Source organism: Ictidomys tridecemlineatus, unplaced genomic scaffold, assembly GCF_052094955.1.
Source record: "Ictidomys tridecemlineatus isolate mIctTri1 unplaced genomic scaffold, mIctTri1.hap1 Scaffold_69, whole genome shotgun sequence".
In the NCBI taxonomy this organism is placed as follows: Eukaryota; Metazoa; Chordata; class Mammalia; order Rodentia; family Sciuridae; genus Ictidomys; species Ictidomys tridecemlineatus.
This window is the reverse complement of record NW_027524892.1, coordinates 553,113-625,201: the sequence shown is the minus strand read 5'-3', so window position 1 is coordinate 625,201 and position 72,089 is coordinate 553,113. Positions and strand designations below refer to the sequence as shown.

General features: G+C 43.2%; 1 long non-coding RNA gene across 1 annotated transcript; it reads left to right on the top strand.

Moving 5' to 3' along the window:
- Positions 1-27,098: 27,098 nt before the first annotated feature.
- Positions 27,099-66,581, top strand: LOC144374430 (uncharacterized). Its single transcript, XR_013433829.1, has 4 exons — positions 27,099-27,231; positions 40,187-40,283; positions 59,093-59,216; positions 60,014-66,581. It is a non-coding gene; the product is annotated as an uncharacterized LOC144374430 (long non-coding RNA).
- The last annotated feature ends 5,508 nt before the right edge of the window (positions 66,582-72,089 follow it).

Genomic DNA, 72,089 nt, shown 5'->3' with positions numbered 1-72,089 from the left:
CCTGGTAGCACTACTTTCTCTGAAGGTGCACCTCTGAGGTGAAAGCAAACCGGACTCTAAAGCAGTAAAGGAATTAAAAGACATGAGGTTATGTTTTTTTTTTAATTTATTGATATATAATTGATAAAACTGTATATATTTAAGGTATGGAATCTGGTGTTTTTCTATGTAATACAACGTGAAAGGGTCACTGCAATCCAGTTAAGTGACACATCCCTCACCTTAATGTCCTTACTCTTTGTGTATGTGTGCTGAGACACTCAGAAAATATTCAGTACCTGACACAGTACTGTCAATGCCAGTCGCCTTGCCATGTGTTAGAGCTCTAGAACTTCATCCTGCAGGACTGGGACTTGGAACCCTTGGGCCAGCATCTTCTTATTCCCTGACCCTTTCCCCCCAACCAACGTTTATAAGTCTAAGCTCTACTTTATGAGTCTCGATATTCTCAACGCCATGTCCAGGTGCAGGAGGCATCTCTCTGGGCCTGGCTCATTTCACTTCACACTGTTCTTCAGGTTCATTCCTGTTGTCACAAATGGCAGCATGCCCTTCCTTTTTTTTTTTGAGGGCAAATAATATTCCATTGTGTGTATTTGTGAGTGTGTGTATGTGTGTCTGCACATTTTACTTATCCATTCCTCCACCAGAGAACATTTAGTTTGTTGTTCCACATTAGATATTATGAATAATTTCTTTTCTTAATCCAGGTTTTCACCCAAAAGGCTTCCCCTCTGACCTAATTTATTTAATGCCCTAAAGTGCCCACAGCATTGCAGGACACATTTCCTGAGCCTCTCCAGTGGGTCCTGTCCATGTAGGACAACAGTGAGATGAGGTCTTCCCAGGTCCTCACCTGCTACACTCATGCAGCTCCTCCACACAGCACCCTGCAGCCTGTTGCCTGCCTCTCCACCAGCTGTGTCTGCTGCTATCGCCCCCCACCCCCACCCCATGCTCCTTCTGGCATCCCACCACCCCCACCCCTGTGCTCTGGTAGTCTGGGCCCCACTTCCCAGTCCTTCCCTGATCACATCTCCTCACTTGGACTTCGTGCCCCTAGTCAACCCCTTACTCCCAAAGAATGCACAAAGGAGCAGGTCGGAATGTGTTCCTGAGAACAGAAAGGAAGAAGGAATTGCCACCTTCTCATCAGGGTCAAGGGGTTATGTAGAAGACAAGAAAATGGCATCAAAGTAGTGCTGGGAAAATCATGAGGCAACTTGTCTAACATCTTGGCCATGGCAGTCTCACTTTGAGAATGGCCACACCACAACCATGGAAATGCAGATCCTGGTGGGAAAAATGATGATAGCACATTCCTCTTCCTGGGGGAAGAAATGCTGGAATTTTCTGATTTCCCAATCAGACCATTAGGAAGTTAACATGCACCCAGAATGTAGATACCCTCCCTGTCCCTGGGCAAATGTTTCTCTGCCTCATGGCCCACTCCCTGGGCACACATCTCATGAACTGAACAGGGTCCTCAACATAGTTGGGCACACACAGTGTGGCTTTGCTACCTACCACTGTCTTGTAATTCTTAATAATTTCTGAACAAAGAGCTCCTCTTTCCTGTTTATGTTGGCCCCACAGAATATGTAACTGGTCCTGCCCAGCACTCAGGGATGGCCGGTCCTGTGGCACCCTGTCCCTGCTGAGATGGATGTCTTCTCTGCAATTCCCAGATCTCTCTGGTCACTTCCTACATTCAAGGCAAGAAAAAAAGGAGAGTTCAATATTTGTATAGCGGTATCCCTTTTTCTGGAGGAAGCAAAAGCTTTCTCAGAAGTACTCTAACCAGACTTATATATAGCTTATATACCTTGTGTTCCCAACCCTTAACAGAACATGACACCTTGTAAGTGACCGTTAAATGCTACAAAATGTTTTTACATTAGCAATCTGGTCAACAAAACTCTAGCCTTAGAAATTCAGACAAGAGGGGATATAAATGTAAAATTAAAATACAAAGCAATCAAAAACCTCTCATTCCAGTCAGGCAGGTGGCTCATGCCTGTAATCCTAACAGCTCAGGAGGCTGATACGGGAGGATCACGAGTTAAAGCCAGCCTCAGCAACTGTGAGGCACCTAACCAACTCAGTGAGACCCTGTCTCTAATAAAATACAAAATTGGGCTGGGGATGTAGCTCAGTGGTTGAGTGCCCCTGGTACTGCCCCCGCCCCAACAACAACAAAAAAACCTCTTATTCCTCTTTGAAAGAAAACCTTAAGTAACTAAAGTGAGACATATTTCAATATTCTTTCTTGCTTGCTAGTAATTTAAAATGAACAAAAGAGGCTTCAATAATATACAGCTGATGATGTTTCTGTTCAAATAAAATAAAAAGAACAAAGATAAAATAAGTGATTGATAAATTTTTGTTATAAAGGTTTTCCTGGTGAAATATCAAGATACCAAAGATGAAAAGGAAATAAATATTCAAGGTTTACAGGGAGGAAAAAGAAAGTTTAAAAAAATCCAGAAGCTCATTAGAAATGCAAAATCTCAGACCTCAACCCAAACCTCCTAAAAAAAAGTATGTTTTAGCAAGATCCCCAGGGAATTTGTAATGTGCCCATCTTTTTATCCTTTCTTCACCCTCAATTTTTAATTATACTATCATATAAAAAGTGTTCTATTATTTCACATAAACCTAGGAAGGATTCTCAATGTTATTATAATTATGTATATGACATTTATATAGAGCTAAGTAATATGGTGTGATCTAAGGTAAGGAAATGTATAGTCGACCTCCATTTACATTCTATTTAGGCATCAGGGTTTCTCAATGTTGACACTATTAACATTTGGGGACCCATTGTTCTTTATTATGAAAAGCTGTCCTGTTAAGCAGTGTAGTCTGCTTAACAGCATTCCTGGCCTCCTCTCCCTAGGTGCCACTAGCAATACCCACTCTAGTTGTAAAAACCAAAAGTGTTCCTAGATATTGCTAAATTTCCCCAAGGGACAAAATAGTCCTGATTGAGAAACAATGCTATGCATTAAAAGTTTGCCATTTGACAAAGAATCTTCAATGTAGTGGTAATTTCTTTCCTCTTTCTTCTTTTACTTCTTAGTTTATACCCAGATCTACTGTTTACTATATTCCATGTCATTCTCTTAGCTTGTATTTGTTTCTTCATTTTGTTTCTATTTTTCTTTGAATAATTTTTTCAGTAGAGGTTGTGTGGATAGGAAACTTAACAAGTTCTTATTTGTCCAAAAATGTCTGACTTGACACTTACTAGTTTGACTCAGTATGGAGTTCAATATTCAGTAACTCTGGCTAATCCTATGTTGCTAATGTGAAGTCTGATACCAGTATTATCATTTCTCACATATCTTGGTATAAATCTGCTATCTTAGTGTGGGTTGGCTTATATGAAATTGTGAATATTTTACCATTCTTTATACTACAACCCAACAATTTCATGTGGTTTAATCTAATTTGCCTTCTATTTTTCTTGCTTATTCTATACTTACTTTCTCCCTTTAGTCACCTTCTTTGGGAATTTTTGTTTGCTTGCTTGCTATTTTTTTTTGAATGTATACCTTCTTTTAGTATTAACGATTTTACTAGAAATTATAACATGCAACACTGACTTGCCAAAATCTAGTGACACATGGTATTTTTACCTTCTTCCAGACAATTTTGGGCATCCTTTAACTCCAATTGCTCCCTCAACTTGATGCTTTGGATGTATACGTGAACCCACAAAAAAGAAAACAGTTGTTATTATGTACCATGTTTATTTAGATTTATTCCCCTGATTTTGCATTTTGGTTGCTTTCTTCCTGTATCTCTTGACTGTCACCTGGGACTATTCCTTTAATACAAGGAGGGGGTGTGCACATTTTAGACCAGTTCCCATTGTCAATCTGTGAGGTTTTGTTTACCTGAGATTGTCTTATCCCACCTTTATTCTAGATGGATATTTGGCTGGTTATAGGATTATAGTTTGTCATGTGTTTCTTTTAACACATCACATCACTATCCTGGTTTCGATTTCTGCCCTGCAGAATTTGGTATCAGTCTTACTTTGTTACTTTCCCAATAATCCTTTTCACTTGCTAGTATTAAGATTTTCTTTTTGTTTTTCTACAGTTTCATTACATTTGGGATTTTCTCTCATTCCTTACCTCCTTCTCTGCCCCATCCCCTTTCTTTCTCCTTCTGGGAATTCAATGGACATGTGGGATCTATATGGAAGTCTTTTATCAGGAAAATTTTTCAATAACTATCTCTTAAATACAATATTTCAATCATGTTCACAAAACTATCTTTTATACTTGCACCATTAATTTATAGCACCAAGAAAATTAAAAATAATCCCACAGCCAATTAAATAAACTTTAAGATATACCTCTGTCATTGAATTTTTTCTTATATTTTATGTAGAAATTCCCTTTTATTAGAAAAATTATGCTACATACACATATTTCATTGTTCATACCTGTATTATGGTTCTCCAGATAAATATAACCACACACACATTTCATTCTCTTGAGAGAAAGGAAATGGGAACACAAGTGTATTTTATGAAATCGATTTACATGGTTGTGAAAAGTTGACAAGTTCAAAATTTGACAGGGAGGAGATGAGAAGAGTTAGAATGCTATTCCAAAGGCAATCTGTTGGAAAATTTCCATTTGCTTGGGAGAGGTCAACATTTTCTTCTGTTTGGACTTTCAATGGATTGAAGAGGCCTACCTAAATTGTGGGGGAAAATTTGCTCAAAATCTATGATGGAAATAAAATTCTCATCCAAAAATATCATCACAGAAACAAAATATTTCCTCAAATATGTGGGCACTATGGCCCAGGCTAGTTGACAAATCATCACAATACCCAATAAGGAAAATATCCACAAAATAAATTTCCACATTTGGTCTACTGTCTGTGTGGGGTATTTCCTCAAAGATTCCATGAAAGAATTAAAAACCATCAGTTATGGACTCTTAATCTGGCCTTGGACGTATGTAGAAGTAGCCTTATTACTGAGTTCTTAGAAAACATATCTGCTTGATCCCCTTCATCTCTTTCCCATGACTATTTACTTTGTAGGGGGTGAGAAGAGTGCTTCATTATTGTATCTGGGATTTTGTTCCAAACCACTGACCCCCTTTCTAGCCATGCTTACATTTTTTTTCCTTTTCTTTTCTATTTGGTACAGGGGATTTAACCCAGAGGCACTCTAGCACTAGGCTACATCCCAGCCTTTTTTATTTCTTATTTTGAAGCAGGATCTCACTAAGTTGCTTAGGACCTCTGAGTTGCTGAGTTTGGCCTCTGACTTGAAATCCTCCTGCCTCAGCCTTCAAGTCACTGGGATGACAGGTGTGCACCACTATGCCTAGCCATGCTTATATACTTCTGATATGCATTAAGACACAGGCAATGAGCATTGACAGCTGCTGCCAAGGTTTATTAAAAATAACATTCTATCAATTTTAAGAAACATCCTGATTTCAGAAAAGGCAAAATGTGAAGAGTATATGTATCAGCAATGAAATTTTGTATAACCTCTATCTTTTCATCTGAGACTTCAATTAAATGCATGCTAAACTTCCTATGTACTTAAGTACCCCAATCCTTCCACTTTTTTTCTTTCTTTTTTTCCTTTTTTCCCCTAATGTAAATCCATCATTTGGGTCTTTAATTTTCCTTATTGCAGGCCTGGGCTGTGGCTTAGTGGCAGAGCATTCATCTCCGATGTATGAGGCCCTGGGTTCGATCCTCAGCACACATAAATAAATGAAAGTTATTATGTCCACCTGCAACTAAAAAAATATTTAATTTTTTTCCTTATTGCATTTTTCAGTTCTTGAATTTCCAGTTGTTTCTTTTGAATATTAGCAATATTTTAATTTTTATGGTTTCCAGTTTCTTGCTGAGATTTTTACGTCTGTCTTTTATCCCCAGAATTATTGTAGGTATTATTCTACAGGTATATTTCTACAGAGGACAAAGGTCTTTTAAAAAATAAATGAATTCGCTCTGTGGAATAAAAGCCACTTTATACAACATGCAACCACAAACAATATACACACAAAATAGTAAAGGACTGATATGATGAATTCTAATATCAGTTTTTAGTTCCTCCCTGCTAAGAAAGTGGTAGAACATAGTGGTTACAAGCAAAGTTAATTAGACAAACATGTTCTTAAGTTCTGCCCATGTAATCTTGGTCAGTTACTTTATTTCACTGAGTAACAGTAGTGATCCCAAAGAATTGTCTTGGACCAAACTAGAGTAAGTGTGGATAGCATATGTAAAGCATAATGCTCAGCACACAGTCAACACTGAATACATGTAGTATCATCATCAGGGCATTGGTAATAGTCAATCCTCATCTGGGACAGTCACGCATGCAGAACTGGTACTGGGTTATCTCATGTTTCTTTCAGGAACTTCCTACTGAGTCTTAAGCTTAGCTAATGCATTTGCCCCAAAGCTTTTACTTATGGTATATATTTATTTTCCAAGATTTTATGCACAGATGTGAAACCGAGAAAGCCTGGCTTTCTTTTATTCTGTCCAGCAAAATGCTAGCCATGCATCATGCTGCAGTTCTCTCTCTCTCTCTCTCTCTCTCTCTCTCTCTCTCTCTCTCTCTCTCTCTCTCTCTCTGAAGGATGATTGTCTGCAGGAGCCTTGGCAATTGGAAAGTAGAGAAGAGGAAGGGAAAGGTTGTTGGATAAGTTCAAAAAGAACATCTGAAGTCCTCTGGCAATACAAGTCACTTCCTGAACAGGATCCAAATGGGAAACAGATTTTCCAGTGCTGAAAATGGCAGTGCTGAGAGAACTCCTGGACCACTCCACACACCTGCCCCCTTAGATTTGCTCAGGGAAGTTCATGGGTGTTTATGTTATGCTTTTTATTCATACACACTTTTCCAATTTCTAAGAAGGGGAACCTATTCACACCAATGCAGCCTGGGAGAGTTATATGGGAGCATTGTACACACAGAAATGAAAAGTGTTAGCTTGCTGTGTGGAAGAATGAGTTGCATGCAGATTAGCCCCAGGAGATGTTCCACCACTGCAAAAAATATGGACTCCTCAACTTGAATTTATATTCTTCTATTTGCCTTCTTTGTCCTTCAACTCGATTATAGACAAGTTCTAATTAGTTGGATGTGAGGTCATAAAATTTCTATGAGGGTAACACCATGCCTCATTTATCTCTGTGTCCCCAGGGCTAGCCCTGTGCCTGAAATATTATTGCTGCTGCTCTACTCATATACAATGGTATTGTTGAATTTGGTCTAATTCAAATGACTTAATTCATGACTAACCCATGTTCAAAAGGAAGCACAATACATAGTTTGTCCCTAAACTATGAAGAAAAAATATATATTTCTACAGCTACTCCCAGATAGTTTCAAGTAATTACTACTATTATTATTTATGTAACTTGGGACCTTAAGCAACTCATTTCTCTTTTTTGTTGAAACTGTTCCATTTTCAGAGTCCCGCATTGCATAGCACAATTAATATTATGGGAAAATATTATAGCTGTCTTTTTTAAAAGCCCTATTCAGTTTAATCTATAACATAAACATAAATACACTGGTCCCAATCCTCTTGGGGGGAAAGAATATATATATATATATATATATATATATATATATATATATATATATATATATATAATTTTATATATATAATTATATATATATATAATTTTATATATATAATTTCTATATATATAAAATTATATATATAATTTTTTTTGGTTACAAAAGTTTTCCCCAGACTCGGCTATAGTTATAATCATTGGGAAATATTTAGTGCCTGTCTGTGTGTATAGCCTAAATGAAACATGATAATGGTCATTTGGGGACAGAAATTGAAACCCACTTATTAATAACCGTTCTCCTATTTGAGGCTAATTCCTCCACCTGTGCTCTGGTTCCCTCCCCTCTTGATCACTCCTGAAACCTAATCCATCAGTTGTATCTTTTCTAACACTTGCCCCTTTATTTCTCTCCTTTTCTCTCCTTTTGGGATGTCAGTTCCAGGAGAGCAGGGACTTTTTTGTGCTCACTGTTGTATCCTTGGCATTGAGAACAGTATCCATACTACTCAACGTGCACACTAAGTGTTTGTTCAATGAATGAATAAGTGTCAAATACAATAAAAAGGAGTTAATAATAATAATAATAATAGTAATAACTAACCTCTATGAGTGGTTCTATATGCCAGCCTTGTGATAAGTATTGACATACATTATCACCTCAAATTCTACAACAGAGAATTCTCCCCATGCATTGGTACAGGAGGAAACCAGAGTTACTTCCCATCATCCTATTCTCCATGAGGCAGTGTTTGGCTTAGGGGTAGAATTCATAGTATCAAAGAGAAGCTCAGAATCTGATGGTTGGAGGAGAAACTTCTTTCTTCTGGATGAGAAGCAGGAAGTATGTGGTATCCTGAAGCAGGATACCACAGCAATTGTTCCACTACCAGAGACTCAACTTAAGGATGAAACTAATAAGAATACAAAGGAAAGAGAGGGAATAAGTTGGGTTCATGCCCGACATCATACAGCTGCTGGATCAAACCTTACCTGAACTTTGTTCTATTTATTTTATTAATATAAACTAATAAATTCCCTTGATTATTTAATCCAGTGTGTGTGTATGTGTGTTACTTGCAATTGCAAATATCTCAACTAACCCAGGTAGGTACTATTTAGTAGTGTGGGCTCTAATACAAATTATTGAGGCTCTCTTTTCTTCTGTTCCTTCATCTGTAGAGTGAGGGTGAGAAGTTAACTCTGGCTTTTTGTGAGGATTAAGAGACACTGTAGATAAAAACACTGCATACAGTGTCTGACATATAGTAAGCAGTTTATGTATAATATTATTTCAAGAAGCATTGAAAGATAAGAAAAAATAGAGGACTGTAATTACTTTATGTCTTATGTGAAATATCTAACCATACTTACTCCCATGGCCACCTCTACTTGATGCTTTTATTACCACAGAAACGCATTTCAATACATTGTTAACATGTCAAACTCCTGAGCTATACTGTGAGCTTCTAGAATCTGGCAGGCAACACAATGTCTTAGTATTCTTTGTATCTGTCCAGATGCCCAGAATTGTGCCAGGCTTATGGCAAGAGTTTCCATGAAGTTTATTGAGCTATAGATTTATCTTTCAAGGAAGGCACCTAAAAAGGAACAGCTGTATAATGTCAGCATAGGCCCAACTTATTTCCCTCTCTTTCCTTTGCATTCTTATTGGTTTCATCCTTAAGCTGAGTCTATGGTAGTGGAACAATTGCTGTGGTTTCCTGTATCTCATGCTTCCTGCTTCTTATCCAGAAGAAAGAAGTTTCTCCTCCAACCATCAGTTTCTGTGCTTCTCTTTGATACTATGAATTCTACTCCTAAGCCAAACACTGCCTCATGGGGAATGGGATGATGGGAAGAAACTCTGGTTTCCTCCTGTACCACTGTGTGGGAAGAATTCTCTGTTGAAGTATTTGAGGTGATAATGTATGTCAATACTTAGCACAGGATTGGCATATAGAACCACTCATAAAGGTTTATTATTATTATTATTAAGTACTTTTTATTGTATTTGACACTTATTCATTCATTGAACAAACACTTAGTGTGCACGTTGAGTAGTCTGGGTACTGTTCTTGATGCCAAGGTTACAGCAGGGAGCACAACAAAGTCCCTGCTCTCCTGGAACTGACATCCCATATCAATGAATGAATAAGAATATAGTAAAGAATATAAATGGAATATGTACAATGAAGAATAAGGAAAGGAGACCTGAAAGAAGTACGCTCTTATCCAGTTGTTAGAAAGTGACATTCGGGCAGAAGATTGAATGAAATGAGCCTGAGAGCCAAGTGGGTATCTGGGCAGCAAACATACCCAGAAGAGTGAGCAACAAATGCTTCTAGCTTTGGGGGATCCAGGATAATGCAAGAATCATAGGGGATTTTCTGACAGTGTGAGCAATTCACAGTAGAATGCCTGCAAGTCACTATAACATTTCATGTGTTTTTAAGTCCACAGCCTCTTTCTCTGCTACTGCTTGAGAAACAAGGAGGCTTCTACTTTTCTTCTTCCAACTTCACACACCAACATTTTTTATTAAATCTGTGTTAGTGCTCAGCTAGCAGTGTTTCTGAACAACATACTGCCCCCCCCATATTTGCAATCCCTTCACTCTATGAGAGAGCTTAGGAGGGGAAAGTGGTGCTGAATTGCCAAAAAGACAAAGGCATTGATGGGCACAATAATTATTTATATATATGTATTTATATAATATATATTACATACATGCACACATTAGAGGATTAGAAGGATAATATGCTGCTTTATACTTCTTTCATGAATACCATTTTACTCAACTCAGGTTTGGGTAGGAAACTAGGTTGCTGTCAATTTAAAAGTTAATTTCTGGCATGTGCCCAGGACTTGAATTTTGAATGATAGAAACTTCATTAATTTTCAGTCCTATCCGTGAGCATGATAAAAACAAGAAACTATTAAAAACTCAAAATGCATGCTCAGTTATTTTAGGTGTTGGGCGACTCCACTGACATACTATTGGTGTGCCCCAGGACTGAAGTAACACCCATTTCTTGTAAATAGTGGCGAAATATCAGGAGTTGGTCTTTCTGGGTTTTGCCTGCAAACAGGCAATACATTCTTCAGGTGTGGGAAAGCAGTAAAAAACTTGGGGATAAGACTGTGCCTGATAACAGACAGATCAGAGTCTATGTGTACACTTGACTCAGGGTGAATACAGCTTAAAAAAAATAAAAGGAGCTACATCCCAATAAATCCATCAGAAGTGGAAAATGCATTTAATACACTTAACTTGGCAAACATCACAGCTTAACCTAACCTTCCTTAAATGTATTCAGAAGATTTCATTAGCCCAGAGTTAGGGCAAAATCATCTAACACAGAGCTTATTTTAAATAAAATATTGAATGTATCATGTAATTAGTTGAATACTGTGCTAGCAGTATGAAAAAAAATGGGCATGCTTTGGTATCATGGTAATGTAAAAAAAAATTATAAGCCAAACCATTTTAAATTGAACATTATCTGCATTGAGATTATGTCCTGTGTCATCATGATTATATGATGCCCATGGAAGTTCATTTTGCTTATTTTCACTGATTAGAGCTTCTTATCGTTTCCTGACTTTAAAAAAAAATCTAATCCTTCATTTAACACCAGTTTAATATGATTGATTGTTCTTCAAGAGGATTGATTGTTCTGTGCTATATATTGACTTGACTTTATCCCAATGAAATGAAGGTTAAAATATGCATAGTGCTTTTCTTTTCCTTGTACAAGTATTGCAATTATAAGAGGAAATTTTATTAGTTGTTTTAGTAATTACTGCCATATTTCACTACCTTTGTTTGTAAAATTGGGCAGCCAAACCTTAATAAACCATGTAAACAAATACTCTGGGGAAAGCAATGCTAGTCTCCAACTTTATATCTGCCACCAAAGAGGGCAAGTTGTACAGTATGGCATCTACCACCTGACAACTGAAGGCCTGTTGAAATATACCTTCTTATTGAAAGGTATTCTTGCATCTGTTCAGACCCCACTAACTCCCTATCTATAAAAAAAATCACAAAAAAATGGTGGAAATGGTTGACATAACTTCAAATGTAGACCTGGGATGCAGATGTTCAACCTTCATCACTGCACAACTCTGTGAAGACAGGGTTAATGCCCTCTTTATTGTGAAGTATTACAAAACTACTGTACCCTCTAAGATCTTACCTTTTCTCTTTCAATTAGAAGACAATCAAAATATACCCAGAGTTAGGATTTTGTCCTTTCTAACATATCTAAATATCACCAATCAAAACTTTATTTAATAACACTTAGAAACTGTAATTAAATTCCTCATGCCTCATTATCCTAATAAGTCTGTGGACTTACAAATCTGGGAAAATAGTGAAAATTTTAAAAATACATCTCTTCAGTCACAGGAAATTTTTATGAATAAACTTCAATTCAGTACTCTAAGTTCAAATAAAACATTCTTAGCTTATAAACAGAAATAAGAGTATTTGAAATTTGGTTTTCACAGAACATTTTAGGAGTCTGTGCTTATAAAATACAATCAATCAAACAAAATAATAAATCACTATATAATGTATAAAAAGTGAAGCAATACTTCTATAATATACCACATTCCACACTTAAGTCAACTGTCAAAGGGCAGATCATTGGAAAACTCATTTAATATAAACTCAATTATGCCTTATGAAAATCTCATGGGGCAAATGTCCCACATGATGAACTTAAAAAGCAGGTGAGCCAAAAAGGGATATATCTCAGTGGTAGAGCAGTTTGCTAAGCACACACAAGACCATGGAGTCAATCCCAAGCACTGAAGGGGTAAAAAGAAAGCAAATGAAATTAACTGATTTAGTTGATTCAAAGTATGAGAAAAAACCAAAAACAAAAATGATACAGCACAAATTATTTTCTACCAGTTAAAACATACACTAATGTATTAATGTTAAGGAACAAGAATAAATTGAATTTTATGAAATATCTAATTTTCCTCACACAAAAATTATACACATTTTAATAAGGAAAAAAGTGACATTAAAGAGATGCCACCCATGAATATAATTGTGATATAATTACACAGAACCACTTAAATCAGCTATGTGATCATTAAGTGTTCCATTTCAAGACCATGTCTATTGCTATGACCTTTACTGGGCAAAAAAAGAGTTTTTCTTACAACTCACTAAGATGACCCCAAATTGGGAGCCCCTGAGATGCATACTCAGTAAAGAGAGAGGGCAGCTTGTTCGTCCCATTTGGACTCCAGTGAACTGGCCATTTACTGCATAGCTCTCTATTTCCTCAATTCTACAACACTACAGCTCAATACTACAGCGCCCAGAGGAACACAGAGCAATAAATAGTATTGTAACACTCAATTATGCTCCCAGAGGGCAGAGGACTTCTGGAGAATTCTAAAACAGAACCCCTCTCTTTTGCATGAAAAAATTAGATAGCTCTCTAAGTAAACACACGAGTCCTTGAAACATGCTAGCTTGTTTTCTAACATAAAGCCTCTGTTGTTAAATTTAACAGTTTTCCAGAGATCCCATTGAGACCCTCAAAGAATAGACATGTAGGGTCTGGTTACACAGTATCTAATATTTGAAGACCTATAAATGTATTTTGGACCTACATTTTATTTTCATGACACTTGAGTAAAATAGAGTGCTCGGAGCTATCCTATTCTTAAATGAAGAGACTTAGGCAGAGAGCTCAGACCGAGGCTGAAGATCACTGACTCAAACAGGGCCAAGGCCAGCACCTGCCTTGGACTGCTCAAGGCTGTGAATTGACCTGAAGGATCTCGATGCACTTCCCAGCGATCAGGTCCCTGCTTTGTGTCTAGCTTTGAGACTGCTGCTCAATAGAGAGGGCAGACAGGAAGGGACCTCAAAAGCAATGGATTCTGTCTGAATTTAAAAAACTAGAACCTAAGAGTAAAAAAAGAGGAGTGAGGAAGACCAGACAGAATACAATTGCTCAGACAACATTAGACTTTTTAAAATCCACCTAGAATGATGTCCACTCATCCATCTGATATAGACTAGCATTAAAGCACGGTGAACATTTCCATTTGCAGAGCTGCATGAAGCCCTCTGGAGGTGTGGCAGGGATCCTGGAGAAGATCCATAGAAAGAAGTAGCTAGGGAATGGCTAATGGGTCTGCAGGGCCGTCCCCTTTCAATCTCTGGCTTCTCTCCCCGGGGACCCTTCTGCCCACCATGCCTTTCCCTGTGTGGATCCTGGGCAGGGAAGACAGCCCTATGCTTATGTTTTGCTCTGAGTTACCACGAAAAGAACACAGGACTTCAAGTCAGGAGCCGGTCCCCTGCTGGTCTGCCTTCACCAGCTCTGTGACCCATGGCCAGGTGGCTATAGCCCCTGGGCACCTGATTCTCACTTGGGAAAGAAAAGAACTGAACTGGCTGATTCTAAGGTTATGTTTTGCCTTGAACAGTAAACCAGGCCAGACTAGAGACATGGCTAAAGCCCTGGCATTTCTCCAAGATGCCAGGATCTCCAGCTTTGCCTTTCCCACCTTTTTTTCCAGAAGCATCTTTAGTGTTTTCATGTTAAAACAGGGTGAGATATAATGCCATTATCTGTGCTTTGGCAGAAAGCCTTTATGCTGCCCCGTTGTCTCTATTATAGTTACATGGAAGGCTCTGAGTCTATGTTCATCTGGTTGAATGAGCAGAGTTTGAACCAAAGGTAAGAGTATGAAATTAATGTGTGGCAAGGAGGCAGAAGAACCATCTTTCAGCTCCTGCCAAGCCTTGGTCTGTGGGTGATCTGGCTGGGATCATCTCAGAAGATCTGGGGGGCCTGAGGAATCATGGAGAAGTAATGCCTTTTCTCCCCTTCTCCACTCTGTCCTTCTTTGAACCACCTTTTCTTCCAAAGAGAGAGGTGGGATGTGGCAGTCCAGGCCATATCCCAGTAATCCCCTGGAACATTCTCAGTGGAGATTCAGGAGAAAGAAGCTCCTATGGCACAGAGTTAAAGCCCGTGAGCATGTTTAGGGGAGCAGAAGTGTGTGTGAGCAAGACATGGAAATTAAGTAGTTCAAGGATCATGGAAAATGGTCCACTGGAGACACAGAGCACCAGTGAAATCAAGTCAATAGCGAACACAAGGGAACTGACAGCATACTTTGTTTATTCTTAGTTATGGTGAAGCCCAAAGAACTCTTAGGTACTGTTCATCAGAATTACCTGTAAAATGTTCTCTTTGCCTACAGAAGTGCATATTAGCCTAGCTGCTGCACTGCAGACAGGCCAGTGGGCTTCCAGACACCTGGACACCACACCAGGGGTGATGGACTCTGCAGGCTCAGGCTCTGGCAGCAAGAAGACTCTTTGCACATCCTGATTTCCAGAACTCTGCCCACATCCTCCTCCCCTTCCCGTTGGTCCTCACACCTAAAGACTCTCTGATACCACCCAGGTTGAGGGCTCCAGCTCCAGCTCAGTGACTGGATGAATGCAGAAGAATCATGGTGCTCAAAGGAGAAGAAAAAGGGAGACCCCAAACCTCATGGGGTGCAGAGTGTTCATTTTCTCTGATTCTTCCAAGGACACTTCACTTACCTTTATTTGACTTATGTCTTTCATGTTTCTTCACAATGGCAGAAAGATAGCTGAAGAGATTCGTAAATCAGAAACACAAAAGTACGTACCAAGAGCATGAAATGAGATCCCAGCTCTAGAATCTGATGCATCCTATAGACTGTTCCCTTCAGATCCAGTGGCTCAACACCTCTGAATGCACATGAAGGGCTCATCTACAGGAGGGGGAAGGGCTTCCATGCAGAAGAGGGCCCAAATTCACAGCCCCAGCCAAGGTGCAGTGATTTGCAGGAAAAGCAGAATATCAGAAAACAGAGAATGAGACTGAACTCCAAGAAGTGGCCCTCTTCACTGGGAAGGCGAGCCTTTGAATCTGGAAGTCCCTTGTTCAGTATCATTTTGAGACCTGCAAAAATGAGAATTCCAAAGATGCTGCAGGTTGTGACTAACAAAAATAGATAAATAGCAAAAAAAAAAAATGACTTGCTCTAAATATGACTTTCTTCCCTTTGCTAGAAATCAAATTTTAGCATAACTACTCTTGTATCAGGAAGAAAGGAAAAAAAGGCAGAAAATGTGAAAAGCCAAGAAAAACAGCCCCACACTGTAATGCTTTAAAATAAAGCAAAAATATTGACTCCAACTGGAGGGGTAGCCACATGCAATTTCCCAAATAAGAAGTATTTATGGTTACTGCACTTTGGAAAGCAGGTGTGGAGGGGAAGCCTCACTTTGGACAACTGCAATTTAAGTAAAACAACAGCTTAATAAAGTGTCAGCAGCTCCCTTGCTGTTTAAAAATAGATGGGCCTTGCTACCGAGGAAGAAGGGGAATTTTTAGATGTTCTGCAATTTAGAGAGTCTGCCTCCACCCTTTACTGAATTGTTAAAATTTTGAAAAGCATAAATGATGATAATATCTCCAATTCACTTCAGACACTCCTGTGCTATGTGTCGTATTTGGTCAACAGCAACACCATCATCAGTTTCAAATTACAATGCAGAGAATAGGCATTTATACACATGAGAATTTTGAAGAGACTGTTAGCCAAAGTATTTTTTCAATTCTTTTCTCTTTTTACAATGGAATAATCCTCAGGCTAAAACTAACAAGACAACAAACATTTCACAGTCAGCTGTATGAAGCATATCTGTCTGTCTGTATACATATGAATAGGTACACATATGTCTAAACATACACACATATACATATACTGATAAATAGGAAAGTAGGTAGGTCGATGGATGACAGCTATGCAAAGTATAGATGTCCTTCTGATGAGCTGAGAAGCTCCTTCCAGTATATCCAGAACATCCCCATTTGGGGTCTTAAGCAGCATTTTGGGTGGTTGTTCACCCTCAGCCTCAATGTTACTATGAGCTGCCAAAATCAGCAGTGCCTTTCTCATAAGGGGTGGTCCTGCCTGTTGACATAAGGAAGATGGGTACCCATTTGTCCCTGACCTGACATGTAAAGCTGTCACCTGCCTTCCTGTCCTGTGGAACTGGAGGCCACTCCATTGGAGATGGAACACACAGTTCATGAAACCTATTCCACAGGCAGTCTTAGGAATTACCAAACTCTCAGTTGTTCTGTTGTCAGAGGCCCTACAGGATGCTGAAAATGAGGAACGGTCCCTTTTCCTCACAAAGGCCCTGACCTGTGCTGTAGACTTCACTCTGGTTGACCAGTCAACTGGAAGGCCAGGCTCAGGGCTGTCATCCCAGGAGTCTGACTCTGGGTGTTCCCTGCTTGCTGCATGTTTGAATCTGCTCAAAGAATATTTAAATGTGATTAGGATTACCTTATTACCTTTGTCCTTTACGATTAACTAGAAGAGTCCTGCAGGCTGATAAGTATTCTTTACTCAAATGAAAACTAAATTAACATCAAGGCCAGGGCAACAACTGAATCCAGATAATTTAAAATGATAGATTACAGTATTACTAGTAAAATAGATGCTTCATTATACTAAGTATCTGATCATTGATTGTATCTATCTCTCTGTATTATCCGTCTGGCCCCCTGGTGATCAGCATTAACATCTTGCAAAAAAAAAAAAAAGAACACTTCTAGAACCAATTATAATTTCTACCACATGAAAACAAGTTTCTAAATGACACTACACCTTATGTTTACTAATGAAAAGATGACAATATGGTGCCATCTGATCAAACTACTAGATACGGTGGCTTTTCAAGATAGAAGAAATGGTGCTAGACCATTAGCCTGTCTCCTTTAAGTAGAGACATCACACAAAGTTTTATCTTAATGTTGTGTACTTTTCTCATTAAATCTTGATTCTCTTTGCTTTAGTCTTTAATCCCATCTTGGCATTTTATCAAAAACATAAGTTCTTATCATGCCAAAGTAGAAATAATGATATAATGAGATAACATTGTACCATTGTACCATTGTGGCATTACCAAGTTGCAGATCTTAATACACCAACGCTCTATCCCAAATTTAAAGAGAATGAATCCATCTCCCTCTTTACTTTTTGCCTTTAGTAGGAAGGTCTGCAAGACCAATTCTTTATCTATTCACACTTTTCGTGTTGAAGGAGGAGTAGGTCAGTACAAAATTAATTAAAGGAGTTAGTTAAGCAGAAAAGAGAATTTACCAAGCAATTTCCCACTTTTTGGTAAAAACTGTATCCTGGGCCACAGAGACTCCTGGACAAGTGGCTTTATTCTGTGATTTAACAGTAGGATATTTCTTAGCTCATCCCATCTGCATCCATTTTCACCTTGACTGAACAAATGCAATTAGCTTGCAATGAGCCAAGTAATGGTTTTCTTAAAAGATTGGGAACACTTTCTTAGACTCTAATGTGTACAGACGTCTGCTGCGGCTCTTCCAGCCAGGCACCTGATAGGAACAACCACATGTCATTTTCCAGTGCATCACGACAAAAGTTTTGCAGCAAGAAAACAACATCAAGGGACAGAAGAGCTGGCTGAGGAGTAAATGTGTAGATGCTGGGTCTCCCTGTCATTTCAAGGTTGTGATCTTGACCAGGAAAGAAAGGAAATGAACATCTTGGCACTCATACTGAAGGTTGATGCTGCATCAAGGAGTGGACACCCATGCCAGCATTCTAGAACCTCAGTGCACCAGAACAGAGATTTCCTCCTGCCTTGCTTACCACAGTATCCTTAGTGCACATGGTAGGCACTCAAAAGACAACCCTGAGGAGTCATTCTCCATCCTTGGATTTAGTGGAATCTAAGGTATTTCCTCACTGTTGGGTAGTCCTAGAAATTAGTTGGCCTCGTGGGAGTCATCACACTTGGGAATGCTCTGAGAGCCCAAATGTAGTTTCTCCAAGACCTTTAGATTTAAAAGCACTGGAAAACATTTTAGCAGATAAATTCAGTTCACTAAGACAGAGGACATAAGTACATACTACATGCATGACTATATATGGATAGAAGACTCCTGCAATGCAGACCACTAACCATATTTTATCAAATTCAGAACATACCCTGTCAACTCTAAGATGCCTGCTGATTTCCAAGATGGTAGGAAGTGAAGCTCTCTACATTAGTTCTGCTCTGTGTGATCTCACACATGTGTGCGTGCGTGCATGCACACACACACACACACACACACACACATGAGATAAGAAATCTGAAATATAATGATTATGGATAGAAGTGGGGCTGTTCTCATGGGAATAAACGCTACAGTGTAGACTCCCTGTTAAGACCTTCATCCCAAATCTTGCTAACCTTCTACTTCCATGATCCACCCCATCACCTTCATTTGGTATTTACTTTGCTCACACGCAAAAATATTTAATTAAATTTGAATTGACAGAAATACATTTGAATAACAAATAATATAAATTGATATTGAAAATTAAAAATAACTAGATTCTTATACTTGTGTACTATTTGGTAGACCATATATAAATTCAATTCAATATTTAAAAAATGAATTGTAAGTTTTTCAAAATCAGTACAAAACTATTCACAGGATAACTTTTGCAAATTTCAAGTGTATTTTGTTTTCAGTAGAAACTTTTGCCTAGTTAATACAGCAGTTATATCTAAAGTTTTTTTTTTCAGAAACTGATACCAATATTGCTTCTGTTTTTGTAGCCCAGAGGAACTTGTTCAAACAACTTAATCAAAAAGTAAAAAGAAGAAGGAAGGAAAGAGGAAGAGGAGAAAGAAAGAAAAAAAAAGTAGTCTTATTTCTATCATTTTTGGTACCTGGGAGAGGGGATTTCACCATTACTAAGTAGATTTTTACAGATAAATAAGTCAGGACTTCCTAGTTATAATGATTTCTAATACTGAATCTTGGAGACTTTTACGATACAGAAAATTGATCAGTAAAGATCCCATTGTACCATGAAAGGTTTGCTCTTTTGTAAAATTACTACAACAAAGATATTAAAATAGGAAAGCAACAGGCATAAAGACAAACTGCCCTGAGCATCAGCCTCCCAAGGGGCAGGATGGGTTCTAGGTGTCACAACACCGGGCAGCAATCAGTTCTTGACACTTATGTATTAACTGGAGGACTGAGTGAACGAATGGCTTGCATACATAGCCAGGTGAGAAGCAGTTGTGGTGAGCAAAGGGTGGCAGCTCCAGAACTGCATAATGTGAAGAACAGCTGGCAGAAATCTGCACAGAGTTCCACTGGCTGGAGGGGAAGAACTTGGAGAACAAACTGGCTAAGTGAAGGTCATCATATACTTCTGGAAGGACCATGGGTGGGTGTTATGGTTTGGAAATGAGGTATCTCCCAAAGAGCTCAGGTGTTAGACAGCGAAACAATGTTCAGAATGAAGCAATTAGGTTGTGAGAGCTGAAACCCAATCAGTGGATTCATGCATTTGATGGATTGATAATCTGAATGGATTCTGGGCTTCCCCTGTGGACTCTGCAAAACCCAAATGTGTTGGGTACACAAAATGGGAGGACTCCATGAATTGTTTCTTGGAGGGCACACATCCCACAGACAGATGGTGACCAGGGTAGACCTCAAACCTGTGATCCTCATCTGGAGCTGGTTTCCCTAAAATTTGATACTTTCCTGGCCTCCTGCAGGGGCTCTAAGGGCACAGCTCTTGGGTGCAAGTCCTCAGAATAACTGAAAGAGCATTGGAAGGGAGACAACAGTGTCTTCTGACCCAGAACCCCCCATTCAGCTGTCACATCTCATCATCAAGGAGAGAGGAGCAGGTTCTGGTACTGAACACTTACTTGCTGCCCAGAAGCTGCAGTTCAGCTTCACCAGAACTGCTGAGCTGGTTTCTGCTGTGCCTCAGGTGTCACTGGCAATACTGTCAATTAAGCAGGGATTGCTGAATCTTTATTCCTGGCAATGAGGTGAGAAATAGAATGTGCACAGCTGGATTTACTGAACACAGGTTGGGCTTACAAGGCTTAGGGGTGGGGAGCCTGGGAGTCATCTTTTACTGTGCTAACGGAACAGTCAAGCTGGAAGTCAAAATGTATAAAATCAAAGAGGGAATCCCATATTTTATCTGCTTCTGGTTCTTGGATAGAGCTGTTCTTGAAAAAGAAGTAGCGATTTTCTTTCAAATAATTAAATGAAACAAGCAAAACGCCCTGCCCCCCACCAAAAGTGGAAATCATTGGATTTAAACAATTTAAACACAAATCCTGTCTTCTCTTCATAGTTAGCCCATCAACATCTTGAGAGAAAGTCCCTCGCTGTCCACCTCTTTTATCGTTCATGGTGCATTTTATGGTGTCATGCACATGGCAGAAATGAATACGTATTTGGGAATAAGGAAAAAAATACAGACTGAGCACAGCTTCATTCTCGGCCAACCAGAAATGCACAGACCTGAAAAGGAGGTGTAAAAGAAACACAAAGAATAAAAAAAATGCAACTAGTAGATTAGGCAGGAAATGCTCCTCATAGGTACAGCAGGGACCTCAGCCTCATACTTGGGTTCACGTCCTAGCTCCACCACCTTCTCTGTGTGACTACCAGGAAGTCTTTCATGTCCTAAAGGATGAATCACTGCCTGTGCAGGGCTTTTGTGTCCTGTGAAAACACAGGTCAGATGGTCAGTGCTCTGCTCCAGGCCCTCCCCCAGTGGTTCCTCATCACCTACCAAGTCAAAGCCAGTGTCTTTCTGGGAACTTAGAAGCCCTCCACCACACCCCTTTACCTCTCTGAGTTCATGTAACGAGATTCACCCTCTTACAAACTGTCCTCCCCATTGGTCACCACTGCCTCCTTTTTTCCCCTTGTTCAAAGCATCACCCCTGCCCCATCACCTTCTTAACAAAATGGTCTGGCTTTCTGATAAGCCAGCGGAAAGCATGATCTGGGAGTGTGAGGAAGTTAACTTCTGTGGGGAGAAGTTTCCCAGTAGACAGAGAAGATGGTTTCGGGACAGGCTGAGGAACTTCTCTTGTGAATATTCCCAGACACTCATCCTTGGGAGCCCCTTCTCCAGGACTCCAGTGCATGAGAACTTGCCACTTGCCACACCCCTATCCAGCTCAACTTCAACCTCTGTATCCTTGTTCTACGTTCTCCCAGCCCCAGGTCTCACACCTCCCAAACTTTCTAGAAAAGGCAGAGCTGCAGAAGATTCTCTTCAGTCTGTGGATTCATTTCATAATTTTCTGTCCTCCTCCTGGAAGGTAAGTTCAGTGAGGGCTGAGGTTTCCTTGTATGCACAGCAGAGTGAGCAGTACCTGGAGTGGATGAGTTTCTAGCCCGGTGTCTGGCAGTGTACCTGGCACTGAGGAGCTGCCCATGGGATGGAGATCTTCACAATTATACTTATTACCTATGATGTTCAGGAAGAGCTGTGCTATGTGCTAGGTCCTTTGCACCAAAACAAAACAAAACAGAACACTCCCTCCCCCCAGAAATAAAATAAAAAGACATGTCTGGAAATATTTGCACATATTTTTAATACCTGTCCTGCAGTGGATGTTTTTTGTTTAGTCCTGATTATACTCCAATGTTCTTTCCAATGGAAACATAACCAAAAAATATGGCAAAAATAAGAGAAGCAGAAACAGGAGACATAAGCAGAAGAGTAAAGAGGAGCTAAAATGAGCCCTAAACAGCGGAAAGGTAGAGAATTCATGAGGAAAGCAGACCCTGCATGCTGCAGTGACTCTCCTAAGAAAACACAGTAAAGGAGACAGGAAGAAAGGGCTGTCAGAGAGACCAGGAAAACAGTGACATGGTTTGGTAATGCTTTTCTAGCCTTATGAGTTGGAGATTGCAAGATGAACACTTAAAAAAGCTGTCATCATCTGTTATACCACAACAAATCCCACTCTTGTAAATATTATAATGCACTAATTAAAATAATGATGACAATAATAGAAGGGAGATCCATAGAGTAGAGCAGGCACATTGGCAGGTGGGAGGAAAGAGGCTGAGGGAAGGTGACTAATGGAATCACGTCAGGTGCATGTACAAATATGGCCATGAATGCTGCTATTATGTGACAGTAATAAACCAATAAAACAACAAATCTTAAAAAGATCTATTTGCTTTCCATGCCAATATTTTTCCTTATATACTTCCCACAAGTTTTGGCAATTGCATTGACTGCATTCACAGGGTTCCTAAGAGGCACTTCTTTCTTTTTTTTAATATTTATTGTTTAGGTGTAGATGGATACAGCACAATGCTTTTATTTTTATGTGGTGCTGAGGATCGAATCTGGGTCCTGCCCATGCTAGGCGAGCGCTCTACCACTGAGCCACAATCCCAGCCCCAAGAAGCACACTGTCTCAGAGATTCAGATTTCAAACATTTCTTTGAGTTGGTAATATAAAACACCTTTTTTTCACTTTTCGATTACATATGTGGAAAATCCAAAAGAATCAAAGGGAAAGATACTATGGCACTAAGAGAATTTAGTGACAAAGCAAGTTTAAAATTATCAGAGAAAAATAAGTGCACATCATAAAAACCTGGCCGGCATTCTCCCTTGAACATGCATTCCTTGCTTTACCCTACAGTGTCTCTCTTGTGAGCCCCCTATGACCCTTGGAATATGTACCTACTTTCATAAACAAACCCCTGTATATGCCTTTAGGGGGAAAGGAAAGGAAGAAAAACTTAGGTGTGGATCTTACAAAAAAGCGTCCAAACCTTATGTGGAAAAAACCATAAAACACTTCATTTATTAATTATTAATCCTCCATAAAACCACAAAAAACTCATGGAAAGTACAAAAGCAGACTAGAACACGGGTGCCAAGCCAACCTGTGTTCTTTGAAGGGACTCTGCATTTAAAAAGTTATTGGAAACACAAGTTATTGGATTTGTCAAGTTAATAAATAAATAAGTTATTGGAAACACAAGTTATTGGATTTGTCAAGTTAATAAATAAATTTAATGCAATCTAATTCTTTTAAATTCCCAGGTTTTTGTTTGGGGGCAGATAGACTGATGAAAGAGTTCATTTGGAATAACAAACAAGCAAGTATAACTAACACCCTAAGAAAGAAGTGCTGTGGGGGAGAGGGAGGCGTCAGACCTCTGGGATGTCAGAACACACTGTGATGTGTCTATCCTTTAAGAAGCTTCAGATAGACAGGATGCAGAAGAGAAAATCCAGAGACAGACTCAATTGACTATGAAAATTTAGTATACAAGAAAGAACACATCTTAAGTCAGTAGAGCAAAGCTGTACAACTTTGCATAGCTGTACAATCCTGTGGGAAACAAAGTGGAATCTACTAATGCTGTATGCTAGGATAAGTTTCTATTGTTGAATATTTAAATGGAAAAGAAAAAAATTAGGTCCTTAAAAAAAAAACTGGACAAACTCATCATTAACCTGAGAATGAAGAAAACCTTAGTAAATATGGTTTAGTGTCTAGAAGCAATAAGATTGATTACTTTTATTAATTAATTTATTAATTAAAAAATTATGGGAAAAAAAGCATAAGTAAAAAGACATATGATATACTAAGGGAAAAGGTATCCATCAATAGACTTAACTCATAAAAATGTTTTTATAAAAGACAAAATAAAAACCACCTTGACTGAAAAAAATATAGAAATATGAACACTTACTTTGTGGAAAAAACAAATAATCAGTGCAACTGACTCTTTGACACATGGGAAGATATTCTAGCTTTGATCTGGCCATCCACACAGCCTCCAAGCACAAGGACTCCATATAACATGGAGGAAAACTGCTCAGCTCATGGTCACAGTGAAGAGAGGGGATGGGTCAGGATGGAAGAAAGATCACTCCAGGGAAGGCCCCAGTGACCTTCTTCCTCCAGCAAGGTCCCACCTCCCTATGGTCCACTTGGCTTCAATGGCTTTGATGAGGTCACTTCTCAAAAGCCTCATCTCTTAAATCCTGGGAGGCATTTCAGATTCAAACCAGGACACTGTCCTCTGCTTTCCCTCCACAGAGTCCAAGTACATTTCAGTGGTCAGAAAAGCGACACCTCACCACCCCCTGCAAGGGAGGTTGAAAATCTGTTTTTAAACCTAAGTTCAATTCCTCCTTAAATGACAGTGTCTTATTCAGCAGGAATGTTGCCCAGTTGGCACACTGCTGGAGTAGCTTAGCCCCTGCTCCAGAGAGGAAGCTATTGGTGGGTAAGTAGGTGACCAGGAACCCTGCTCTGAACATGTGGCACTGTACATGCTGTTACACTAGAGGGCCGCATCAGTCTAGTCCTCTTAGACCTCAGGCCATCCCATTGGTGTCTGTGGTCTCCAGACCCTTGGGTCACTCTGCTCTTTCCTCATAAATCTCCTCCTTTTACCCCAGCATTCCCTAACAATCCTGTTTGTTATTGAGTCTGAGATGCCACAGCTTATGTCTGCTACTTTATGTGCCAAAAAGAGGAAAACATTGCCAATTAATCTTTAATATTATGTTTTCTTTCAAACTAAAGTTTTATTTTGTATGTCTTAGATATAATTATTTTTACAATTGTTAAGCCTTGAATTTTTAGTCCTATACAGAAAAAGGAAAATATTCATAAAATTAATTGGTTAGGTATTCTTAAAGCTTCTCAGTTCAAAATCCAAAGCACTGTCTTCAGATTCTCTCTGTTCCTTCAAAGGTGTTAGTGAAAAGAGCACTTTGGGGCTGGGTTGGTAGAATGCCTGTCTAGTATGTGCGAGGCCTTGGATTTGATCCCCAGTACTACAGAGAGAAAAGTGCTTCACTGTTATTCCAGGATTTCCTTCTAAGCTGTTCTTACTGGTTTGCAACTTCTGGTGTGAATGCAAGACAATGACAATGTATCACAACCATAAGGTGGCCCACACCCATTAGTGATAATGAAACATGGAGGGTGAGTGCAAGATCAGCATATGGCCAGCATCAGTGTGTGTAGCCTGACACAAAGAACTGGGAAGCCCTGAAGGAGGCATCTTCTTTGATGGAGTTTTAGAGCCAATGGAATGTATCAGTCAAGACTTCAAGGACACAGAAATAGGTTTGCAGGGCTGGGATCTGTAAGCATGTGGATGAAAGTCATACTCGTGGGCTTGCCTGTGATAGAAGACATCCAAGATGTTCTATGGTTTGACACGTTCCTCCAAGGTTCAAGTGTTGAACTTAATCCTGAATGCAACAATGCAGGAGATGGGGGCTTAATAGGAAGTGATTAAGTCATGAGAATTATGCCCCCATGAATCAAGTTTGCTTTTACGGGGTCACCCTTACAGTGAATTCATTAGGAGAGTTCAGCCCTCTTCCTCACCCTTTTACTTTTCACTCTGAGGTTTGCTGCACCAAGGCTTCACCAATATGCCATCATTGTGCCTTTGAACTTCTCAGCCTCCAGAACCAGTAGCCAAAGAAATCTCTGCTTTTTAACCCCTTCTCAGATATTGTTGTAGCAGCAGAACCCAGGCAAGGACACTATCTAAGCCTAGGGAAAGGGGCGGGGGGGGGCAGGAAGCAATGTTGAGGCTTGGGACACTCAAATATTTAGAAATCTAGACTGTACATTCAGGGTGGCCCCAAAACTGCAAGACGAGGCACTAACATGGCATCCCTGAAGCTGAACAGGAGGATTGATGGCTTCTTCAAAGTACTACTAGGAGGTCATGTAGAATCAATGGAAGAGTGACCACTGGATTTGGCAGCATGGAGGTCATGTGTGACCTTGTCTAAGGGATTTTCTCGCAATTGGGGGAAGCCACAGGGGAGCTGACTGAAAACCAGGTTGACTGCTGGTAAGAAGGTGCCAGGTGCCTGACCACTTTGAACACTTCTGTCATCACAAACATACAGCCAAGAGAGGTGATGGTGTTTCCTTCCAACGTCTTGGGCATGTCTGATTGCTAATCCAGCCACGGAGATGGCGGGCCTGGAGTCCCTGGAGCTGCAGGGCGCTGGGGAGACCCGGGAGGCCGCGCAGCAGGGAGACCAAGGCTCCAAGGCCGCACCCACCCAGCCGCTTGGGAACTAGCCTTTTCAGGCGCTGCCTTTCTCTTCTGGGGAGCAGGCTCATCCTTTGCGTCGTCTCTTAACAAAATCCGACCCCCGGTCCCATCAGGGGTCTAGCTGAGGACTTCAGGACGAGAGAGATCTCAGCTCCCCACTGCGTGGCGGTCCACGTGGGGACACTGGCGGCCGGAGCGGTTTCGTGGAGGAGGGAATGTTCTCAAGCTGGGCCCTTTTTAGTCACCAGCTACTCTCCAGGTCCTCAGCCAGCCAAGACTCCTATTTCCCCTAAAACCGAACGCCACGCCCTCCTTCCCGTTCGCTCCTCCCACTATCCCCAACATGGCACGGCCCGCTGCGCATGCTCTGTAAGCGCGTGCAAGAGGCCGGCGGGGCAGGGCGGCCGCAGTGACGTCGGCGCGCCCGGTGCAGGAGGGCAGAGCGAGCCACATTGACGCTCATCGGCCACGCCCCCGCCGTGGTGGTGGGGGGGAGGCGTGCCCTCTGGGCTGGCTCGCCCCCTGCGCATACTCTCGCTCTCACACACGCACTCCCTTCAGTTCCGCCAGCCGCGCCTCCGCGGCCGCCCAGCCCCAGGGAACTCTGGTGGCACCATGTCTTCTCCTCCCGAAGGGAAACTACAGACTAAAGCTGGACACACGCCTGCAGGTACTGACTGGTTTCCGCTTACTCTCGGGGCGCCGGGCGCAGGAGGCCCCGGAGGAACTGGGAGCCCTGATGCCCAAATGCGCCGCAGGGGAGTGCAGGCGCCCGGGCACGGTCCGCAGGCCTGTGCGGGATTCCACCGCTGCACCACCCGCTGTGGTTGGCGCCCGCCAAGACCTGCTGTCATGACGAGTGCGACATGTAGTCTACCTGTGACCGTTGCTTGCTAATGACCACGGCCTAAGCCCAGTTGCACAACTTTACAAAAGACAAAGTTTGAGCTGTTATGGTTTACTAAGAATGTACAGGTTTTCTTTCTTTCTTTTTTCTTTTTTAAAGAGTAACAGGAGTCTGTGTTTTTAATATCGGGATGATTAATTGTAGCCCGACAGCATTGGGTACTGATAAAAGAACCAAAGGGGTGGAAATCATTTTCATCCTTATTCACTCAGTATGACTTCTCTTACCCTACTTTCTTTCAAGTTCAGCTTTTTTTTTTTCAAATGTGCTTTTAAAAAAGAAAGAAAACGCTAATCTTCTGAGCCAAACAAGCTAAACCCAGGAAAGAGCCATCTTTCTTAGGATATAGGAATTTAAGCAGCCTTTGGGTTCACTGGGGCCTTCTATCTCTCTGCTCACAGTTCTGTTTGCTGTGATGTTTTCCAGACTGGTCGATTTCCATTTCTGCTGCCCTTTCAAGGGACAGTGGATCCATATGGAAAGACACCTGGTGAGCAGATCAAAGTATTTAGGTGACATAAGACAGGTCACATTGAGGTTTGGGGTTCTTTTAGGGTCTTAATTGCAAATGTCAGTACTAGAACTCAATCTTATGCTGACAAATCCTCAGAGGACTGAAGCTTTTTTTGTGACACATCTATGCCATCTATAGTGAAGAATTCGTAATCTGTCTCCCACTGTAGGACACAAATTCTCTGCCTCATTACAGGGAATAGGGACAATTCTTTAAATATGTTACACTGCAGAGCAGGAATATACTTCACTATCGACAGCCTCTCAACAGCAACAACTTGTGCTAGAGTGAAAAAAAATGGCTGACTGTTCCAAGAGGACTTATCAGGACCTGTTAGAAAAGTGTCCCACTGTAATGGAAATGGCTTTGGGAGCTTTTGCTCATAACAACAAAAACAAAAAGCTAAGGTGTTGCTAAGAGACAGAGTACCTGGTGCCCTGAGTGCTAGCAGGAGCACAGAAAAACAAAATACAAAACACAAGCAAAACCACTTTCGAAGGGATTCCCTTTAAGGATAGCTCTGGTCTTTAATTCCTACAGCAAGGTGTCCCTGCCCAGCTGCCTGTAGCTCTGTGCTTTTGTGTTGGGAGGAACACCTTTATTTACCCTCATGGTAGGGTTGACACCCCAGAACCTTGCAGCAGCAGTCTTCCTGAGACTGCCCACTCTCCCAGGGTAGTGAATTCATTCAAATATATTTGCTGGAATGATACCAAATCAAAGTAGCAGTAATTAAATTGCATATATAGACATATCCATATGGAGATTTTTAAGATCATAATTATCAAGTGTACATGTTAAATCTGGGAGAAATTTTCATGCAGAATTCTAATTTTGCTTGAATTGTAAACTACAAGGCTTTTGAATTAAAAAATTAATGATTTATTTATGCCTAACAAGAGAAGAGGCAATTTATTTGCACCTGTATATCAGTGAACTTGGGTTCCAAATTTGGAGACAGGCCACTCCATTTTTCTGGGACTTAGATTTCCTCATCTGTGAAATTCCAGGATGGCATGAAGATCTTCCTCTGGATAAGTCCCAGCACATAGCCTTTGCTGCTGTGACTCTTCCAAGCTCTCAGCTGCCCTCCTCAGGATCAAAGCCCCCAGGTCAGTTAACCACAGTAAACTCCAGGGATTTCAGGGCACACCTCTGAACTGTGGCACCCAAGTCTAGCAGGAGTGCTTTGGGTAGTTGTCACTGTCACACAGATTTTTAAGGCCAATAAGACTTGGCCAGAGTTGAAGGAAAGGCCCTGGGCTCTGAGCCCAGAGGCCTAGGTAGACAGGTACTTGGAATGTACAGTAGTTGGAAATTGCAATATTGGCTCTGCAGTACTCTTGGGAGGCATGCTCCCCAATTTACAGAGGACCTGTGTGCAAGCCTCTTTTCCCAGGAAGCCCTCAATGTTCTTCAGTCTGGTGTTGCCAAAGAGTAAGCCATTCTGCCAGCCACTATAATAATCATCAAAGATAGCCAAGAGCATAATTCATAATTAAAATAATTGCCTTGAAAACTTTGGGAACACTTTTATTAAGTGCTTAAATTGGATAACAAACTTGTGCTTAAATCCTTAATCAGAAATAATAAAATTTTCTTACAGTGACTATCTTGCTGTTCTTTTTGTGTTTTTTCTTTATTGCTCTCTGGATCAGGTCCCCTCTTCCCTCTCCCCACAGTAGTCCTATTTTCTTTATTGCACTTACATCCCCCTGTCTGCCTCTCTTCTCCTGGCTTCCAGGGATGGGTCTTATTGATATCTTTAAATCCCAGGGATCTCAATGTGCCTGGCATGAGATACTCCACAAACAGCTTTCTCCTGGGAGTTACTTCAGGCCCTTTCTCACCTTCTATTCCCCAAAGCATGGTAAGCCTCCAACTTCCCTATGTGAGACCTCTCCATTGTGTGCTAATGGTGCATGTGGTCCCCTTCCCTCATTTAGGTTGCGGAATGCAGGAAATGGTGACTGTAATTTGCTGGGTGTAATACTGTGCCAGCATAGTTCTAAGCACTTGGCACTGTCATTAAATTAGTAGTCACCTTATCATTGGGACCCTGAGGACAGTGCCATTTAAAAAAAAAACTGTCTAAACTGTTTGGAGTATGTGACTAGGGGACCAGGCTGAAGGGCCTTTGCTGCTTACAGCCAGACAGGGGACCCTGTCACTTGCCAGTTGCTGCCTCTGAAGGTGTGATCTTATTGGGGCAGTTTGTAAAGGCTTCTGGTTAGTGTGAAAGGAAGGTTCTGTTCAGATACAAAGTATCGTCACTTGAGAGTGATGGATGACCTACACTACATTCTGCCAACTCTTTGCAGAAGAAATCCATTTAGTGACTGGAGACCCCACCACTGTTCTCCACTACAAAATATTTGCAGAGAAATGGGTTGAAGAATGCTTATTTTACGAGAAGTTTTGCAAAACTGGATTAGCAAAGTTAAAAGTAGTGAGATTCCTTGCTATTTCTCCCAACAGCAGCAATAGCCTTCCACAGCAAAAAGGAGGACATGATTAAAAGCCATACTGTTACTCATCTCTGCCAGTCTCTGTGGGTTTTTGCAGTGATGTGAATACATACATGTTGCTGGCCACATTCTCCTGCCCCCATTTTTCAGAGGAGCCAAAGCCATGTGTCAGTGAGGTCTCATAAGTCTGATATGATAGCATTGAATGTTACTAATGTTATATAGTTTTCTTCAAAAAGTAGGAGGCACCCCCCGCTGCATAGAACTAAGTCAAGTGAATATATGAATATGAACCAGTTGGTCAGTCATGAGTTAAGGGAGAATTTATAATGTTGTAGGTAACATTTCTCCCTGAATTATCTTCCTGTAAGAGGGTTTTCAAGTTATCCAGGCCATTCTACTGAGTCAAATGTGAAGCTACATTGTTTTTTATTGTATTAAGCATATAGTCACAGACTGCCCAACAGCATCCTCATGTTCTCAGCTAGATGCAGGTCAGAGGTGTGCTTTTGGTTCCAGCATGCCAAGGGGAAAATATCCTTCAGTTAAGCTTCTGGTCAGGCTGGACGATAGCCTTTCTAGATTTTGCTGTTGTTCCCTAGCCACCTTTGGTTATTTTCCCCTTCTAACATCTTCTATGTGTGTCCTTTTCATTTCAGCCAGTGCTCTGTGTGTTCTGACTTGGTTTTATGAATAGTTTCCCCTTCTTAACCTCAGAAGTCTTTGTATTTATATAAAGGATATTCACTTTTGTAAAAAGTACAGTAAGTGAGCTGAACAAATTAAGGTTTATTTGTTTCCTGGGCGACCCTCTACAAGAAACAGTACAGAGGCCCAGACCACTCCTGCTGAAGGACACTGCTGTTTCAAGGCAAAGCCACTACAGAGGGGGATAAGTGTGGGTCAGCATGCTTGGGGCCCGCAAGCAGCATGCTTCACTGGGTTAGTTTTTATGACTACTATAGCAAAACACAATAACCTTGTTATTGTTTAAAACCACTGTAAACTTAAAATCATTACACATGAGTGTATTTATTTAAAGTCAAGTGGGAAACAGGCCACTGTGTTTGTTTTAGTAACTGCAAAATAATTCACTTCTTTATTAACTTATGATTCTGGAGGTGAGAAGTCCAATACGAGTCAAGGTGTCAGCTGGGATGGTCCTTCTGGAGGCTTCGGGGGAGAACGGTTCCCCTGCCATTCCCAGAGTCCAGAGGCACCCACTCACCTTGTGGCCTCTTCTCCATCTGCAGAGGCCACAGTGGCTGCTTACATCCTTCTTCCTTCACATCCAACAACCCTGACTCTTTCTCTACCTCTTACATGTTTGAAGACCCTTGTGATCACATGGGCCATGTGGATAATGCAGGCAATCTTCTCATGATCAGATCAGCTAATCAGCCTCTTACTCCCAGCCTTGATCCCCCTTTGCCACATAGCACATCTAAGGTCCTGAGATGAACAGCACTATGCTGCCCACCAGTCACTTTTCCCATTACTTTGTCTAGGACCCAGTTAAATGGCCCCAAACCAATTGCAAGGGACACTGGGAGTTGGATAGGCAAACACCTGACAGTTCCTGCCTCAGCCAACAATCCTCACTGCTGGGCTTCTCCAGTACCTCCAGGCAATGGATCCTACATTCCCCTGGCATTTTTAGAACTAATTTCTTTTCCTAAATTTCAGATTCCCTACACTGCTGACCCTCACACTTCTCAGCTTGAAGGGGACATGGTTATCTGCCCACCAGGGACCCCTTCCAGTTCCCCACCCAGTTCATCATTGAGGTCAAAGTTGTGTCCTGAATGGAGTATAAAGCTATGGAAGTTACACCTAGCCCTTCTAGCTGAGACAAAGCCCTCAGGGCCTGTGGGCCACAACAGTCTCTGGAAAGTGAAAGGAGTGGCCCTCTGTGGCCTGAGTGCCTTAGCACCTTCACAGTGGATTCTCCTTGCTCAGAAGCACTTTCCCTTCCTTCCATCTGGGGTGCAAGTTCAGCAGCATATTGGGGGCTCAAGTTTTAGCACTTACACCTGTGTGTATGTACATACTAGAAAGCCCCTGTCCATCCCTACAGTCTGAGGTACCCCACAGCTGGTGTGCTCTCAGTCCAGATGTCAGAACCCAGTGCCCCACAGCTTCTTTCTGCCTCTGGCCTCTTATCCTTTCCACTTTGTCTTTATAGGGTTCCCGCCCTGGGGGTGATGAGCTTCCATTGAAGGGGGTTCTTTTTCTTGCCAAGTGGTTCTCTCCTAGTAGAGCCATTTCTCTTGACTAAAATAGATGGCATCCCTTGCCCCGTGCCTCTCAGGAGGCTCACCCTCCAATCTCACATACCAGAGGAGAGGTCCGATTCCATGTATTTATCTGCCACCACAATGCCCTAGCCATCAGGTTTAATCCTAACCTACACACTCTGCTTGTTTCTATTTTGTTTTCTTTTGTTCTTCCTACCAGAATGATCCTCAGAATCTTCATTTCTTGTAGTGGATTAGCGTCCCTTTGAATAATGTTTCAATAGCCCTTCTCAGGCAAGAACAAAGGCAGCAACACTTCTAAGTCACGCTCCAGTCTCCACAGTCAGTGCTTTGGGGACATTTGTGTGCATCCACAGCCCTTCCTCTTCCATGCTGGGCACCACACTGGGGCTCACAGGTCTCCTCAGGTACTGAGTGACCCTGGAAACACCCTTCTCTTTCCCTGCTCCATTTTCCTGCTATAGATTTTTCTAGCTAGCTATTGAGCATTGCCAATAGCTAACTGCCAGTGACTTCCTCACACAGTTCCCTCCTGGAGGGGATAGAGTACTTTGGACCTACCTGTAGGCCCCAGCCTACATCACTGAAGAGCCTCCATGCTCTGCATCTTGGAAGGATCCTCAGCATTAGAAGATCTGATTGGGGAGCAGATCCTGGGTCTCATCCTTCTTTGCTGCTGGCTGCCTATGCATGGTGGCTGCTGCTTCAGGCCCTGCCCCATGGGGAGCTGATGAAGTGGGACCATGCACATGAGGGCCCAGGGCAGTGCCTGAACATTGACAGCAAAGAAAGCAAAAAGTGGGAGGATTGTCCAGGATTGTCTGGAAGCTTCACTGCTTAGGTGGTGAGGTAGTGGTAACTACCTGGTGATGGTCAGCTGACTACATGATCAGCAGCAGCACAGTGACCAAGCATTTTGCAGGCCTCTCCTTCATTCCTCAATGACCCGGAGGTCATAGGTTGATGCTGTCACCACAGGGAGGAGACATTCAGGCACCAAGGATTTGAGTACTGTAGAGGTCTCTAAGCACGCAATTCTAATTTTTAAAACCTGCCTGTCATGGTTTAGTTGGGAGTTTTCCCACAAAAGCTCTTGTGAGGTAATGCAAGAAAGTTTAGAGGTGAAATGACAAGGGATCAAACTCCTAATAGAGATTAACTAGGTGTTGACTGCAGGCAGGTAGGGTATGGCTGGAGGAGGTGAGTGGCTGGAGGTTGTGCCTTTGGGGGCTATATTTTGTCCATGAGGAGTGAGTGCACGTGTTCATTCTCTCTCTCTCTCCACCCCACGGCCCCCCTCCTCTCCTTGCTGGTCATGTCCTGACCTGCTCTCTTCCATAACACCCATCTGCCATAGTGTGCTGCCTTACCCTGGGCCCTGACGGCACTGAGGAATGGAGTTAGCCATCTAGAGACTGAGATCTCTAAAACTGTGAGCCTCAAATAAACTTTTCCTCCTCTAAACTTGTTCTTGTCAGGTGCTTTTGTCACAGGAGTGAAAAGCTGACTGAGACCCCTCGTGGTGAGACTAGCTAACAGCTACACACCTCTGTGTTCCAGGCCTACTGGAGGTATTTCTGGGGTGTCAGTTCACATAGTCCTCAGCTGTCTGTGGGAGGAGGAATACTGACACTCTCTTCACAGAGGGGGATCTTGAGGCACAGAGAGCTTTGACAGCTTGCTAGGCAAATTCACACACATGCAGATGCCTGTGCACACACGTGCACATACATGCACACAAACACGCAGGCAGGGGTGGAAGTGAGCTCGAGGGTCTGGCCCCAGGATCATGCGCTTCTCCTCTGCATAGCACTTATGCTGAGAGGTATGTAGTTCTTCCTTAAATTAGAAGCTCTTGTTTAAATAACAACCACCACTACAAAAATTCAAGTTTTTTTCCTAATGTCTCAAAAAAATATCTAGATTGACAAATAATTCTACAAAGATTTCTGAGAAAATAATTCTGCCATTATAGTTTTACCAATGGAAAGTTCTTGAGACATGGATTCAACAATCACAATAAATCTGTGCTGTCATATTTTGGGGCAGTATTGCAACGTAAAATTAGTCTGTCTCAGTTTTGGATTATTATTATTGTCACTTCTTATTGCTGCATTAATCACCAAACATACTGAGAGAGATTAATGAAGTTAATTGTTTTTAGAAACAGAATTAAATTCAAGTGCTAATGCTGGGTGACTGGCCCTGACACTGTGCCCTTATTTCAATGGAAGAATGGACAGGCCTTTCCACAGTGCTTCCAGAGACTTGATTGTTTCAAATGTCACCTTGATGCTCAGTATCAATTTTCTTTGTATTTGGTTTCACAGCCTTTTTTACTTTTAGTTTGTTTATGGAATACATCTTTGAGTTACAGTTCAAAGGTTTTATGTCTGCCAAGTAGAAATGATTCAGAGATTATTTTTAAATGGGCACCTGAATGAGTTTGCTAGGGATGCCATAACAGAATACCAAGACCTTTTTTCTCACAGTTCTGGAGGTTGCAAGTCCAGGATCAAAGTGTGGGTAGGTGTTTTTTCTCCTGAGGCCTCTCTTTGGCTGGCAGTTGGCTCTTCTCTCTGCCTTTTTTTCTGTGCACATGCATTCCCTGCATCTCTTCCTTTTTGGGAGAGGGGTATTGGGGATTAGGAGTGCTTAATCACTGAGCCACATCCCCAGCCCTTTTAATGTTTTTATTTAGAGACAAAGTCTTGCTGAGTTGCTTAGGGCTTCATTAAGTTGCTGAGGCTGGCTCTGAACTCAAAATCCTCCTGCCTCAGCCTCCTAAGTCACTGGGATTATAGGCTTGCACCACTGTACCCGCTTCTTATAAGGATATCAGTGTTATTGGTTCAGGAACTGACCTAGTTTTAACTTAGTTATCTCTTTAAAGACACTCTATTTCAGGTGTTAAGACTTCAACATATGCATTTTGGTGGAACAAAAGAAAATCTCTAATCAATTTCTGAAGGGCATGGGATCAAGGTGTGAGAAAAGAAAAATGTATTGTGAAAAACATTTCATGGGGGCTGGGGCTATAGCTCAGTGGAAAAGCACTTGCCTAGCTTGTGTGAGGCACTGAGTTTAATCCTCAGCACCACATAAAAATAAGTAAATAAAATAAAAGGCTTGCTGTCTGTGTACAACTATGAAAAGAATTTTAAAAAGAAAAAAATTCATGGGATGGTTCTAGGCTCTTCTTTTGGTCAAAAACATAATTCTTAAATCCCACATTTCAGGAGAGTGGAGAGACATTTACTGTACTGCAGAATTTTATTTTCAAACTCCATTTCTAATAGAGTACTATACAGGCTGGGAAATCTTAAATTTAAAAGCTGTCCACTAATAGTAGATTTCTCTCTCTCTCTCTCTCTCTCTCTCTCTCTCTCTCTCTCTCTCTCTCTCTCTATCAGATATTGAACTCAGGGGAACTTAACCCCTGAGCCACATTCCCATCCCTTTTATTGTATTTTATTTTGAGATAGGGTCTCACTGAGTTGCTTAGCATCTCACTAAGTTGCTGAGGCTGGCTTTGAACTTGTGATCCTCTTTCCTCAGCTTCCTGTACTCAACTATCTTTTTTATTAAAATATGAATTTAAAGTGAGGAAAATCCTTAGAAACCAAAAACAAGGAACTGAAATTCAGACGCCAGGATAGTTGGCTCACAGACCCCAGACTCCAGCATAATGCTTCATGCTCAGAAGCCAAACCCTGGGGGAGACATGGCATAGGGGACCCTCCCCAGCAACACAGTGGAATGGCAAGGAAGGGCACTTGTAGCCTTGGATGTCAGCATGGGCTCTGAATGGAGGCACAAATCTCCTTGAGAATTGGTAAATGAGGCCGGCTTCTATGAGTGGGGTTCAGATTACACTGTCAGGTCTGGCTGTTCCAGTCTAAGAAATCCTTGGTAATGACTTTCAGGCACCTTCCTTTTGATCTAGTAGAAACAAAGCAGCATTTCTTGAAAGAATTGCTGTCTACACCACTGGCCTCATAAGATCTTCCTGACAGGCCTGGTGAAGTCAAGTATGTGATCCATAGTCGCCTGCACGAGAGAAAGAAGGAGCAGACAAAAAACCAACAGGAGGACTAACTCCTAGGGCCCCAGGCTGCATGTACAACTCTAAGTGCACATACAAGTGTGCCCAAATGGTTAAGTTTATTATAATGGGAAACATGAGAAAAGAAGCAGAGCCTATCAAGTAAAGACTTGATGAGTTGGAGACCACAAGGCATAAGCTCTCACAGTCAGATGCAAAATGATTAGAAATGAATTCCTAGAATAAAAAGCGGATCACTAAACAGGATTCTATTTCTTTCTTTCCAAAGTAGAATGCCCCCACTCCATGAAAGAAGTGGTGGGGCACAGGGAGATTGTGGTTCCAATCCCAGACCAGCATGGGCACTGTTTAAACTGTTTAAACACAACCCTTTATTTTACCTGATGCCTGTTTTGCCTTCATCTGAGGGACAGCAGCTAGGATGCCATTGTCCCTGAGAAGCAAGCGTCATCGTCTTCCTGAAGTCTGAGAAATTTAAGACTAATCAACTTGGAGCATGTGAGCCTGAGGTGACTTCAAAGTCTCTTCCTGTTCATCAGCATCATCAACTTGCCCTGGACTTTTGTGAACCAGCAAGGTCCACCCAGATTTGGGACTCTGGAGGAGCTGGAGTGACAAATGGATGGTACTGTGGGATGTGGCTGCTTCGTGGCCGAAGACCCAGTAGCTGCCCTGAGTAGGGCAAGGGTGGGACTCCCTAAGGCCTCCATCAAGAACCTGGGGTAAATGCAAAAAACAACAACAACAAAAAAAAAAACAGCCCTTCTTTCCATCAAGCACTCCCCTCCTTGAGAGTTGGTAAATGAGGCCCGTGGTGTAAACTGCTGTTCCCTCCTTTGAATGTCTTCATCTTAGAGTTTTCTCCTCTTTATGCAGATGAAGCAACTACTGTCCATGTAAAATAACAACTGTGCTTCAAAGGAAACAAGAAAATAGTTTATTCTAAGCCAAAGAGGAGTGACTGAGGTCTGGGGAGTGGCATTGCATGACATACTCCACCATGCAACTTTTTACAGCCACAAAACAAAGGAAGTCCTAATCAATACATTTAGCAAACATTTGGTAGATCATCAGGTAGGCTGGCTATAAGCAGAGGGAGAAAATCTTTCCTGTAGTTTTAGCCATTACCTTAAACATGCTTAGCTTGGTGGATTCTTATAGGTCTGCAAAGCGTAGTAGTTTATTCTGAGAGTTTTATCTGAAGTTATAATGGCAGATACAGGAGTTGAAATTAAGTGGCTACTAAAAAGCCTAAGAAATACCAAGATGCTTGGGATCCCGATCTGAAATCTTCCATCTCTCCTCAATCGCAGTCCTCTTGCTCAGCCAGTCATCAGTCTGCAAGATCTTCTATATGGATGCAGCTTCTTCAGAGACTCTCAGCTCCATATCACCCTGTGAGGTCAGCTTTTTGGATATATGGATAGTATTTCCAAATTCTATTCCATGGGACACTATGGTGCTAAAAGATGATAACAGCATTACTGCAAAACCAAAAATAGATCAAAACAAAAACTGAGTCAAATGCATCTGGGGCCAAGCATACCAGTAATCCTAGCAACCTGGTAGGCTGAAGCAGAGGGATCACAAGTTTGAGGCCAGCCTGGACAATTTAGTGAGATCCTGTCTCAAAATTTGAAAAAGGGATGGGGATGTTGCTTAATGGTAAATCTCCCCTGGGTTCAATCCCCAGTGTGTCCGTACGCGCATACACACACACACACACACACACACACACACACACACACACACAAAGAAAAACATCTGGGGGAGACTGCATGCTCTATGCCCTTCATAAAGCTTCATGTTGCACATTAGTATGCTAAAGGGCCCCCAAAATCTCTCTAAAAGAAGCTCATTTGCTTTTGTTCAGCCTAGTATTTCCTATACCCATTAGATCCTGGGTCCCATGTCCCACTCTCTTCCTCCTTGTAAGATAGTATTAACATGTTAGTGTTTGGCAAATGTGAATCAAATTACTATGAAATAGCACATCACACCCACTAGAATAGCTATAATTAAATAGACAATAACAAGTGTGGACATATGTGCAGAAATCCTCACACCGGTGAGAATGGAAAATGGCGCACAATTGAAAAGCAATCCTGGTTTCTCACAAGTGTAATGCAGAGTCAATATGTGACCCAGCCATTTATTCCTAGATGCAAACCTAAGAAAATGAAAATATGTACACAGAAAAAGTCACAAAATGTGTTCAAAGCTTATTATCCATAACAGCTGAAAAGTGGAAACAACCCATATATTCACCATGTGATGAATAGAGGAATGGAACAAGGTGAGTCTGTGCCATGAAGTGTTTTGTCCTAGAGAAGGATGGAGCCCTCACACTGCAGCACAGGAAAACCTGAACACGTGCTCTCTGAAAGGAGCCAGCCACCCAAGCCCATGTGTTTTATGATTCCATTTCTATTCCAGGTGTCCAGAAGAGACCAGCCCAAGTAACTGTTGTAACTGGTTGCTGGGAGCTAGGGGACAGGTGAAAAGGGAACAACTGTTCATGGGTGTGGGATTTTCTGCTTGAGTGACAGAAACTTATTGTAGTGATGGTTGCATAACTTTCAATTCACTCAAACCACTGTATTATATAATTTACATGAATGAATTGTACATAAATTAGATCTTGATGAAGCTTTTGGTGGGGGAGATTGAACCCAATGTGAAGAATGTGAACCCAAGGGCACTTAAACCACAGAGCCACATCTCCATCCATTTTTTATGTTTTATTTAGAGACAGGGTCTCACTAAGTTGCTTAGGGCCTTTCCAAGTTCCTGAGGCTAGCTTGAACTCACAATCCTCCTGCCTCAGCTTCCCGAGCCACTGGATTACATGCGTGTGCCACCATACCCAACTGCAATGAGGCTGTTTTTCTAAAAACAGAATGAACATCTACCAATAGGAGGGTTTCACAGCACAGCCTGGGAAGAGCTGCTCTGGAAATCTTTGCCACTCCTGACTAGGCTCTGTGACTAACATAGTAGCTGTTCTGTGTCACCTGTAGCTATGTCACCTATAAAAAGCATCACTGGTATTTGAGAAAATAATGCTTACAGGGAAGGGCAGGGTTTAGGGAGTCCCTGTATCAATAAGATGTGCAGAACTAAGCAGCCACTGCTCCGCATGCTTCACACTTTGGTTATGTGACTCTTCTTACAAAATATGTGAGAGGTAACCAAAAAGGGACCCCAGAGTCTTGGAAAGTTTCTAACATCTGGAGTAAGAGATAGCATTGCACAGGTAACACATTGAATCTCCTCCAAACCACACTGCCCCCTACCCCCAGTTAAAGATTATCACTGCAAGGGTCTCCAAACTGACTTGTGGCCACTGGGCAAACCTCCAAGGCAGTTCCCCATCTGGACTAATTATACTTGCCTTTTGTTTTCATTTCAGTGAAAGCTGATGGAATGCTGATGGTGCAGAAACACCCAAATGCTGGAGACACCAAGGAAGAAAGAGACAAGGATGACCAGGAATGGGAAAGCCCCAGGTGGGAGACGTCTGATGACTCTTAACAAACTTTGCAAATAATGATTGTTCTGTTAAACATTAATGTTTGTCCTTCCTCTGTTCTGATAACTCCTGGACAGCTGGACCTGTGCTGTGTATTCTTGCCTTTCCTGTCAATGAGGTAGAAAAAGTGCACCATTTTCTCTGTTGGCAACTCACGAGCCCAGGCAGGTGCAGGGACTGCACTGATGTTGGCAGGCACAGGCAGCCTCTCTGTGCCCTGGGTAAGTCAGACCCCCTCCCTTCCTGCAAGCCTAGGGGCTGTGCCAGCAGGAGCAGGAGACCCTGGAGAAGCTTACTGTGGCTCCTGGGTCTCCGGTGGGGCACAAAGCCATCATCATTTCCCTCCTGGCCCAAGTGGAGGAAATAGGTTAATTCTTGGGACTGCGGGTCCTTTACACTCTAGCTTTTTATTTACTATTCCATAGAAGTGTGCACTAACAATCTGTGGACTGCGGTTCTCCACTGGAACTACAGTTCTGAAACCCCTGGGAACCCTGAGATACTATATTAGTTGAATCTTGGCCATCTGTGCAGCTGGGATGGAGAATTTCTGGTTATAGAAATGTTTATGGGAAAACCTTACGTGACATCTCTGCTCTCTTTGGGTCTTGGAACCTCTCTGCTTACCTTTCTGTTGGGCACCTCTTTTCCTTGGAGGTTCTGAATTCAAGCTTGGCTCAAGGGCCTCGTCCTTTGTTGTGCTTGACCTTGCTGTGTACAAGCAGGCACCACAGACACATGCACCTCTCTAAGTGTCCATGAGGAAGAATGTGAGCATTCAGTTTTCTGCTTATAACTTGTCTCCAGACAGCAGAGGAGGAAACAAAGGGTGGGAGGGAAGGCGGGCGTGGACAGCAGTGAGCTCTTGCTCCTGTGGGTCGGGCACACGATCTGACTTCATTTCACTCCTGTAGTGCTGAGAGGCAGGAAGTATTCTCCCTGATTTACACACAAGGAAATGGGATCCACATCACGCTCCTTCCCAGTTAATAGAGCAGTCATTTAAATGCAGTCTAGTGGGGTTCAGAGAAGGCCAGGTTTCCAAAAGGGGACTCCTGGGAGTGTACACCAACAGGAAGGCAGGTATACTTGGTACCATGTGTCTGGTGGCAGGTATCCCCCGCTGGGCATTTTCCATAAGCCTTGTATGGGTGCTTCAGATTCTAGCCTCTCGTTCACACAAAAGATTGCTCTCTCTCTGTGTAGACCTAAGGTTTTGAAACAAGCTGACCACAGAGTACAGACCCAGTCAAGTGCTACTTGAGGGGAAGACATCTGCATGAAGTTTCTGTGCAATCATTTCCCATTTTGAATTGAGTGAGCAACGTCAAAGAAAGTTCAGCCTAAGTCCTTGTTTTATTTTTTTAACTCGTTTTGTCCATTTGTTTGATGCTGGGGTTGAACTCTGAGCCCTGCACATGCTAAGCATATACCCGAATTCTGGTTTTAAAAGAAGAAAGTAGTTTAAAGATAATTCCACAATTATTTCTCACTGACTGTTTTCCAGAGCTGCATATGGGTTGCAACAACAGCAGTAACTCCTCCAGGTCCACACTCTGGGGCCCAGGATGTCTCAGGCTCCATAAAGGTTAGGGTTTTAGAGAGTGATGCAGTATTGCACACACCATCAAGCTACCAGGGCACAGGCACCTGTCACAAGCTGCTCACTGCCCTCCAGCCAGGTGGGATGAATGCTCACCTGTAGGGACCTGTAAATAGTGCAGGTGAAGTTTTGCCTCCATAGGGGACATAGGGAAACTCACAATTTCAGAAATTTCCAGAATAGAGGGCAAGAGGATCTGGCCTGCAGTGGTGTCCTCCTCTGGGACACCTGCTGCTGCCGTCCTTCCTCAAGATGCAGGAAAAGGTTAAGAGAGAGAAGGTGCCACTGGAGTGAGGTCCTGCATGAGTAGGGAAGGTGCCTTTCTTAGTGTCCCTGGGGCAAGGACACATGGCTCGTCCCCTGCCCAGTCAAGTGCCAAGAAGCCAGAGATGCATGCTTAGAAAAAAGGGCAGAATGGTTTGTCAGTTTTCTTTCTACTGATATTTCCCTGAAATCAAATACAGCATACATGGAAGATGAGCAGTTCAAATAAACATGCCAGAGGATGAACAGTAGAAACGGAAAATGTGGCTCTTCCCAGCACTTCAGATCTATCTTCTTCACCAGAAAGATCACTCCCTCTCTCTCTCTGTGTAGACCTGAGGTTTTAAAGCAAGCTGACTACAGAGTACAGGCCACAGCTGACTGCTGGTTATCCAACCCAGTGACAGGTGGCCCATCAGTGTCCTGGCCAGGACCGCCTCCTGGGTCTGTCTTGACTTAGCTGCTGTGTGGTGTCTGCAGACACAGTCAGGGGCTTTGCTTGTCAGTCTCTGCAGCTGAGCTGCAGTGTGTCACTCTTGTCCTCTTCACCCTGGCTGACTCCTGTCCAGCATGGGTTAAACCACGTGACACAGAACACAGGGAGTGCAGGGAGCTGTGCTCTTCAGCTTCTGACCTGTGTAGTCAACATAGCTCCTAAAACCCTGCATCAGGCTGTGGACCCTGCATAACTATTTACTTCTACCACCAGGCCCACCCCATTTTCCAGTTGGTAGTTGAATAATTGGTAATCATTGCTAGCTCTTATGGAGAGGAGGGAATCTGCCAGTTCTAAGGGCTCTGTCTCCCTTACTTCATTGAATTCTCATAACTGCTCTGTTATTTTCACTATTTCAAAGATGATTTGTGATTATTATCTTCATTTCAGATTCTAATCTCTTTTTGGTGGCTCAGAGAGTTAAATGAGTTTTCTAAGGTCACACAGCAAGTAAGTGGCAGAGTGCTGGCAGCTGGGTCCAGATTCTTCACTCTTAGCCATGAAGCTGTGCCTGCTGATTCCCATTTCACATCAGCTTTAATTCCACTTTCACCTTGGTGTTAATATGTCCCTCGCAGAGATGAAGTAGGAAGGATTAGGGTAGTTATCCAACCCCATGATAGGTAGCCAGTCAGTGGCCTGGCCAGGATTGATCCCTGAGTCAGTCTTGACTTAGAAGCTTTGTTAGTCAACTTTCCACTGTGAAAAAATACCTGAGAGAAACAACTCAAAAGAGGAAAGACTTATTTGGCTCATAGTTTCTGAGTTTTCAATACATGGGCAGCTGGTTCTGCTGCTCTGGGCCTAAGGTGAGGCAGAACACCATGGCAAAAGAGCACTGCAGAAGGATGATGCTCATCTCATGACAGCCAGGAAGCAGGTGGGGGTGGGGGGCATTGTGAGGAAGGGGCCAGGACAAGAGGGCCCCATCCCATCAACCACCCCCCCAAAATGCCATTAAATTACGAACACATAGGTGATTATTCACTTCCCAAAGGCCCTGCTCTGAACACTGCTGCACTGGGGACCCAACTTTCAACACATGAGCCTTTGGGCTCCAGAACTAAACTATAACAGAAGCCCAAATCTCAAGTTGTTACAGAAGCCCCTGATCAACATAGCCTGCAGTCTGGATCCTTTCTCAACGTCATCATTCTGAGGTTGCCTATGATATTGTCTGTGCTTCTCAAACCCATAATCCTACCCATCTTTAGCTTCCCATTCCAGAGATGGCCTAATTGTCAATTTACAACAAGGTTTCAGGGGGTTGGTTTTATTTTACATATGGGAAGATCTTTTTATTTGCAGAATTTGTAAAACATGAAATGATCCTTTTGGAAATGTCATATGGCCTATGACTCAGTCATATCCCAATTCTAAAGTTTTGTGTTTTGATGCAAAGTTCTTCAGATATGATGATAAGTGCATTGTGTTGGGTGCCAATTTCCTCTTTCAACATAGATCTACATTCAGCTGCCAGCACTCTGCCACTTACTTGCTGTGTGACCTTAGAAAACTCTTTGTTTTCTTTCCCAAATAGTTACAACTGTTCTTAATTTACCAACTGATTTCTGGTGGTTTTCTTCCCCACTCATTGAGAAATCATACAATGATTATAGAGAAAATGAAAACTTGGAGCATTAAAAAGGTTATTTTGTGACAAATAGAAATCCCAAGACCTTTACTAGTAATTACTTTTGTTTTGCAAATATTTGTACAATTCTTGCTCCCTTTAATCTTGTAATTTTCAAGAAATTTAAAAATAATTTCATGTGGCTAAGTTGTTTTGAGATAGTATTTAAAAAAAAAAGAAAAGAAAATTGCTGGAATGTGAAAATGTTGCCTAAGAATTCCCATCAGGCTGTGTTCTAGCCATCTATGAATCTTCACATCCAAGGAGATTACAAGGTTCTTTGTGCTCTCCTGAGTGGCTCCTAGTTTCCATCTAATAAGTGACCCAATTGAGAAAAGCAGAGGTTGTCCTCAGATCCATTTTGGGGGAATAATAAAATGATGCGCCCAGCTTCACTGTGAACAGGAGAAACTGCAGGTGTGGGATGGGCTCCAAGAGTCAGGATTCATTGAAGGAAACGATTAATGTTGAGTATTATGGAGGACCTACCATGAACCAGGCTTAATACAAGACATTAAGAAGCAATGATTGTCAGAAAGAGTGAACCAAAAATGAATGCGCTGTTTACTTTGTTGTTGTTTTGGGTTTGGGGTCAGAGACTGAATCCAGGGCCACTTTACCACTGAGCCACATCCCCAGCCCTTTTTTATTTTTTCTCACTAAGTTGCTTAGGGCCTCTCTAAGTTGCTGGGGTTGGCTTTAAACTCGTGATCCTCCTGCTTTAGCCTCCCCAGTCGCTGGGATTACAGGTGTGGGCCACCATGTGCAGCAAATGAATGCATTTTGTTGCCACCAGGATTGGGAGGATAAAGAGTAATAAGAATGATTGGATGGAATGAGAAGTCAGGATCGGGAAGGAGCAAGCAGCTCCTCACTGATCTTGGATTTTTGTGTTCCTCTGAGCTAGAACCATGGTATTGTTCCACACATCCAAGAAATAAGCAAACCATTGACATCAACCAAATGCAGGAGTTGGGGATCCAACCTGCATACAAACAGTAACATATGAGACTGACTGTACTACAATATTAATATGACAATATGGAAGGGAGTAGGAGGTAACCTAAGTAACTTTGTAAAACAACAGTTTGGTTGGATACTGTAAGGCTGAAGATAAAAAGCATCACACCCCAATGTTGTACTACAGTTAGTAAACAGTTTTCCCACAGGGGGTTGGAGTAGCTCTAAGTATATACTAGAATTGAACAAGTTGGTAAAAATGTTGTAGATAAAGTTTCTCACTTCCAGAACAAGGGATCACAAATAGAGGGAGGACTGAAATGGACTTTGTGCTGATTGATGGAGGGTGGAGGTAACTGTCAGAACTGATGGTTTTAGATGGGTGGGTGGATGGAAGATGCATTTATATACATACATAGGCACCAAAATAAATGAAGATGAGGGGTTAGTATACATATGATTATTTCCTGCTTCTATGCTCTGCCTGTATTCACTGAGGGGACATAAACACCAACACCCATGCAGCCACAAACACCTAGGGCTGACATCTTGGTTTCTACACAGTATTCCCAGTCATGGGAACAGGTCCCTTAGAGAAGTTGTGGATTCCAGGACCACAGAAAGGAAAGGACTAGATTAGCCCAGAGCATTTGTAATGCCAGAACATAAGGAAGTGCTTCAGAAAGGCCTAGGCATGGCAGAACACACAGAGGCCCATTCACAGGGTCTCTTAATGCCAAAGTTGAAACAGTCTGCCACAAAATATACAGGCGCCACAGCAAAATTAATATCCACAAGTCCATGCTGACATGAACAAAAAAGGAAGGGATAATACATCTCTTCTTTACTGAATAATTCCAATTAATAAAAAAAGGAGGGAAGTAGAATATCACTAGTAGGCAAATATTACAGTAATTTTTAAAAATATTTTTGTAGTTGTTGATGGACACAGTATTTTTATTTATTTATTTATTTTTATATGGTGCCAAGGATCGAACCCAGTGCTTCACACATGCTAAGCAAGTGCTCTACCACTGACCCACAACTCCAGCCCAGTATAGTTATTTTATAAGCAAAATTCACCAGTGGAAATTAGGATTTGTGGGTGTAAATTTGGGAATGACAAGAATATTTGCATAGTCTCAAAGTATTTTCCTCAATATATTTATTAGTTACAAGACAACACAGAGAGAGTGACTTTATAGTAGAAACCATGAAGAGGACATGTGTTTACAGGATGAAGAAGGCAAGGGTTACCTGCACGACCCCAGCTGGGAAATGCATATTGAGACTGAGTTCTGCTGCTTGTGTGAACATCTGTGAGTGACCCTGTGAGCACTTCCAGGGTTTGCAAGTAGGCAAGTGCATAGCAACAGGGATCTGTGAGCAGAGAAGATGGACCACTCACTTACTATGTGGCCCTTTTAGAAAAGTTTGCCAGCTCCTATTTTAATTTAGTTTATCTCCAAAAAATATTGTACTTCATAAACAATTAAGAACCTTACAACAGTATACTTTTAATTTCCTCTTCCCCACTTTGTGCTGTTGTCAGATTCTTTACTTCTACCTATACTCCAAGGAATAATGTGCAGATAACTACTTCACTACTCACTCTACAGCAGCACAAAATCCCTGATCTGTGGCAGTTACTATCTTTATGGTGTAAAACCTCCCACCATGGCCAGTTCTAAGTGAGCAACATGACGTTACTAAACATGAACTTCTGAAGAGATGCTTCCAGTCAGCTCTGTCACACTAGTGGCTACAACCAGTTATTATTTTTTTGTTTTAAAGATCAATTGTCTTTTAAAGAGATTTAAAGAAAGTTGTGAAGTATTTGTAAAGGTCCGCTATATATTGCCACAAAAACATCTCATAGTGTAGGCACTCTGATTTTGCTGTGACTGGAGTGTGTCTCCCAAGGGTTCACATGTTGAGATATAATTTCCAGTTTGAGGTCTTAGGAGGGTGAAAAGTTCATATGACTATGGTGTTTAGAGGTGAGGCTTCTAGGAGGCAATAGATAAGATAAGATCATTAGGGTGGATCCTCCATGATTGATTCTAGTGGGTTTTTAAGAAGGGGGAGGGAAGCCAGACGACACCCCCATACATCTACATTCTGTTCTTGCCATTTGATGCCCTGCACCACCTTGGAACTCTACCAGCAGGAACGTCTTTATTGGATGCAGACGCAGGACCTTGGATAGAACAATGAGCCAAAATGAAACCTCTTTCCGTTAAAGTTATTCTGCCTTAGATTGCATTATAGTAACAGAAAATGTACCAATACAGTGTAAGAAGGTACTTATCTACTAGGGATGAATTCTTTCTGCTTGTCTCTCTCTGAAAATAAATTTATTTTGCTTTAACTTTGAAAAGATAGTTTCACTGTTGAATTCCTAATTATGTTTTTTCTTCTATTACTTTAAATGTGACTTTCCATTGTCTTCTGGCCCCCATTGTATACAAGGAAAAATCAGTGGTTTTTCTTATCATCGTTCCTATGTGTAATAATTCTGTTTACCTTTGGTACCTTTCAATATTTTCTCTTTGTTTTTGTTTTTCAATAGTTTGTGATACAAGAATCATGATTTTCTTTGTATTTGTCTTATTTAAAGTTCTTTGAGCTTCTTGGGTTTATGATTTAATATTATCCATTTAGAAAAATTGTTAGCCATTAACTTTTTAAAAATTGCTTCTGCTTACTTCTCCTTTTCTAAGACTCCAGTTGCTTCATTAAACCAATGGTGTGCTCTCAGGTCTCAGATGCTGTGTCCTTTTCCTGTGCCCCAACTCTATTTCATCTTTGTATTTCTGATTAATTTCCATTAGCCTGTATTCATGACTACCAATTCCCTCCGCTGTTGTACCCAGTCTCATTCTAAGTCCCTCAAGAAGATTCTTCATTTCTCATATCCTGTTTTTCATTTCTAACATTTAAATTTTTTTAAAAATTCTTTAAAAAAATTCAGAGTTAAAAATTCAGAGTTAACTTATTTTTTTCTTTTCCATTATTCTTTTTTTATTTATACATGACATCAGAATGCATTACAATTCTTATTACACATATAGAACACAATTTTTCATATCTCTGGTTGTATACTAAATTTTTTAAAAATTCTTAAAATTAAAATTTAAAAATTTAATTTTAAAAATTATATCATTTCCATTTCTCTGCTGAAATTTTCTACCTTTTCAAACTTATCATAGTTATTTTTAGATTTATACCTGATGAATCCAACATCTGGGTCATGTTTTCTGGATCTGTTTTCAGGTCTGTTTTCTACAGAAATAATCTTACTGTTTATTTATTTACAGTGGATCACATCATCTTTTCATGTGTCCAATAACTTTTAGTTGAAGTAATAACTCGTATGTGAAAGAATGGCAGTGGCAGAAGTAAGAAAACTGGAGACTGATATAAATGATTTTTTACTCTAGTCCAGAAAATAGTATGTCTTTTGGATTAAGCTCATTCATGTGTCTGTGTGTGAGTGTGTGTGTGTGTGTGTGTGTGTGTGTGTGTGTGTGTGCACGTGCTCGCGCCAGGGCTGTGTCATTTCTGTGTCATTCCTCTAGTTGGATTCAAGTCGCCACAAATTTCAAGTTAAGATTTGAAGGTGGGATCATAAACTTTTCACTACTTATGGTCTAGATTTTCAGTGCTGAGATTTGTCTCTGTTTTCCTGTCCTGGTCTCAGACATCAGCAGGCCCCTTGTGTGATGCTGACATGCAGTGGAAGGTTCTCTGCTCCCCTGCCTCTCCTACCTTGCCAGGCCTCTCCATGGTACTCTGGGTGAGGTTTGGAGTGCTAGCAGGAATTATATTTGAAATATATATTAATGCTTCAAACCATTTCAGGTATTCAACAAAGAATAATAATTATTATGATTATGATTATGATTATGATGATGATGATTATTTTAGAGAGAGGGGGAATTTTAAAATATTTATTTATTTATTTATTTTTTATTCTCGGCAGACACAACATCTTTGTTTGTATGTGGTGCTGAGGATCAAACCTGGACCACATGCATGCCAGGCGAGCGTGCTGCCACTTGAGCCACATCCCCAGCCCAGATAATCATTATTTTTTTAAACTGTATTTTGAAATAATTTTAAACCTACAGAAAAGTTGCAAAAAAAAGTACCAAAAAAACCCTCATATACTCCTCACCACACTTTCTGCATGATAAGATTTTTACCTTGTTTGCTTCTGTTTCTTACTATTGTATACATCCAAATCTTTATCTGTCTACATGAACTCTCCCCTGAATCATTTCAAAGTGAATTCCAGATATAAAGTCTTTTACTTTTGAATGCTTCAACTGCCTTACTTAAAACTTAAGTATCCCATGAGCATTAAAATCAGGAAATTAGCATGAAAACATAATTATCTAATCTGCAGACTTTTTAAGATTTGATTAATATCTCCAGGTCAGATTTCTATCCAGGATAAAAACTTCATGTAGTTATATCTTTTAAGTCTTTTCCAATCTAGAGTGGTCCTCCAGCCTTTTTTTAACCTTCCATTACCTCAGTGTGTTTGAAGAGTGTAAGTCATTTATTTTGTAGAATGTCCCTCAACTTAACTTCTCTGATGTTTCTCCATGATGGCATCCAGGTCGTGATGGGCAGGGATACCACACCTATAGGATGAATCAAATCAGAATGCACATGATATCTTCATGTCCCTCTCCTGGCAGTGTCCACTTCATCATCCTGAGTAAGGTGGTCTCTGCCAAAATTCTCCTCTGTACACTTTCTGTTTTTCCCTTGGTTATCAGTAACTGTCTTGTGGGGAAATAACTCTGAGGCTATCTAAATATTCTAATTCTCATCAAACTTTGACCTGCTACATTAGCATTTACTGATGATTTTGCCTGAAACAATTATTACCGTCAGGGTATGCTTTTTAGATTTCTGGGGCTGCCTTAACAAAGTACCTTAAACTGGATAGTATTTCAATATTCTTGGGTCTGGAAGTCTGAAATGGAGGTATCAACAGGGTGAGTTCATCTGAAGGCTTGGGGGGACCCATTCCCGGCCTCTCCCTGGTGCTGTAGTCGGGCTAGGCTGCCCAAGTACGGCTAGGCAAAATAACCAAGAGGTGACAAGCAACTTGAATGTTGAAGCAGGAACTACTTTATTGCCAGTGAACTCAGCAGGAACTGAGAACTCAAAGTAACGGGCACCCAGGGTAGGAAGAGCCGCCTCTCTGCCAGACTGCAGAGGTACATATACCTAAATAATTACACACAGCTTAACTTAATTGACATCATCTTGACACAGCAGTCAGTCATTAAGGATTCCTAATCATCTTAATGGCTTGCTGGCATTACTTCACAAACCACTCCTTTTGGCATACTGCCAGGCGCCATCTTAACTTGGTTGTGGCCCTCATCACCCTGTTTCTGGGGACTTACTGGCTGTCCCGCATTGCTTGGCCTGCAGATGCATCCCTAGGATCCTCTGCCTGTACCCAGTGCTCATCCTCTGTCTTTCTCAACATTTTCCCTCTGTGTGTCTGTCTCTGTGTCCAAATTTCCCCTTCTTATTGGATCAGGGCCCACTCTGATGACTTCACTTTAACTGATTATATCTGAGAAGTCCCTATTTCCAAGTAAGGTCATATTTTGATGGCCTGGAGGTTTAGGACTTCAACACATTTTTTTTTTAAAGATACAAGTGAACCCAAAACCTATGCCATGTTGTGATCCATGGCAGTTTTTAAAGGTTCTCTCGAGAAAAATTAATAGTTAAGAAATAAAATATTAAGATCTCTGAAGCTTAAAAGTGGCACAGCTATAAGCCAGCTGTGATCTCATGGCCTACCTGCCTGGGAATGCTGTGGTCTACAGGTGTAACTTTAATGGCTCCTTGTGGAGAACCAATGTCCATAACCCCCTCAAGTCCCAATGTCATATTTTGTATACAGGCTGGTTGTCGGCTGCCTGTTTAAAGAGTACGTCCTTCTCCTGTGGTATCTGCAGATATGCCAGTTGAGCAAGGATACTGAGAGCCAGCCAGCATCAAGTCCAGGGTTGCTTTGGATCCCCTACAACAAGACAGCAACAGCCAGCCCAGGTGTGGTATATAGGGGCCACAGAGCCCTATTCTGCCAAAGGCAGCCTTTCCATGTATTCAGTGTTTTGTGTGACATACCATGTCATTATGAGGTAGCTAATTGGCTGTCCTCTGCTTGTGGACTTACATGCCTCAGTAATGAAGGTCTCAGAAGGCACAGTGAGATGCTCAGATACAAAGCACTTGAAAAGTAAATTTTATGGCAGCACAAAATGGTAATAAATATCCGGTCTGCCCTGTTAAAAAAAATGGGAAGAGTAGTGGCTATTTGGTGGCTCTTCCATTGGGACTGTCCACATGAGCCTCAGAATTAATGCTCTAACTCTGTAGGCAAAGGGGGCATTGCTGAAGTGAGCAGTTTTCATACCAGCCAGGGAGAAGTGCAGGTCATCTTTGCCTATGGTAACCTGGGCAGTGAAAGGTGGGCAGAGCCAGCTCAGGCCCTGCATCCCTCACCAGAGCCCAGGTCTGCTTGGAGCATCAACTGCACACTACGTACCTCTGAGGTGGCATCACCAGCGGCCATGGAGGGAGGTTTGGTGAAGTCTGCCTTAACCCCACAGTCTGCCCTAGGAGCCACATCTCTCCATTGCCCTGCAGAGGCTCAGGCTGACTCCCTCTCATTGCCAGCAGGCTGCAGTGGGCTTCCTGGGGCTACCCTAGTAACATGCCACAAACTGGGTGGTTTAACTGAAATTTGTTGATTCACAGTTCTGGAGGCCTGATGTTTAAAGGTAGCAGCAGGATTGCACTCCTCCTGGAGGTGCTGGGGAGGATCTGCTCCAGGGCCCTCTCTTAGCCACCTGAGTTCCTTGAATGTGGCCACAGAACTCTAATCTTCCATTTCTCTCTGTGTACATGTCTGTTTCAAATGCCCCTTTTCAGAAGGAGAGCTAGCCTATTGCATATACCCTACTTCAGAATCCTCTCCTCTTAATTACATCTGCAACAACCTTATTTCCATATACGGTCACATTTTGAGGTTCTAGGGCTTAGGACTTCTGACATACTTTTTTTTTTCCTTTAGGGCACAATCCTGCTGTAGGCATTGGTTGGCAGTGCCCCACTCCCCCAGTCCTTTGACATCCCAAGGGTAATTAATGGCTGCACAATAATTTATTAACTGAGGTATACTTGGCTTTTTCCTCCTGGGCCAGCACTTCCCATTGAGCAATGTGGCAGCCTGCCTTCCATATCAGGTGGGTGCTCTACCGATCCATTAGCCTGCCTGTCAAGTTAAAAGAAATGTGCTCCGCATTCATCTCCAACATACATGCATATGTAAATTAAACATGTGTAGGTTGTAATATGTATACAAAAATGGATGGTGACATGTTACAGGAGAAATAAGCAGTATTTTAAATGTGTTGCTAAGCACTGTGACTTCATACTCTCATTAGCTAAGATCACAAAGTCCAAATACCCTTTAGGTGAAGTTTCTCATTAATGATTCAGGATGTGAATCTGAATTTCTAAAGACCTTCCGGTAATTCCAGGTTTTGTGGGGAAGAGTGCCCCTTGTCAGGTCTGATTAGATCCCTGGTATCTGTGCTGCTGTTGATGAGAACTCATTCCTCTCGTACTGTTCGCTATGCTGTATACAGATCAACTTCAGCATCCAGCATCCAGAGTGTCTTTTTGTAAGAATTTTCCTTTCTTTTTTTTTTCTTTTCTTTCTTTCTTTTTTTTTTTTTTTTTGGTACCACGGAATGAACCCAAGGGTGCTTAACCACTGAGCAACATCCCCAGTTCTTTTGTATATTTTATTTAGAGACAGGGTTCACTAAGTGGCTTATGTCCTCACTAAGTTGCTGAGGCTGGCATGGAACTTGCAATCCTCCTGCCTCAGCCTCTGAAGCTGCTGGTATCACCAGCCTGTGCTACCACACCTGGCTTTCAGGAATTTTCTTAATCTACTTGTCCATTTTGTAAAAGTTAGTTTAAATTTATTCATAATGTAACATTTGGGCATAATTCTCGTACTTGGGATACATTGAAGATAGAATCAGAGAGTTCAGTCACTCTATCCCTCAGACACGGTCCTGTGTGAGTTTCAAAACACTGAGAGTAAGTGTTTGGACACAGAGCCTGAGGGTGGCGACCCCAGATCTTCCTCAGGAGCCCTTAGGACCATGGGGCCAGCTGAGGGACAGTTTTTCTGTGGACAATTTTTACAGTGCATGTAGTAAACAGTGACAAAGCACAATTTGTTTTGTTTCTTTGGATTAAAAAAATGTGAAAAGAACAGATTTTCATGTTAATCTCAATTTCCCATCTAAATCATAGCCTTCTTAAGCAGAAGGAATTGCGTTAGCCATTGCTTGTCTCCTGGTGATCCCAATACAGTTTCATTGTTGTATATGGTAGAAATTAAACATTTCATTCCAAAACCTGCAGGCACATGTGTTTTAACACAGTCAACAGGAGTGCGATATGTGTGTTTTAAGAAGCTTCGCCCAGCATCACCTGTGAGTGTAGATCAGGATGTGTGGGATGCAGACACTTATTTCTCCTCTAACATGTCACCATGTGCTAGAAGTCATGACTTCTGTGCTGTCAGGATCTCCGTCTCTGATTCCTCCTCTCGATGGATGGGCAACAGAGGAAGGCCCAGGTCTGGCAGGTTCCAGTGCTCTGCAGCCATGGAGCATATGGGTACCCATATGTCCCACGATCTGGGCTGGACTCCTCGTGTATGGAGGAAGGAAAGCCCACCAGGCCGGCTTCTTTCCCACCCTGGTGCTGGCGAGAGGCTTTGTGGCAGTGTTTGTACAACATCTGGTTGCGTGAGAGGGGTGGAAACCAGGTGTGATTTACTAGCTTCTGAACCTCCTCACACCAGGAGAGCCCTTCTTGTCAGATGGGAAGAGACAGATAGGAGTTGCAGCCCGGGGCCTTCCCTCCCAGACCCTGCTCTGCACATCTATGCTGGAGTCGGCCTCGCCCAACAAATGATGTTCCGTGCTTCTGTTGCTATCAGGAATGTTCTATATAAATGTGTGAGCCAGATTCAAATAAGCGGTCTAGTAACTGGATTTTATGAGATTAAATACATAATAACTACATAGAAAAAAGAGCCCTCTATTGAGCTTATTACATCAAAATTACTTTGCTTGAAACTTAAGCATCTAAGCAAACCCCATTGACTTCAACTGTGTAGGAACACACAGCACTCTGAAAATGCTTGGCACGTCAGTGACAATTAGCTTAGACTTGGATTCTTTGACAGTTATGTAACTTAATAGCATAATTACTTCTTACTTCCCAGATGGTGAAAGTGGGTGACTGGGGCAGTGTCAGTGTCGGAGAAGAAAATTCTTAGTCTTTGTAGCCACGTTTTGCAGGCTCTCTGCTCTCTCTAGGCAGTGTGTTTACTTGATTTTTGGTTGTGTACATCAGACTGTCTGAATATAGAAATGATGTGGACTGAAGGAGGTAATAGGGCTGTAGGTGGAGCTATACCCAGAGACTGCTCGTAGACTCGTCACATTCAGAGCTGGACCCACCTGAGGGATCCTCAGACCTAGCACTCTCAAATGGGACCCCCAAGGGGCAAAATCCAAGACTTTTCTGAAGATCCAGAAGGATTCAGACACCAAAAGCAAAACATGTGCCAGGTAAGTGTCTTATCAGCTTTTTTCACGGCTGCAGCTAAAAGACCCAACCAGCACAATTTTGGAAGAGGAAGAGTTTCTTTGGGGGTTCACAGTTTCAGAGGTCTCAGTCCATAGACAGCAGATTCCATTCCTCGGGGCTCAAGATGAGGCAGGACATCATGGCAGTAGAGTGGGGCAGAGTAAAGCAGCTCGGATAATGATCAGTAAGCAGAGACACTCCATTCAACAGATAAAAAGTAAACCATACCTCTAGGGACCCGCCTCCTCCAGCCACACCTGCCTTTAGCTACCACTCAGACAGTCCCTATCAGGAGATTAATCCACTGATTGGATTAAGGTTCTTATAATCCAATCGTTTCTCCTCTAAACCTTGCATTGTCTCACACATATGCTTTTGGGGGGCACCACATCTAAACCATAACAGTAAGGACCCACAGAGTTATTTCATGCTAAAAGCAAATCCCCACCCACTTCTGAGTAGGTATCCTAATGCAATGTCTCCTACATCCACAGATGCATTGTGTGCATAGCCAAGAGAGGGAGCAGTCAGATGTCCATTGACAGATGGGGGTAAACAAAGGAAATCCTGCCACAGGCTGCGGGATGGATGAGGCACGAGGATGTGGAGCTGATTGAAAGAAGCCAGTCACCAAGGGGCAAATACTGTATAATTCCCCCTATGAAACATATAAAGTGGCCACATCATAGATTAGAAAATAGGGCAGTAGCTACCGAGGGCTGGGCAAGGGGTGGGGAGTTAGCATTTCATATATCCAGAGTTCCAGATACACAAGACAGAGAAGTTTTGGTGCTCAGTTTCATAACCATGTCAATAGACCTGGCACTATGGAAGTGTACACTTTAAAAGTGTTTAAGATGATAAGTTTTATTATATATTTTTATCACTTTAAAAATAATTTTAAATTATTTAAAAAATAATTTTAGAAGACAACAAAGAAGCACTGGCTGCTGTTGTAAATGGCTCCTAAAAGAGCTAAAGAGCATTCACATATGACCAACAATTCTACCTCTAGGTTTTACTCAAGAGAATTGAAAATAAGTGTTCAAAACAAATGTGTTCTTGAATGTTTATCATCTTACTATTGACAATAGCCAGAAAATGGAAACAAGCCACACATCCATCAACTGATGAATGGGTAAACAAACAGTCTATCCATGCAGTGGAATATTATTCAGCCATAAAAAGGAATGAAGTGCTGACTGCTGTCACAGCCTCAGATGGACCTTGAAAAACAGGTAAAAGAAGGTAGTCCCAACTGCTCACAGGTTAATTGATTCCACTTATGTTAAATATCTAGAAGAAGCATATATATAAAAACAGAAAGCAGATCAGTAGTTGCCAGTGGCTGGGTAGTGCCTGTGTATGGCTCCTTCTGAGAGTAGAGAATGTGCCCAGGATCAGATAGTGATGAGCAGTCACTATCTAATAGTAAATGCAAAATTTAAGATGGTTAAAATGGTTAATTCCATGTCCTATGAATATTTCTTTCAAACACAAAAGGCTTTATATATAAAGAGTCTTTGGTCTAGCCCAAGTTTTTTAGCTGGGAAAGTGGAAGCTCACTTCTGGGGGACATGGCTTTCTGGAGGCCATAGCCACAGTCCTCAAGACACCAGGGCGCTCCTGGGGGAGGTGGGAAGCAAGGCATCCTCGTGCAGCAAGGCCAGATGCTCAGGTAGTGCAGGCATGCCAGGTTTTGTGAAGAAGGGCCAGCATGGCATTGGCTGCAGCAGAGGTGGAGTCACTGGGGCTCCTCCTAGAGTTACTTCCCAGCTACAGGGGCTCGCCACAGCCAGTCCAGGCTCACACCCAGATACGTGTGATCCAAAAGACAAAACAGGCATCTCTTACATCTCTGTTTAGGAGCAAAACAAGATTTGCTGGAAACTCCCTGGCAAAGCCATCGGCCACGATTGGGTCAGGTGACTCCCTAAGTCCAACGAGGCTGACAGGCTTAGGCCCATGGTGTGCAATGGAGAGCATAGGGGGAAGTTAGACACAAAGACCAGTCCCATAGGCCAGGCATCAGGCAGAGGCCAGGAACCTCACATGCACCTGTGGGACGAGCAGGTGCTCAAGATAAGCTGACAAGGAGTGATGTCCAGGGAGAGCAGCTGAGTCGTGCATCAGAGACTAGAAAAAGAACGTGGGAACAGGGTTCCAGACCAAGGCTCAGGATCCTACCCTGTGTGGCTGGCAGCAGGAGGTCAGCATCCCAGTCCAGGCTCTGAGAACAACTGGCTTCCAGCAAAAACTGCAGAAAGATTCCCTTCCCAGTATCCCCAGTAGAGCCCCGAAGAAAGCAGATCTGTCCCCAGAATGCACACACTTGAACCCAGAGGCCGACACAGCAGTGCCCAGGCACAGAGTGGAAAACCGGGGCTTCTGAGGAAAGCCAAATCATTTTAAAGTTCAGTCCCTGCATGTACCATCGGCACAGAATAGAGATGCCTGGGTGTGTTCCTAGAATCCTCTGTCCCCCACTATACAGTTGACAGACATGGGAGAGAGAGGTCAGGTCACTAACTTCTCAGCAGCAGTTGTTACCTATTTCGAAGGGTGCACACATCCACGTGGCCCACTCTGCAGTCCTTGACCATTCGCTTGTCCCCTGGCACCTATACACACCTGCTATCCATTAGGCACTCTTCTACACAATGGGGACATGTTTGTGGACAAAATAAAACCCATCCCTCTTTTCCCAGACCTTAAAGTCCAGTGGGGCTGATACACATACAGATGATCAAATTTGTGGCATGGCAAATGAAGTTATCAGTGCTGCAAAGAAACCAGAGCAGGCAGAGGGCACTGGGTGCTTCAACTTCTAAGAAAACTTCATGGGAAAACAGCCTGATGAGTGCTCTTAACCACCATGATAGCCAAGGCCTGTGCAGAATGCATGTGGGAAGAGAGAAATGAAGACAAATGCTGAGCAGATGTCCCAGACATGGCCAGGCAGGTAGTGTCTGTGGACCCAGGAGCTGGCGGGAGCTCTCTGAGCCATCCTTCTGCTGCATGCCAGGATGACAGCGGGCTTCCACTCCAATGTTGACTTGGACACCACAAAGATGAGTTTTCTGCTAACAGAAAGCCAGAATGCAATCTTATGGGTGTGGCTTCAAGATCAATGGCAGGTTGGCCGGAGGCTAAGGATTTTGCCAATAACATACAGTCACATCAGAGTTGTTTGGTGCTCTGGTCTGAGTTTGGTTGGCTGCTCCCTCCCTGGTATTCTACAAAACAGATCCCCAAGTGGAAAACCACAGAGCACCAGAGAAAGAGCACCATCTTCAGTGTGCCAAGAATTTGTCAAAAAACCTGGACTCCCACCACTAACTAGATAACTTGGAATTTATTCACACTGAGAATAAGAAGATTGTGAGTGACATCTGCTAGGTGTTCCTTTGTAGCAGTTCCTCCCAGAGTGATGATAAAGGCATTCAGGCAACTTCAGGCAGCCTGACTAACTGAGAAAAGTAATGGCTGCTCACTCATTGAGGGTCACTACAGCAAGAAAGGAAAGGAAGGGGAGAGAAGGGAGAGGAAGAAATGCCAAGACAATGCAGCAGAAATCACACATTCTGAGGCAGGGGCCTATTTTGAAAGATGATGGTCCAGGATAAAGTTTATTTCACTTACAAGCACTAACTCATAGCATTCCCACCTATGGATTAGCAACAGCATGACCTCTGTAGGGAAGATTAACTTGCAGCTACACAGGGATTCAGCAGAAAGCAGACATGAGGGAATTGTTTTGACAGTTTTGAAATCTATATTCTTTGTGGGAAAACATTGTTGAAATCCTGCTCTATTAAGCCGTTTTGCATTACTTTCACTAATTACCAGGGGTTGGATAAATTTATCAAGAAAAAATGTTTTATTTTGTCTCGTGGTTCCAAAGATCCAAGGCCAAGGGGGCATATCTAGTAATATCCTTCCAGCGAGCAGAATTCCAAGGCTGTGCATGGTATCACATGGCAAGAACAAGGAGTGTACACGTCTGTGTGCCTCTTCTGGTCTCTGCCCCTCTCTTTATAAAGCCACCAGGATTCAGTCATGGGGCCCCCACCCCACTGACCTTATCTATCTCTAATCACCCAGAGGCAGCACCATGGTGTGATGAAGTCTCGACCCTCTAAAACCTCAAGGTGGCAACTAGAGTTCAACACGTGACCCCGTGGAGACACACGCCAACCATATCCAACCATAACACCTGGGATATTAAGTAAGTTTTGTGTGTTGAGAGAAAAACTCAGACAGTTAACATTAGTCACTAACTAATAAGCGATTTAACTTATATGGGAAAAGTGATTCTCTCTGAACCTAGATGCACATGTAGAATTTTGGTAGGTTGCTACACAGGCAGTCTGTGCTAGTCAGGAGACAGCACATCCATGGACTTTTTGAAAAAGGCAGAATCTTTTGTGCTGATGCTGGAGAGAGTACGGGGCTGCCTCCTTCCCTTCCCCTCTCATCTCTCTCTCATCTCTCTTTCTCTCTCTCCCCCTCCCTCCCTTTTTCTCTCCCCCCCTCCCTCTCTCTCCCTCCCTCCCTCCTCTCTTTCTCCTTCTCTCTCTCCCTTTCTCCCTGTCTTTCTCCTCCCTCCCTTTCTCTCTCCTTCCCTCTCTTTCTCTCTTTTTCTTCTTCCCCCTCCCTACCTCTTTCCCTCCCTCCCTCCTTTTCTCCCTCCCCCTCCCTCCCACCTTCCCTCCTCTCTGTCTCCCCCTCTCTCTCCCTTCCTCCCTCTCTCTCTCTCCCTCCCCCTCCCCCTCTCTCATAAGTATATTATGGGGACATATTTCTCCCTAAGGCTTCAGTGTCTGATAGGGGCCCCTGGCCCAAGTGCTGTGTGGGTCACAGTCAAACAGTTGCATTTTGGGACAAGATGGTTTGCCATGAATTGGAACGTAGGAGTTTGATGACTCTCCACACCTAGATTTACTGGCAGGCCAAGTTTCTAAAGAACACTCAGAATTGGTAAGATCATAAATCTGTATCACTGCTTTACCTCCTTAACCCCAGGATCTGCGGCTCCGTACATCTATCTGTATCTCCTTTCCCTGAAGCTCTGAAGAGTAGGGCAGAAGACCGTGGTTGTGGGCCACCAGGGCCCCTACTGTATCTTTCTTGCCTGTACCTGGGTAAGTCTAATTCTTCCCCCAGGGTTTTAAGTAGCTCCATACTTATCTTCTTAAAAGTAAGCATGATAATTAAAACCCAATACAGACTGTCCAAATGAATGGGAAGTATATACAAATGAATAATAAATAAATCAAACTCCCAACAGATTAAAAAGAACACAGACAATTCACAAGAGTAAATATTTGTAAATAAATACTATTAGTGAATAAACAAAAAATAAATAAAACTTCACTCTCCCTGGCATCTAGAAAAAGAGATTACCTCCTTAATGTTGTATCTTGTTCTTACTAATCATAGTCAGATCTGCTCTCAGTCTATAAGCCCTGCCATTTCTCCCTCTCCCTTCTCTCTTCTCATGGCTTTTCAGACCCTTGTTGGGTTCTCATTTCTGAGTTAACCACACAAGGATCAGGTAATTGGTGTTTATTTCTCCTTCTCCCGAGTCCCCCAAGACCAGAACCTCAGAATAAACCAGGTCCTTGGGCATCAAGAACGAGGTTGCAGCCCCTCCTGTGTACCTCTCTCACACACACATCTGTCCTGCCATTCTGAACACTGAGCTCAGCTGGGAGTCAGCAGCTCTGGGGACCCTTCCCAAACAGCATCTCCCCCACCTCCCTGGGCTGAGGGTGGGAAAGGCAGGCTTTGGTGGCCTGGTGTTCCCAAGGACACCTGGGACTTCCCCTCTCCCAGCAGGGCCACTAGATTGTGGCACCCTCTGCTACTAGCTTCTGGGGCAGAGCAGTGTTGTCCCCTGCTGTGTTCCAGGCACCTGTCATCTGGACACAGACACACCAGGCATCAGTTCTCCACAGACATCTCTTGTTCCTGCACTCTGGATTCTCTGAGCAAAGAGAGATGCAGCGGGTTAATAGTGTTCATGTAAGGGAAATTTCAGACCAGGGAAGCTCAGAGAGCCTTCCTTCCCCAGAGGTGACCCAGAGTAGTAACCCTCCCACCGCCACCTCCCAGGACAACTGCATACTTTCTGCCCCGTCTAGTCCCTGTCTCTCCAGACAAGACGGAGGGAGGTCAGCAGATCCCTGGGTAAGATGAGGATTCCCTAATTTCAGATCCTTCTCCTGTGGGGGTGCCCTGCATGCACAGGTGACCCGGTGTCACTGTCACTGTGGGAACAAGTGCTCCAGGAACAAATTCCAGTCCACCACTCGTATCCGGGGGTTTGGTCTGTTTTTGCTGTGAGTTATAAATGTTCTTTTTCTCTGACTTCCCACACCCCATGTCTGTCTGTCTGTCTGTCTGTCTGTCTGTCTCTCTCTCTCTCTCTCTCTCTCTCTCTCTCTCTCTCTCTCTCTCTCTCTCTCACACACACACACACACACACACACACACACACACACACACACACACACACACACACACACTGTGGCAAGTTCAGAGGCTGAACAATCAGAATCCTGGTCTCCTGAGTTCCTGGCCAGCACCTTGACCTCTGCATGACCTGTGTGACTGAGGAGTGAGCAGAGCTTCTCATTGCAAATCACTTGGAAGCCAGGTCAAAACTCAGGCTCTGCACTAGTAGGTCTGGGCAGGGCTTGGGGCTACTTCTCTCCAGCCTGGCCAAGGTGGTGCTGTCTGGCCTCCCCCACCCACACTCGCAGCAAAGCTTTAAGGCCTGTGCCACAGTCTATGTAATGCACACTCTGTAAAAGGAAGAAACTTTTTGTGAATAACTTACCTGTTAGTTGTGGCTGAGAAATTACTCTTCTGATCGACCCCCATGTTTATAGGTGCTCTGGAGGGGAACTGGGAGACAGTGTGAGAGCTGCTCATAGAGCAGAACTGGATTCTTTTCCCCCATGGGACTTTTTGTATTTTGGAAATGTGTGACATTCAGCCCGTTGAATTTATGTTTAGGTCTCATCTTTGTGTTACCTTGGGGAATTAGAAGGTTAGAATATTGTCCTGAGTGTTAAACAAGCAATTCAGCATCATTATGAAAGTCTAGAAGTCAAATAATGGCAAATGCTTTCATCCTTAGCCTTCCTTTGTCTTCACATCCTACAGGGGTGTGGACACAACTTCACTGGATGGTCAAGGAGATCTGATGTGGAAAGCTGAGGATATGTCCATTGTCATCCAGCGAACTGTCAGAAATAATATTTAAGTCTGAATGTGTAGATTGCAGAGGCTCTGGCTACTCCCCTGCCCACCATTTCTCTTCTAGCAGCTGGTGGTCCTTTTCTAAAGCAATAGGGGGTGTGGTTGTTAAGAACACCTGCAATTCTACCTGCTATTTTAAATTCAGAGGTCTTTTGGCTAGCAGAGTACACTACTAGGCACCGGCTTCCACCCAAGCTCAGTTAAGATGCAGGAGTTTCTGTTATTTTCCATCTCTGATCATCAGCTTGGGCTTGTGGTTTTACAAGGTACCAGGACAGTGTAGGATGCTGTGCAGGGGCATCGTGTCTGTGGAACTGCCACCTCCCCAGCACCTGCCACACCAGGAGCCCCAGAGCCAGCAAAAGACCATCCTAGGTGAATGCCTTGTACTGCCTGTGGGCACAGCGACACCCCCACCTCGATTTCAAGCCCAGAAAGTGGGGTTCCCCAAGGAGGCTTCCAAGAAAGGAAATCTGGAGGGAAAAGTACAAAAAGGAAGTTGGAGTCAATACAACCTGATGAGTCCCTGCAATTGAATTCATGATGGCTATTAGTGGGGGGCGGGACCCTACCCTTAAATGGAATGGGTGGCATCTCTGGGCCCCAACAAGAGCTGCTAAGGAATTGGAAGATTGTGTTTCCTTTTGCAGGGGTCCAAATGTGGGGATGGATAGAAAGGAACCAGACCAGCTTTGGCAAGGCAGAGCCAGGTGCTGGGTGGAGGGACCCCCTTTGGGAAAGGAGAAAGGCAGGTCCTACGAGCTCTGTGGGACCCTTCTTCTCCTGGAAGAGGGAGGAAAACAGCCCTACAGAGCTGGCCTGTGCCCACTTCCTGGGTGAAAGGCACTGAAAACCCAGGTCCCAGGGAGCAGAAGGGCCTTGCCTCCTTGGAGTCCCTGAGCTTGCCCACATCCCTGAGGGAATGGAACCAGAAAAGGAAAGTGTTTGCCAGGGGCATGACCTTGAAGCAACCCAGACAGCCCTGCCCTTTCCTCTGTTGGTCTTTATAACTTTTTTTTTTTTAATTAGAGACTTTGGTTATGACCCTGAATTAAGCAAATTAGGTGCATCCATTCCCTAAAAGCCTGCTCTTGTCCTCCTGAAATGAGCATTTCACACTTTTTGTCTGGGAGCATCCTGAGCTTAGGGGAGGATCCCTGGGCTCCCCAGGGTCCTGGGACAAGCCTGGAGGCAGTTGGGGATGGGGTGCTCAAGTAAATCACTGGGCTGTGGCTCCTGTTTTCATGGCTGTAGCCAATTTATACATGTGTCTGCTCCTCTTTTAGGGCTTTTATGATAAAAATGAGAATCTGAAAGTTATGAAAAGAATTAAAAGCACAGCATGAATCAATAACAGCCTCATTCTTGTGTGTTTTCTGTTAATGTGGGTGAACCTCACTAGACGTTAAAGAAGAAAACAAAAGAGAAATTAGCCTGGAAGAAACCCCCAGAGCCTGGCTAATCCTCACTGAGATTGGCTGGTCCTGTGCGGCTTTGGTGGAAGGGTAGGTCCTGGGTAGGTGTTCAAAAATTATTTCAGTCATGCAGGATTAGAGGTGCTGTGCTTTAAATGTTTTTAATTTGAGGTTTTTACCAGAGATGTTTGTGAAACAATTGTAGGGCAGCACAGGAAGCACTGAACCAGCCTCACAGTTCATTTTTGTGCTGTATGTTTTCTTTCTCTTCCGCAGCCAAACAATTTGTCATTTGTGTTTTGACCTTTGCTTCCATAACCATCCAAATAGACACCTAGCAAATGCAGGGGATGACAAACAGCCCCGTGATGCACAGTGAGATGGACCGACCTGTTCTCAGAAGCCTGGGGAGCTCTGCCAACTCGGGGCTGTTTGTGAGATCTGCTGAGGGCGGAGATAAGGGCCATAATGAAATGTATAGCCAAGGCAGACGGAAGGTGTTTAATGAGAGAGGTCTGGATTTCACATTTTTATTCTCTTGCTTTCTGGCCTGCAGCCTGGGCTAGAGCCTCTCCTTGGAGAGTGCTATGTGTTAATTAGTGACTAGAGCCTGCTGTCTTTTTTCTTTACTAAAACTGCTCAGGACCTCTTTTGTTTGATCTTTTGCCTGGTCCTCTTACTGCTTGTTTCTCCACCTCTCTGCCATGCCTTCCCCAGATGCTCACTCACAGTAAACACAATCCTGGTCTCTACTTACTGACCAGAGAGCCGGCATTATTTGCAAAGTTCCATAGGCTGCATTTTTCTTATGAGGCATGGGGAGAATGAAGTGCAAGACCCCCATAAAACTCCTGATAAAAGACCTGAGGTGGGCAGTCCCACCACCGGCCAGGACCTTGCATGAATCAAACTATATTTATAGGATAGAAAAAGAAATATGTAGAGAGAGAGAGAGTTGAATTAGTTTCTCTGATTATTATCATTCTCCTATTTTTTTAATGTGGTGGACTATTAATACCATATCTGTCTCCCTCTGTCAGCATAAGTCTGTCACAAATTCTGTTTTAGAGTAACTAAATATTTGGCTTTTTATCTTTAATAACTTACTCTCTTGGAGGAGAACATGATGGCAAGAGGGAAGAGAGAGAGAGCAAATAAGCAAGATGTGTCTGTCTGAATGTCCTTGGTTTTGACATTTCATTTCACCAGGGAACATGGCTCTTAAAGATGGCTGTCCCTTCTAATGGCTGGGAATTTGCAGCCGCAATGGCCAGAAGCATAAAGACAAGTAAAGAGGATTTCTTGGTACATGGAGCACTAAGTGCCTGGTTCAGTGAGTTCTGTGATTGATACCCATTTCTGTGTGCTCCTTCCTAACTGCACTCCCTAAAGCATGCTGGGGAGTAGTAATTTCAGGAAAAAAATTGGCATGTGCCATCAGTCACTGGGTGGCGGGTTTAGGGAGGGCATTGCTGATGGTGGCTGCTATGTCATCCTCCCCAGGATGGTCTTAAAGGATTCATGGGGAAGAAGCCGAGGACCAACCCCAGTGGTTTTTATTAGGGTGACATTCCTATGGCATCTGGGTCCAGGTGAGGTATGGCAGACAATGGCCAGTCACCATGCAGCTGTCAACAATCTAGAGTTAGTTTGGGGAGAAGGGCTGGATAATATTATTTTTTTCTTGCTGCCTATGGGTATCTAGATCTCAGAGAAGGTTTGTTTGCTCCTTGCAAACCACAGTTTGAGGTTGTTTCCCTCTGATTCTCCATTGACAGCACTCAATTTCTGTTTGTTCCCCTCATGTCCTTTTTGCCTCTAAACTGTTAAGTGGTCAGTAGACGCCCATGACAGCCCATGTGTCCTGACACTGGCCATGTGATTAGGAACAGGGAGCAGGTCTATAGGAGTCGGTCCCCAGGTGAGAGGACTAGCGATGAGGGAAAGCTGTCCTGGGTTGATGCCAGCATTTTCTGCGGGAGAAATCAGCAAAGGTGTGTTTCTCTGATAAATCTAGGCCTGGGGAACCATCAAGGTGTCCTGTCAGGCCCAGTTTGGGATCATCAAATTAATTGTTACATGTTACAAGCCGACATATGCAGAAGGTGATAAATAGCTGATGCTGAAACTCCACCATGCATTCCCGCCATGAGGCGGAGGGTGAAGGAGGCTGCCAGCTTCCACCCACTGAGAGCAACCTGCCCGAACTTACTGTTTTTCCTGAGGCCTTCCTTAACCCACTGTCTCTCACCATTGCGTTTACTCGTCGCATCCTTCTGCTGCTTTGGAGGGGTGCTATTTACCTAGAAGTCACGCAGCAGCTATTTTAGAAGGCCATTTGCTAGGTCCTCAGGAGCTGCCTGTTAAAGCCAGCATGTGGGGGTCTCTCCAGGCCAACATGCACTGAGTTGGGAACCAGGACTGATCCAGCCTCTGCTCTATGTCCCTGTGGGTGGATTGGAGCAGGTGTGGCCAGGCATTCGAGTGGCCCTGGACATGGGTGAGTGTCAGTAGTGGACAGGCCGGAGAGTTACTCCCACTGCCATCCTGAGCCTTGGACTTCATCCAGCATTTCTGTTACCACAGGAGGTTGCCACAGGGTGGGGTACAGCAGCATACTTCCTTTGAACATCTGATGACAGTTCTTCAGCTTCTGCAGTTTCTTAGGTGTGGCCCTCCTTTCCCTCTCTTCTAAAATAGGAACTGGGCTACTATCTCTTAGTGAGAGGGAATGCCAAGTACCAATGAGATGTTGGGGGAAGCAGAGATGTAGGGATGGTCGACTGGTCATTAGTTGGTTCCCCTGCCTGGTTCCTGGGTTCCCTGGGTTCTACTTTTGGATGTGTTGGAGTTGATCTGTCCTCATGTCTTGGGTACATTTTATAATAAAGCATGCATGTCTAAACTCCTATCAGGTCTCCTCTTATTTTCTGTGACTTCAGACAATTTTCCTAAGGTCTGGATTTCCGTGGAGCTCTGATGGTTCTGAGCCCCATGTGTACCTCCTCTGAGGAAAGAACCTGCGTCTTCATTTAAGAGGCTCTTGGCAAATCTGCTCTCTGCCAGTCTAAATTAATGTTTTCCATTGCAAATAGGAAGGAAAAACACACATGCAGACTGGTGGGATTTTCCCCAGATGATGAGAGGTCCCTGATAACCTTCCTTAGGCTTCTGTGGATGATGAAGTTAAAGGCTCCATACCGACCCCTATGGGAAACTGTCCACCTCCCAGAGCAGCTGTAGGTATGATGCCAAGCTGATTCCTGGTTCTGCCCAGCCTTCACTGCGTCTTCCAACGTGCAGAGGAGTGTAACTCTGTCCTCTGCCCTGTCCTCAAGCCTGGAAGCATGTACCCATGGTAGTATTTCTTTCATGTTTAAAGATTTTGAATATTCAAGGGGTTGAGTCCCACATTCACTCATGTTTAACCAACACCCTCAGTTGCCATATGACATTTCTTATCTGTCCCCTGTCCTTTCACACATGCTCAGAGGGATCTCCTTTCAACTTCAGCTTTCCAGGCAGTGCATCTGTAGAGAGCCCCTGTGCATCTCACACCTATTACTGCCCTGTGGCAGCACATTGCTGGATATACCCCAACATGCATGCCCAAGACATCTTGCTTGGATCATCCCAAACCAAATTCCATTTGCCTCTCCTCCATACCCATTTCTCATTTGCCCCACTGTCCCCTCAACATGAACCCACACGTTCATGCGCATGCACAAACACACACACACACACACACACACACACACACACACACACACACACACACCCCACTGTGTGTGAGTGCCTGCAGCCCCGTGTGTAGGAGATTCTTGTGCCTGTGATAAAAAGTCTAGATGTTTGTAGCCAAAGTAACAGTCTGGTGACTCAAGTAAGCCTCACAGCAGGTGCTCTGCAGTTCCTTTAGTGGGAATCCCCATTCCTGAGCTGGTTACTCATCTTAAGTTCCTCTTCGGCCTGTGTGCACTCTGGTGCCCCTGTGGGGTGGGAGCCACTGGAGCCTCAGTGGGCCTCAGCCATCATGTGTCTCCAGCCCTGGCACAGGGCCATTTCACAACAGGTAAAATGTGCAAGCCTTCCCCTTCCCACCTCCTGACCCCAACTCCTCCTGACCACAGCTCCTCATCACACAGCACTGGGCCTGAGCGCCCACCAGGGTGACACCCCCTTCCTGGCTTCCCTGAAGCGCTGAGTAGCCTTTAAGCCTGGGTGTGCTCTCAGGTGTGTTTTAACCTACCTCCCTGCCACAGAGTTCCCACCACAGAGTCCTCGCCAGCTTTGGCATAGGTCAGGGGAAGCCCTGAGTTGGGTGTACAAGGGCTGTGCTCTGCAGCAGGCCACCTGTCCTCAGGGGTCGTGTGTGTCACCCTGGGAGGGGCTGGAACTGGGACACTGGCCATGTAACCTGGGCATTTTCCCCAGGGCAGGGCCTAGGCTCCTGTGGAAGCCATCAGCTGCCTATATCCAGCCATGCAAGGCTCAGGCTGCAGAGTAAGTCCACCCACTGCCACCATCGTTCTCAGAAGGCTGCGTGCATTTGTCCTCCCTGGAGATGCCTCTCTGGCCTCACTCTCTATTTGATGCCTGGCCACTGGACCATCCTCTAGATTGGTCCCTCTCTCCCTTCCCCTCTGAGCTTTCCCGTGCTCCCTACTATCCAACTAGGTGTCCAGACCCAGTGACAAAGGCAGCCTGACTGCACACAGAGCCATCGGCCACCCTGATCCCCCTAAGTATCTCCTACAGTCCCTTCAGTGTTGTCTGGTGCTGTGACTGTGGACCCGATTCCCAGGAGGACCATGGTGCAGTGGGCTAAGTGTAGGGCGAGATCAGGGACCTGCTTATGTCTCCCATGGCTGCTGGGTGGCGTTTGCCAAATAAACTCTACGCGGAGAGTCTGCAATGCTCTGAGCCTTGTCATGTCCTCCCATAGGATTTTCCATGATCGAGGCCGGCCAAGGCCTCTCTGTAAATGGCACCTGGCCAGCAGCAGGCTCTGAAACACATTTGCTCAGCTCCACCCAGGGCCTTAGGACTGGATTTCTCTAGAAATGGCTGGGAGGGAGGGCATCTGAAAAGCACTTCCTTGTTTTTCTCACTGCCCGGCTTTGGGTACTGGCTTTTTTCTTATTTGTTTTTAAAGGTGGAAGTGGTAGAGGCCGCCCAGGACTGCCCCTTCCTGTGGGCACTGGACCCTCCAAGGAGAGACAGATTCTCGACCTTGGGCCACACCAGCATCACCAGGGGCTGGCTCAAAGCAGGTCATTGACCCCCAAGATTCCAAAGGAGGTGTCTGCATGTGGCTTCAGAATATGCATTTCTGTTTCCTGGGTGAATTAGTGCTGACACCTAAGTCCTGGGGTTCTGCTTTGACCTACTGCCCTAATGAATAAGCGAGAAACGCTGATGAATTTGGGGCAGCAGACCTTACTGTTCTCTTTGGGGCATCACCTGGGACATGGTATACACAGGTGACTCTCAGCTTCTTTAACAGCCCTGTCACCACTTTGTGGAGTATGGGCATGTTCTTTGTTGTGTGACATCTTTCTTAGACATTTATGTCAAGCACTCTGATGAAGAGTTCTGGCCAGGGGTCACAGACACAGATTCTCCAAGGGCCGCCTCTGGGGAATTCACAGCCAATCCTAGCTTAGAACCCAGCCAAGGGGTGTGCCTGCTTGAGAGAAGGCCGCACACCCTGTTTAACCCACACCTGCCAAACCCGCCTGACCATGAAGCAGCCCAGAGGAATGTTTATGAGCCCACCTTGGCAAAAGGACCCTCATCAAACCTCTCCAGTGGGGCTTATTTACCTCTTTCCTGCTTCCCTCGTGTGCTGGGTTGGGGTCTTGTGCACCTTGCCCACTGGGTGCTGGGACTGGGGCTCCTGTTTGTCTTCCATGGCAGTCAATTCCTAGGGCTATTTATAGGATGCTTGTGCATATTCTGAATAGCAAACATAGAAACGTTTATGAAGTATTCCCTTATGCTGTAGAACCTCGCCATCTTGTATTAATTATAGTGAATGGTAGTTTGATCTGCTTTCTAAAAATCCAAATTATAAAATATTTATAAGGAAATGTGGTGTTACTTTCAAATCACACCATGGCTCAGACTTGTCTAGCAGAGGGGCCCAGTAAATTTCTCTTACAGGATGCATGATTCAATGTACAAATAGAATTATTTGTAATAAGCACATCAATTATTTGTGTGTAAGCTTTCACTACAAAATATTGTTGGGTTTTCCCAACCTTGTTTTCTTGGGGGATTTTAATATTCTTCCATCTTGTTTGTGTTTTCTATGGCCTTTAACCAATGAGCACAAATTTCACATTGGTGAAATTCAGCTAAATAAGGCTTGAGTCTGTTGGAGAAATGATTCCCCTATGAGAAGCACATGTTATCCCCTGTACTCCCAATGTGTCTGGTCACAGGTTCTAAGTACCTGTGATGGTGGTCACTGTCGACTGTTGTCCCAAACCCCATTCCTGTGACAGACCTGCAGCATAGGAACTGACCTGCAGAGCCACAGTGTCATCACTCACTGCTTGTGGTTTCATAGGAAATGGAAGCTCCTTTAACCTGTTCCTTCAAACTAGGTTGCCACCCACTGGCAGTCCATGAAGTGAGTAGAGATCAGCACTTTCAAAACAGGAAACAGGATCAAGCAGAAGCTCGTAGAGTGCACGCTACACTACAGGAAACATCACACAGCAAGGCCTTACTCTGCCCCCCACCACAGGCTCCCTGGCATCCCTGCACCAGGGCTGCTGGGTAGAGAAGCAATTGGCCCATGCCCCAGGAAGCTGGCTACACCAAAGCAGCGATGTTTTATGAAACCTAACAATCTCATTGTACTAGTCCATTATGAATTATTGAATCACCATTGCATATTTATAGCAACGTCTTAATATTTTAATAATTTATTTATCCCTTGTGGGTCCTTTTGTCTATTTCTTTTAATTGATAAAGGAAAGAGTCTTTTTGGAGCTAAGTTCACTGGGCTAATCCCTTGAAATGATGCTTACAGAATTCAAAATACATTCCTGCACATTTGTCCCTGAGTTGAAGTCACCCAGTGTACAGTAAATAGACCTACTCGCAGGAATCAGAGGGGCCCCTGCCCTCCCCTGGGCTGCCACAGCTCTGTGGAAGACAGCCAGTCTCAGGTCTCAGACTGAGAATTAATAGCCACCTGTATTCCGTGAATTACAGCAGCTTAGAGACCTGGGAAAACCCTACTGTGTCCACCAAGGGCGCCCTCTACTTGGGGAGCATCCTTCATAAGTGGCCTTCAGTTCCAGAGTCATTCCCACAGGCTCTGAGTGCCTCACTCCTGTTAGCTGTGCTCATGAAGAAAAGGAAGTCAAGGGAAATAGCCTGTTTCCTAGTAGTTACACGTGATGAACTGGCTGGCCCTGATAAGGAGAACTTTTAAAACTAAGGTGTGCATCCTTCAGGCTGAAGAAGCCGAGGTGGTCCTGGCTAGGGGTGAGAATTGTGGCAGGAGGTCTTAGTCTTTTGAGAATGCCCGGGGGGGCTGTGGTCCCTTTTGCATTGACTTAGGTTGTTTGTCATGAGTGACATCACACACTGAGAACACATTGAGCTCTTTACAAGACGAGCTGCCTTTAAGTCTGCCCCTGTATCTTCTAGACCATTCCAGATGTTTGGGAAATATGGCAAGAGTCCTGCCGAGGAATGTTGTGCTGTTACCACTGCCTGGAGTTGCCACATGGAAAGCGGTTGGAGTTTTTCCCCCATTAAATGTACTCATTCAGTCTCTTGGAAGGGGTCTTTGATAAGGTGCACACCCTCTTTCCTTACCTGCCCCCAGCTAAGCGACCTCATTGGTTAAGTTTGAACTTGGTTCTATCATAATTCTAAAGTGTAACTTGAGACTGTGTGAAGAAGTACATCTTAGCCTGGGCTCCTTCTTAAGAGGGAGAAAAACTGTTGGAAATCTTTAAGGTGCAGCAAAAGCTGCAGGAAGAGCCCTTTTGCTTGGGAAATCCAAGGCAGTGCCCCATCACCAGTGGATCCAGCTCTACCAGATTGTTAGTCATCAGAAATAAACCCACATACATCTGATGACTCTCTTGCAGCACTTTCAGGCTCACTGTGCACAAGGAGTTTCATTTCTAAGAAGGGAGCTACAAATGGCTCAGGTTAGCCATCCTGATAAATTCACCCTCTGGCCGCTGTTGCAAATTTATACCAAGCTAAGGCTCACTGTCCAGCCATGCTCATGGTGCTAACAGTATTTGTTGGGCATCTGTCAGGTAGGATGCTAGGCATACAGCAAACTCCACCCTGTCCTTGACCTTGAAGCGGAGACAGGCAAGCAGGAGTAGGAAGTTCCTGCAGCCACACAGCTGGGAAAGCTCTGCCCTAGGAGGGTCAGGGGA